This window comes from Oncorhynchus gorbuscha, linkage group LG18, assembly GCF_021184085.1.
Source record: "Oncorhynchus gorbuscha isolate QuinsamMale2020 ecotype Even-year linkage group LG18, OgorEven_v1.0, whole genome shotgun sequence".
NCBI lineage: Eukaryota > Metazoa > Chordata > Actinopteri > Salmoniformes > Salmonidae > Oncorhynchus > Oncorhynchus gorbuscha.
The window spans coordinates 70146818-70218906 of record NC_060190.1 but is presented as its reverse complement, the minus strand read 5'-3'; the positions used below and the strand labels follow the sequence as shown (position 1 = coordinate 70218906).

The following is a 72089-nucleotide window of genomic DNA, read 5'->3' as shown; positions in this document are numbered from 1 at the left end:
TGGTTTAACATGCCTTTTGTCATACTGCTTCATCAACCCATGATCGAATCGGATGCAGAGCTATTTTTCTTCTGAATTAGTTATTTGATTTATTTGACCCTTATTCTACCAGGTAAATTGACTGAGAACACGTTCTCATTTACAGCAACGACCTGGGGAGTTACAGAGTATAGGAGGGGGGGGATGAATGAGCCAATTGGAAGCTGGGGATGATTAGGTGGCCATTACGATATGAGTGCTAGATAACTGGGTTATCCTTCAAATTAATTCCAATAGAGATAGCATCGTATCTAGGTCATTTAATCATGGGGGTGCCTTCCCTATCGAACAAAAATCCCGGCAAGCATACTGACCTTGAAGATAGAAGTATCGGTGTATTTATGAATCAGTTTTGTTGAGGACAGCTCATGGGCTTTGTGCGCGTGTGTTCTGAGTGGGTGTGACCGTGACACATGATTGCCCCTCCCTCTAAATGCCTATTGGCTGCTGCCCGTGTCCATCATTAGGTTCAGGCTTCGGCTCTTATCGAAGAACGTTATGAAGCAGTCATCATCTGTGGCAGTCTCACCTGGCCGGCTCCATGGCAAAACAATACTTATTTATGTATTTTAATTTATTTTCTGTCGTTTTTCTGCAGCTCTCTTTGTCCTTTGATCAAGTGTCTGCGGTTGTGGAAAAAAGGTAGGTGTGAAAGGAGCTATTTCAACTCTAGGCTGGAGTCAGGCAGGGCGATGGATGGATGCTGTGCAGACGGAGGGGGAGAACGAATGTATTTTATAGTGTAATGGAGACCGTGAGAATGAGGAGAAAGATACAGTTTTAGAATGCGTTTGTGAATCTGTAAAAAGCATGATCTCGTATCATCTGTAACCGTTGTGATAGTGATTTCCTTCTTGTACATTTACTGCACTGTTACTGTAGGGTACGATACTATAGTGTGCACATCTGCAATGCAAATGTAGCTACTAGGGCTCTGTCAGTGAAATACAAGACAATCCGTGGGTGTTGCACTGAAGGCATCAGTTTACAGGGCAAATCCATATATGCACTACAAATAAATAGTCAGGGATGAATGCTGCTACATCAGAGATGAGATGGAGTCAAATGATGTTCGCTGTATACTGCAGAGACAGCTTTCCTCTGAGAATTACACTATTTGAGTACAGCTCCGTATGATGCTAGATGGAGGAATTCTCTTCTATTTTATTCTACGCTATTCACCTCAATATGTCTGGCAAGGCTGCCACCCAAATAATAAAAATGTAATAACGATAATCACATAAAAAACCTTAGTTATTTCTGTAACGCAGAAACGTTATTTTCTTTAGCTTTACAGTTGAATATATTGAATAGAATATGTTAACTATGACGAAAAGGGTACAGATTGTTATAGTAAATTAATGTATTTGGTTGTAGTATTCCATTGAACAGCAATTCGTTGATTTTGGTTCTAGTGATTGACAATGGAATTATTGCAGTTCATTTTAAGAACATGGATATAATATCCCATGAATTGTATTTTGTATAACTTTAATGAATGCATTATTCTGGGGGAGCCGGATCCATCATATTTTGACTGAAATATGACATAGCAGATTGCCCGGTAAAACCTGGTGCCTTGAATACCCCCACCTCCTGAACCCTGCTGACTTCTTAATCTTCCTGTTTTGGCATGTGGCATTTTGTCACAACCCTGATACTTGCCCCAGCTGCTGCTATCTAGACTCCAGCAGCCTCCAGTCAACCTTTCTTGAATAGACAGCACAGGGGCTTTATATCTAAATATAAGATCAGATATTAAGCTAAAATGTTAGGCAGTATTGTACACGTACTGTTTATACATTTCTTCATATCATATTTGATTGATATTTCAATTCAGATGCCTGTAAACATGCCCTGAATACAAAGAAGCAGCTTATAATGCTCCCTGTAGGGTAGTTATGTGATATTGTGATATTTAAGTAAGAAACGTGAAGGGGTGTTGTATATGGCCAATATACCACGGCTAAGGGGTGTTCTTGTGCACGCCGGAACGCGGAGTGCCTGGATACAGCCCCTTAGCCGTGGTATATTGGCCACATACCACAAACCCTGCAATGCCTTATTGCTATTATAAACTGGTTACCAATGTAATTAGAGCAGTAAAAATACATGTTTTGTCATACCTGTGGTATATGGTCTGATATACCAGGGCAGTCAGCCAACCAGCGTTCAGGGCTTGAACCACCCAGTTTATAATGTGATGAAAACATAGAATACAGTAAACAAAGTCACCTGATGATCCAAGGGGTAAGGATCATTCCAAATGCAATAATCCTGAAACATAATCAATAAAAACAAATTTTCAGGCTCATTTCACTTGTCAATGTGTCATTTGTGCATTTAGGAACAAACTATACATGGACAATACTGCTAAACATGTTTGATGTTTAACTGAAAAGATCAACTCCCCCACCCCCGACCTGTTTACCAAAGTAATTATTCTCCGCCCCGTCTCCCAACACCTTGGACTCATCTATTAGGGAACATTTAATTTCAGAAAAAACCCTAATGTAATGCAAGAGCATTGGTGGCAACATGTAGGGCAGTGCAGGCTTTAGTCTGAACACAGGAGGAAGTCTAAAAGCAGCCCCTCTTATCTTCAAACTTACCCTCACAGAATATATGACATGCCTGGCATTGTGAGGTGAGTGAGAGAGATGATCAGTGGATCATATTTATTATGTAATGGCTGGACCACAACATGCTATGTTGCAGCCAGTCAATGACAGCAGCAGGGTAGACTATAGAGTGGATTTGTAAGCTGATGTGTAGGGTGGGGTGGGGACAGAGGTAGGAGAGGATTGTTCTATCCCCTGTAGATCATCACAATCGGTTCAGTCGTTTGAATGAAAGCTACATTTTTGCTTAGGTTAGTGGTTTTGATGAAGCCGTGTAGGTCTGTGTAGCAAATTCAGGTTGACGTTTGTGTTCAGATAAATGATTACTCAGTGTTTTGTCACTTTTTATTATGTAACAATGGCATCTGCTGGTGAACAAGAAGACAGAGCCCTCACTCCTCATCAACTCCCAAATGTATTGTTATATCACTGAACCAGGCCAACAGAGATACAGCCACAGATGGGTTTTCAATAACAAATGTCAGATAATTACACTTTTACACCGAGGTACACTGAATATGATCTATTCCTGTTATAGATAACATAGTATTACAGTAGTATATGCCTCTCTGCAATAGTGTTAAACAAATGGCCACACACAATGCAGTGCCTTTTACCCTCATGCTTTATGAAGTGATGAACTAATCAGATAAGGAATTCTGATTCATGCAGAATATTTGTGTTCAATGTAATATAAATACTATTAAGCAGACGCTTTTATCTAAAGCGACTTACAGTCACTCTTGCATACATTTGACTTACTGGTGGTCCTGGGAATCAAACACACTATCCTGCGGTAGCAAGCGCCAGGCTCTGCATTGGATTATGACTGGGTAAACTATAGATGTGAACTACCCACTGCTCTAATAGACTAGTAATGGTCCAATGGACAATTCTACTCGACACCCGAAGACGAAAGCTGTAGAAAATGTGCTTTGTACAATTACATTGCTGAAATTTGCATTGATATAAAAGTACAGAGACTCTTTTTTTTTACAGACTACAGGCTAGTGCTAAAATTACACTGCTAATGTTTGTCAGTCGGGGTTAGAGTCAACTCCATTTCAATTCAGGAAGTTAACTGAAATCCCATTCAAATGAAGAACATTGGAATTTCAGTTTACTTCCCGAGGACTCCAACACTGCTGTCTGCCAGTCCAGGTTGCTTCCTCAGATCTGATGGGCAGACAGTCTACGCTAACCCCCCTTAGCCATAATAAGGATACCATGGTCTGGCTGCTAGCTCCCCTGATTCCCAGTAAGGACACCACGGTCTGGCTGCTAGCTCCCCTGATTCCCAGTAAGGACACCACGGTCTGGCTGCTAGCTCCCCTGATTCCCAGTAAGGACACCACGGTCTGGCTGCTAGCTCCCCTGATTCCCAGTAAGGACACCACGGTCTGGCTGCTAGCTCCCCTGATTCCCAGTAAGGACACCACGGTCTGGCTGCTAGCTCCCCTGATTCCCAGTAAGGACACCACGGTCTGGCTGCTAGCTCCCCTGATTCCCAGTAAGGACACCACGGTCTGGCTGCTAGCTCCCATGATTCCCAGTAAGGACACCACGGTCTGGCTGCTAGCTCCCATGATTCCCAGTAAGGACACCACGGTCTGGCTGCTAGCTCCCCTGATTCCCAGTAAGGACACCACGGTCTGGCTGCTAGCTCCCCTGATTCCCAGTAAGGACACCACGGTCTGGCTGCTAGCTCCCCTGATTCCCAGTAAGGACACCACGGTCTGGCTGCTAGCTCCCCTGATTCCCAGTAAGGACACCATGGTCTGGCTGCTAGCTCCCCTGATTCCCAGTAAGGACACCATGGTCTGGCTGCTAGCTCCCCTGATTCCCAGTAAGGACACCACGGTCTGGGAAGACTTGTTGGTAAATTACCTTTTATTTTTGAAAGAAATTCTGAAAGAGATTGGTGTGGTTTTTTCCACTATCTGATCATGGCATGGGGTTGTTCAAACACAGACATTTATTTGTTTAAAATCTATCAGTTGATAGTTTAATTTCAGAGAGACAAAAAAATAATGTTTTATTTGCAAAATGCTATATATCCGCCTCACTCACAGAGACATAAGTAGTACTGCTATGTTTTAAATGTAACAACATAACTACATTCTAAATAAAGAACTGTACAAATTATACATTTGTGACATTACTATTAAATATTTATTTTATTTTAATGATGTTATGTTCAATCTACCATTGTCTCTACATCTACAGTCCTAATAATACTATAAGGGATATTTACATTGATGTTCACTGTCCAGTACCTTATAGGCTACTTCTATATCATCTGAAATAATCATTTATTTTTGTATGTTTACAGTTTAGCGGGGCCCACATCCCAAGATATCAGGGTTCAAAACAGTGAGTTATTTTCCCTTATTGTCAATTGATTATGTAAATGTTTTGAATCATGTTTTTTTATGGTATGTGTATAAAAAATACACTATAATGCACTGGTAACACTTCACCTTATGTTGTTAATTTACCTGTGTAATAGTGACACTGGTGTAGTAGTGACACATTGTTAATATTCATTTGATAATTGCTTTATAAGTTCTAAATACACTGCTTAAAAAAATAAAGGGAACACTTAAACAACACAATGTAACACCAAGTCAATCACACTCCTGTGAAATCAAACTGTCCACTTAGGAAGCAACACTGATTGACAATACGTTTCACATAATGTTGTGCAAATGGAATAGACAACAGGTGGAAATTATAGGCAATTAGCAAGACACCCCCAATAAAGGAGTGGTTCTGCAGGTGGTAACCACAGACCACTTCTCAGTTCCCATGCTTACTGGCTGATGTTTTGGTCACTTTTGAATGCTGGCGGTGCTTTCACTCTAGTGGTAGCATGAGACGGAGTCTACAACCCACACAAGTGGCTCAGTAGTGCAGCTCATCCAGGATGACACATCAATGCGAGCTGTGGCAAGAAGGTTTGCTGTATCTGTCAGCGTAGTGTCCAGAGCATGGAGGCGCTACTAGGAGACAGGCCAGTACATCAGGAGATGTGGAGGAGGCTGTAGGAGGGCAACAACCCAGCAGCAGGACCGCTACCTCCGCCTTTGTGCAAGGAGGAGCAGGAGGAGCACTGCCAGAGCCCTGCAAAATGACCTCCAGCAAGCCACAAATGTGCATGTGTCTGCTCAAACGGTCAGAAACAGACTCCATGAGGGTGGTATGAGGGCCCGACGTACACAGGTGGGGGTTGTGCTTACAGCCCAACACTGTGCAGGAAGTTTGGCATTTGCCAGAGAACACCAAGATTGGCAAATTCGCCACTGGCGCCCTGTGCTCTTCACAGATGAAAGCAGGTTCACACTGAGCACATGTGACAGACGTGACAGAGTCTGGAGACGCCGTGGAGAACGTTCTGCTGCCTGCAACATCCTCCAGCATGACCGTTTTAGCGGTAGGTCAGTCATGGTGTGGGGTGGCACAGCCTTCCATGTGCTCACCAGAGGTAGCCTGACTGCCATTAGGTACCGAGATGAGATCCTCAGACCCCTTGTGAGACCATATGCTGGTGCTGTTGGCCCTGGGTTCCTCCTAATGCAAGACAATGCTAGACCTCATGTGGCTGGAGTGTGTCAGCAGTTCCTGCAAGAGGAAGGCATTGATGCTATGGACTGGCCCGCCCGTTCCCCAGACCTGAATCCAATTGAGCACATCTGAGACATCATGTCTCGCTCCATCCACCAACGCCACGTTGCACCACAGATTGTCCAGGAGTTGGCGGATGCTTTCGTCCATGTCTGGGAGGAGATCCCTCAGGAGACCATCCGCCACCTCATCAGGAGCATGCCCAGGCGTTGTAGGGAGGTCATACAGGCACATGGAGGCCACACACACTACTGAGCCTCATTTTGACTTGTTTTAAGTACATTACATCAAAGTTGGATCAGCCTGTAGTGTGGTTTTCCACTTTAATTTTGAGTGTCACTCCAAATCCAGACCTCCATGGGTTGATACATTTGATTTCCATTGATCATTTTTGTGTGATTTTGTTGTCAGCACATTCAACTATGTAAAGAAACAAGTATTTAATAAGAATATTTCATTCATTCAGATCTAGGATGTGTTATTTTAGTGTTCCCTTTATTTTTTTGAGCAGTGTATTTTATTTAAAAACATTTCTCTCTTTCTCCTTGTATACAGATGGGTTGGCTGCCCAGAGCCACAGTGCTGCTTCCGATGGGGAGAGTTCTTCGCTTATAGCGGAGGACCCTCTCAGGAGAGTCCTGCAGGTCCCAATTATTATCTTTCCTTCCTCCCGAAGTGTGTACTTGTTCACTTCACTTCACTGACTTGAAAGGAAATGACTAGTACAAAAAATATGGTGGAAACTCCCACTAGCCAATGCTTCCACCAGATTTGCAGAACATAGTGAACGAGTGCACACTTCAGAGAAGGGAGATATAGACTACTGTGTGTGTGATTAGACACTGGAGACTGACGTTTCTAGGAATCCAATATGGCATTGTTCATGAAAAAAGCTTTTATTCCCAGTCGTCTGAAACTAATCCCAGACAGAAGGCTTAGCCTCAGTGAGATAAACCATTGGATTCAATTTCAACAAAAAATTATAACTAGATTGGATTATTCCTAACAACAACACCTTTACACAAAATCTTATTGGTCAATGAACGCCCACTGTAGCCCCCACAATGAGATGAAAAAGCAATCTGTAATAGTTTTTCAGATTACTGTTGTTCGTCAATCAGTGAGCCACCATCTTATCTCTTTCTACCTCTCTTTCTCCCTTTATTCTTTTCTCTGTCTTCCCCTCTGTCTCTTCTGCTCTCACTCTCCCTCTTTCACCCCTTCCTGTTTCATCCTCTCATTCCCACCATCAGCCTTATGAGTGGCAGCTGGACTCCCCACACAGAACCAAACGGAGGCTACTGCAGACATCCAGCATTCTTCCTTACTCTCCTCTGAGCGTGGTTTACAACAGCAAAACATGTATCCTGTTTAGGGCCAGGAAGCTTGCCATCAGGTTCAGGAACAGCACCGTAGTGGATCTCACAGAGAAGGCCTTCGGCCCCGATGCACCAGTGGACACCAAAGGCTCTATGTGCAGCAAAGACAAAGCTACGTATGTCTGCTTTGCGGCTGTAGATATTCCTCCTGCACTTCCTGATACATTACTCTTCCTCGCTATCTTCCATTTTTGAAGGATTAAGTAATGACAGAGAACTCTGGAAGAAGAATCATCACTAAATTATCAGAGGGAATTATTGTAATGTTTGTTTACGTGTCAATTAATCCTTTAAGGGATGGGTTGCCAACTGGCAATTTGACACAAAAAATACAATTTTATTAATTGATGAATTAATTCGACAGTACTATTGAACCTTATTTTTCCACCAGGCTTGTACTACGTTTCGGAGATGTGGAGGACTTGAGAGGACTTGCAATTAGGTTTGTCTCTTCATTCATTTTTATAGCCAGTGGTAGGCTATAAGGACCATTTTACAAATAATAGATGGGCCCATGGTTTTCCTGGTCAGGTCACATGTAGGTAAATAAAAACACTTGGTCTGAAGTATATTGTGCGGGGTCCATTTTGGTTGTGATATTTATTTATTGTACTGTACACTGACTGTAAGTCTCTCTTGATAAGAGCATCTGCTAAATTACTCAAATGTAATTGTCTAATCAATGTATGCACTGTTCCAACAGACTACAAATGTCCAACACATTCTATGAGTCGGCAGGGCAGAACTGGTTCACTCTGGACAGCGTACACATCCACTACAACTGGACCCATGAGGCAACATTCAACGCCACCGATGTTTACGCTCCTAGTACCCACTCCTACCACTGTCAGCACGTCAGCAGTCTGCAGAAGTACGACACGCTACTCGTACCCAGCTCCATCACAGACAACTCTGCAAACTGGCACATCACCTTCACAGACTTCCAGGTTGGCATGCATTGTTTTTACGGGAAGGCATCGTTTTATGGCAGGAGGGCGAGGCACGTTTTAAGAGGGGAGCATGTTCTGAGGGTTCTGTTGGAACCCGGCAGCTACTCCTGATGAATTATAATGGATAACCGGATAACTTGTATTGTTTCTTAAAACCTTTTGGTAAAATAATAATGAAAGATCTGTAAACAGAACTGCAACTTGAGTGTGGCTTTATTCAACTGGTCATAACACAGGGCAGTTCCTAGTTATACCTCTAGATGGCACTATTTTTTTTCAGACCATAACAATACCTTGTTATTTATTGTGTTTGTGTTTGAACCCAGAAAGATTCATGTTTGGTTTTTTAAAGAGTTACATGATATAGAGACTTAAGATTTAAAAAGTATATCATATCCTTTATATGCTGCGCTGAGATAACCATAAATTATCAGCATTGTCATCATACTGCAGGCCCGTCACAGACAACCCTCATTGACTCTTATTTTTAACCCATGTCCTCACTCGAGGCATAGACCCAATGGTTCTAGACAATCTTGTACCTATACCACCAATTCAAACCAATCCCACGGTATTTTCAAACAAGGGGTTACCTACTGATCATAGCATGCTTGTATTAGACTCCATCTGACCTGAAATCTGGCAGTTGCGGTCTAGGATTAGCTCATGTAAATTCCAGAACTTTGATTTCAAAGATGTATTTTATTTTAATTCTGGCTTCTCAATCCAATGTGGACATTCTGGTAATTTCTGAAATAATTCTGTGCAGGACTCTGATGTGTCTCTATCTGGTTATAATGATTACAGATGGGACAGAACAGGAAGAGGTGGGGGTGTTGCCATATTGACCATTCAAATGTTTTTGTAACTCTTGCTACATCTGTCCCTAAGCATTTAGGTTATCTTGTTCTTAATGTGGGCCTTAGTCATAATGACCAGCTGAAACTAGTAGGAGTGTATAGCCTCTCTCGGCTTCTTCATGTTCTCTTAACAATTTATCTGAATTGCTATCTAAGTATGGTAAATATGAACTATTCATTTTGGGAGATTCTAATATTGTCAGATACGCTAAAAGATATTTGCTCTGAGCTAAACCTGTCTCAGCAGATAACTGAGCCTACACAGCCCAATCCTAAAGCTGTCTCAGCTGATAACTGAGCCTACACTGCCCAATCCTAAATATCCATCAAAATTTACCCTGATTGATCTTATTTTGACGAATACTCCAGATAAATATGTTGATAGTGGGGTTTTCTCACTGGATTTTAGTGACCGTTGGCCAGTTGTCTGTGTCAGAGATATGAGAATGCATAAATCTAAGCCTCGTGTCATCACTAAGAGGACCTTTAAAAAAGCTCTTTAATTAATTTTTTACATAATCTTTATTTTAGTGACTTTGATTGTATCTCAGCTATCCCTTAACCTGATTTAGCTTTAAGCTTTTTTGCAAATGTCTTCAATACTATTGTAGATAATCATGCCCCTTCAAAACTATGACAGTAAAGGAAGATCGAATGTCTGCTTCACTCCTGAATTATCCAAAGTCATTCACAAGACAAATGTTGCCTGGGTCAAGGCCAGGAACACAGGCTTCGGTCGAGATTGGCAATCTTTTAGTCAACTGAGGAATCTGTGGAAAACTCATCAGAAAGGCTAAATCAGATTATTATGTAACCACTCTACGATTGTAAAGGAAATCTGGCTAAATTCTCGAACACTGTCATATCTCTAAAGGGTTGCACTTCCTACTCTCTGCCCCAGCAAATTAATTCTGGTCCCATTACGGACAAAAATGCCATCATTGATGCATTTAATTGCCATTTTATTTCAGCGAGCTATCTTTTTCAGAGTGTCTAACCCTACTATATCTAAGAGTGGGCTTAATGCTGATTCTGACATTTTGCAGATTAACTCAGAAAATGGTAGTCAAGTTATTGCATTTTGGCAATTCACAGAAAAATACATCCTTGATTCCATACTTCAAATCAAATCAAATTTTATTGGTCACAAACACATGGTTAGCAGATGTTATTGCGAGTGTAGCAAATGAATTATGCTTCTAGATCCGACAGTGCAGCAGTATCTAACTGGTCATATCTAAAATTCCACAACAAAACCTAATATCTAACAAATTCCACCACAAAACCAATACACAAAATCAAGTAAAGGAATGTGATAAGAATATATAAGTATAAAATATATGGATGAGCAGTGACAAGAGTGGCTAAGATGCAATATATAGTAAAGAATAGATAGTGATGGATACAGTATACATTATATACATATGTGATGAGTAATGCGAGATATGTAAACATTCTTAAAATGGCATTATTAAAGTGGCCAATGATATCAAGTCTGTAGGTAGGCAGCCGCCTCTCTGTGCTAGTGGTGGCTGTTTAACAATCTGATGGCCTTGAGATAGAAGCTGTTTTTCAATCTCTCTGTCCCAGCTTTGATGCACCTGTACTGACCTCGCCTTCTGGATGGAAGTGCGGTGAACAGGCAGTGGCTCGGGTGGTTATTGTCCTTGATGATCTTTTTTGCCTTCCTGTGACATCGGGTGTTGTAGGTGTCCTGGAGGGCAGGTAGTTTGTCCCCGGTGATGCGTTGTGATACAGCCCGACAGGATGCTCTCAATTGTGCACATGTAAAAGTTGGTGAGGGTTTTTGGGGACAAGCCACATTTTTCCAGCCTCCTGAGGTTGAAGAGGAACTGTTTCGCCTTCTTCACCACACTGTCTGTGTGTGTGGACCATTTTAGTTTGTCGGTGATATGTATACAGAGGAACTTAAAACTTTCCACCTTCTCCATTGCTGTCCCGTCAATGTGGATAGGGGGGTGTTCCCTTTACTGTTTCCTGAAGTTCACGATCATCTCTTTTGTTTTGCTGACAATGAGTGAGAGGTTATTTTCCTGATACCACACTCCGAGGGCCCTCACCTCCTCCCTGTAGGCTGTCCCGTCGTTGTTGCTAGTCAAGCCTACCACTGTTGTGTCGTCTGCAAACTTGATGATTGAGTTGGAGGCATGCATGGCCACTCAGTCGTGGGTGAACAGGGATTACAGGAGGGGGCTGAGAAAACACCCTTGTGGGGCCCCAGTGTTGAGTTTAGTGGAGTGGAGAAGTTGTTTCCTACCTTCACCACCTGGGGTGACCCGTCAGGAAGTCCAGGACCCAGTTGCACGGGGCGGGATCGAGACCCAGGGTCTCAAGCTTAATGATGAGTTTGGAGGGTGTTGAATGTGTAGTCAATTAACAGCATTCATACATATGTATTCCTCTTGTCCAGATGGGATAGGGCAGTGTGCAGTGTGATGGCGACTGCATCATCTGTGGACCTATTGGGGCGGTAAGCAAATTGAAGTGGGTCTAGAGTGACAGGTAGGGTGGAGGTGATATGATCCTTGACTAGTCTCTCAAAGCACTTCATAATGACAGAAGTGAGTGCTACGGGGCAATAGTAATTTAGTTCAGTTACCTTCGTTTTTTGGGAACAGGAACAATGGTGGCCATCTTGAAGCATGTGGGGACAGCATACTGGGATTGGGATTGATTGAACATGTCCATAAACACACCAGCCAGCTGGTCTGCGCATGCTCTGAGGACGTGGCTAGGGATGCCGTCTGGGCCGGCAGCCTTGCGAGGGTTAACACGTTTAAATGTTTTACTCACGTCGGCCATGAGAAGGAGAGCCCGCAGTCTTTGGTAGTGGACCTTGTCGGTGGCACTGTCCTCAAAGCGGACAAAATACGTTGTTTAATTTGTCTGGAAGCAAGACGTTGATGTCCGCGACGGGACTGGTTTTCTTTTTGTTGTCCGTGATTGTCTGTAGACTCTGCCACATACGTCTCATGTTTGAGCCATTGAATTGCGACTCCACATGGTCTCTATACTGACACTTTCATTGCGTTACAGAGGGAATAACTACACTGTAGTTTGGCCATATGTTTAGTCCCCTTGTCATGATTAAATCCGGTGGTACGTGCTTTCAGTTTTGCACGAATGCTGCCATTAATCCACAGTTTCTGGTTAGGGAAGGCTTTATAAACTCGCTCACCGAGTCTGTGTATACGTCAATGTTATTATCTGAGGTTACCTGAAACGTATCCCAGTCCACGTGATTGAAGCAATCTTGAAGCGTGGAATCCGATTGGTCAGACCAGGGTTGGATAAACCTAAGCATGGGCGCTTCCTGTTTTAGTTTCTGCCTTTAGGGGAGCAACAAGATGGAGTCATGGTCAGATTTATCTAAAGGATTTCTTGCTATAGATACAAAGAAATCCACAGGGGCTGACCAAATGGAACTGGATCTGCTCAAGTGAGCTGCCCCTCTCATTGCTGGCTCAGTAACCTATATCTTAAATCTAACATTGTTATCAGGAAAAATTCCAAAAGTATGGAAAACAGTGCCGCCACTCCATAAGGGCAGAGATGATAGTGATCTTGATAATTATCATCCAATCTCCAGGCCTCCATGTCTGTCTAAGATTCTCAAATCCTTGGTAAAAAAGCAACTTCACTATTTTTTATCTGAGCATGGTATTATGAATATAAATCAATCTGGGTTTAGGCCAGGGCATAGCACTGTCACCACATTAGTAGTTAATGATATTGTCAGTACTTTAGACGCTAAAATTAATTGTGCTGCCCTGCTTGTGGATCTTTCAAAAGCGTTTGATACTGTTGATCATGCTATTTTATTGAACAAGTTGTCCTCGATTGGCCTGGGCTCTGACTCCTTCTCGTGGTTTCATGATTATCTTAGTGACAGAACTCAGGCCATTGTGATTGATGAGGTTAAGTCTGAATTTCTTAAGGTGTTCCACATGGGTCGATACTAGGCCCTGCTCTTTTCGCTATTTATATAAATGCTATTGATCAATCTGTTAAAATGTTTAAATTTAATCAATATGCAGGGGATAATATTATGTATGCAATTTCCCCTACTGCTGACCTGGCTGTGACAAAGCTATAGTCCGATTTTGCAGCTGTACAGGAAGCCCTTACTGATAAACTCGTGCTTAAATACATGTTTTCAAATTCACGTAAGATTGGCTCATTGGATGGTTCTATAATCGAATGAGTCCCCTTGATCACAGGAGACTGCATTCTTTACCAAAAGGTTGGCTGAACCTTTTTGAAGTCACGTAGATCATATTACACTCGTTTCCAAAGCCCTGCTGCACAAGCTTCCAACTTACCTAACTTCACTGTTTAGATTCACACTTCCTTGCACCCTGTTTAAAAAAATCTCAAATATATTTTGGTTGGATGCTTTGATGATATGTTACATACAGCATGTTTTTTAAGGACCAAAAATTTGTCTGCTTCTGATTTGCAATACTGATTTCGTTACAGCCCTACTTTGTTGCATCGTTTACTTTACTCAAACATCTCACCTTTATATTTCTCTTTGCTCGACAGATACAATCGTTCAATGTGCTGTCCAACAAGTTTGGCTCAGCCAGTGATTGCGCTACGTTCTTCACCCCAGCTATCCTCATGGGTCTGATCACCTCTCTAATCCTTCTCCTGGTCCTGGCCTACGCGCTGCACATGGTGGTGCACCTCAAACACATCGACACCTACGAAGAACACAAGACCACCGTCTACTTCCCCCGCAGCACAGAAACTGCAGAATGCACCGGCGCCGCCAGGACTGGCACTACCAGCTCCACTGCCACTGAGAAAAACAGCTTGTAGGACTCCGTTTCCCAGGATCCACCTCAGTCTCCACCACTATGAGTATACTGTAAACTGTTTCTGTAGGTGTCAGATAGTGACTATGCAGGGCCTCTGACTGAATCCTCTGATGGCTGGCAGACCGACCGACTGACTAAACTCAATAGATAAAGCAACCTCCCATACTGAAGGGCCTGAAAGACATGGTGATAGTCTGAACCTGATATGGTTGTCCACTTTTGCATCACTTTGGCTCAGGCAGTGGTTGTTCAAGCCAGATAGATCTAATCATTTGTGGCTCAGCATCATCTGGTGGATTTGGATACAGCTTTGGAGGTGATCCGGAGACATTGACCAGTTATCTGGCATTGCAAAGCAAAAACAAAGTAATTATGTACTCTTGAATGAAATTCAAATGGATATAAGAACAAGTATTTAGTTCCTTGTCAGTACTATAAATGCTGGTATATATATACACACACACACACACACACACACACACACACACACACACACACACTGGATAAAGAAGTTTCATTTTAATTACAAAACCATACCCTAAAGGGTACATACCGTAAAGGCAATGCAGTATATACATATGTAATTAATCAATCAATGTGTTACATTCTGGTGTTTCAGACCTGTGTTTAAGAACATGTATTATTGCGAGCTTGTGAAAATAACTATGTACATTTTGGGCCATTATCTACAAAGCATCTCAGAGTAGAACATTATAAGAATAGAGACATTTTACTCCTACTCTTATTGGTAAAAATAAAAGATATGCATGAATCCTCTTTAGTCATTAGTCCCACCTAGTTGACAAATTTAGGAGACCTCATGAGCCGTCCTAACCAGTTAAGAGTTACCAGCAGGTGTCTTAATAATAGAAAAAGGTAGCGAGTCAGTGGTTCCTGTCCCACATGGAATTGCTTTAGAGTTAAAATCACAATTGGTTATTCCCCATCATTTGCAGCAACGTCAATGAGCGCCACTGTCTTTCCTTCACACTATCTCAAAATGTTGTGATTACCAACTGAGAAACTTTTAGGAGTTGATTTTACTCCTGGCCATATGATCAATCCATAAAATAATGTTTTGATATTTATATATGATCAACCCATAAATAATCTAGACCTACATGCAATAGTATCTCTTGCTTACTTGAAAATGACTTCACAAGGCCAATATCACGTTCGTCATAACGAGGAGACCAAAGCGCAGCGCGATAAGAATACATTCTTCTGTAATGAAAGAGAAACACTGAACAAAGTATACAAAATGTGTCACGGTTTTCTGGTGAAAGAGAGGACCAAAATGCAGCGTGGTGATCTTGATATATCTTAAATGAAGATGAAAAATGAACAATACACAAAACACAAGAACCGTGAAAAACCGGAACAGCCCTATCTGGTGCAACAAACACAGAGACAGGAACAATCACCCACGAAACACTCAAAGAATATGGCTGCCTAAATATGGTTCCCAATCAGAGACAACTATAAACACCTGCCTCTGATTGAGAACCACTCTAGGCAACCATAGACTTACCTAGACTACTTCACTAAACCACAATCCCATTACCTACAAAAAATAATAATAATAAAGAAAACACAAAATACTAAGGGCGTGACAAAATGACTGTGAAGCTATGAGACACGAGTGCTGACAGTCAACTACACAGACAATAACCCACAAAATAACCAAGGAATATGGCTACCTAAATATGGTCCCCAATCAGAGACAATGATCAACAGCTGCCTCTGATTGGGAACCAATCTAGGCAACCATAGACAAACACCTAGATATACAAAAACCCCTAGACATACAAAAACTACACATACCACCCTCGTCACACCCTGACCTAACCAAATAAAGAAAACAAAGATAACTAAGGTCAGGGCGTGACAGTAGTACCCCCCCTCCCAAAGGTGCGGACTCCCGGCTGCAAACCTAAACCTATATGGGAGGGTCTGGGTGGGCATCTAACCTTGGTGGCGGCTCTGGTTCTGGACTCCGCCCCCCTTCCTAACACTGAGTCCGCTCGTGTAGCCCTGACCCGTGGATCATCGTCAGATCCTTTGGACTGCGGATCCTCGCCGTAGGCCCCGGGCTGGGGACCCTCGCTGCGTGGATCATCAGCGGATGTTCTAGACTGGGGACCGTCGCCGGAGACCCCGGACTGGGGACCATCGCCGGAGACCCCGGACTGGGGACCGTCGCCGGACGCTCTGGACTGCCGAGGCGCACTGTAGGCCTGGTGTGTGGTGCCTGCACTGGTGGTACCTTGCTGGGGACACGCACCTCAGGGCGAGTGCGAGGAGCAGGAACAGGGCGTACTGGGCTCCTGAGGCGCACAGGAAGCCTAGTGCGTGGTGCCGGCACTGGTAGTACCGGGTTGGGGACACGCACCTCAGGGCGAGTGTGGAGAGAAGGAACAGGGCATACTGGACCCTGGAGGAAGAGTGCGAAGAGTAGGAACCGAACACACCGGGTTGTGAAGGTACACTGGAGACCTGGTGTGTATAGCCGGAATCAATTGTTCCGGAACGTTAACACGTTTCAGATTGAGTACGACACAGGTGGCATCGGACAGTTAACACGCTCCTCAGGGCGAATGCCGTACATACTACGCCAAACCAACAGCTCGCTCTCTTCACTCTTCCAACTTCATCAACAACTCCTCGAATGTCTCAAATCTCCCCCCGTTCACTCTCCTCCAATCTGTCCAATCTGGCAATCTCAGACTCACCCCTCAACTTCGCCGACTGCGCCATGTGCCCCCCAGATGTTCTTGAGGTTTCTGTGGCCTACCTCCCCGACATTTTTGCTGTCCTCTCTTACTTCGCTCTTCCTCTTGCTCAGTTTCCACCTGCCTCCATGGTAGGCAATCCTCTCCTGCCAAAATCTCCTCCCACGTTCAGGATCCTTTACCGTCCAGTATTTCGTCCCAGGTCCATTTTTCCACAAAGCTCCGTTCCTCCCTTTCATGCTGCTTGGTCCTGGTTTGGTGGGTTATTCTGTCACGTTCGTCATAACGTGGAGACCAAGCCTGATAAGAATACATTCTTCTTTAATGAAAGAGAAACACTGAACAAAGTATACAAAACGACTGTGAAGCTATAAGACACAAGTGCTGACAGGCAACTACACATAGACAATAACCCACAAAATACCCAAGGAATATGGCCACTTAAATCAGAGACAACGATAAACAGCTGCCTCTGATTGGGAACCAATCATGGCAACCATAGATATATAAACACCTAGATATACAAAAACCCTAGACATCCAAAACCCCTAGACAGTATTAAAACGACACATACCACCCTCGTCACACCCTGACCTAACCAAAATAATAAAGAAAACAAAGATAACTAAGGTCAGGGCGTGACAGCCTATTTCACATGATATGCCTAAATTCCACAAAGCACTAGGCTAAAAAATGTACTTTCATCTTTAATTATCTACATCATGTTATTTCAAGTTACAACTTTGGAGCACATTGTTAAAAAAGTATGCCTAAAATGGGCATGCCTGTAAATTGGCAATTGAAGGAATCTTTATTTCATTTATTTATTTATTTTATTTAACCTTTATTTAACCAGGAATGGCTCATTGAGATTTAAAATCTCTTTTTCAAGAGTGTCCTGGCCAAGATAGGCAACACCAAGTCATTACAAAAATGACAGACAAACAGCATGAAAAACTACAAGTAATCTAGTAAAAACCATAGAATTCACAAGAGTATAACAAAATCAAAAACAGCAAATTAAAAACATTGACAGGTCATGGAATCAGTCTCAAGACCATTCATCAGTGATTTAAAAATACTAATCGGGACAAGTTCTTCCAGTTTAATAAAAGTATTTTGTAAGGCGTTCCAAGACGATGGCGCATAGTACATTACATTTACATTTAAGTCATTTAGCAGACGCTCTTATCCAGAGCGACTTACAAATTGGTGCATTCACCTTATGACATCCAGTGGAACAGTCACTTTACAATAGTGCATCTAAATCTTAAGGGGGGGGGTGAGAGGGATTACTTATCCTATCCTAGGTATTCCTTAAAGAGGTGGGGTTTCAGGTGTCTCCGGAAGGTGGTGATTGACTCCGCTGTCCTGGCGTCGTGAGGGAGTTTGTTCCACCATTGGGGGGCCAGAGCAGCGAACAGTTTTGACTGGGCTGAGCGGGAGCTGTACTTCCTCAGTGGTAGGGAGGCGAGCAGGCCAGAGGTGGATGAACGCAGTGCCCTTGTTTGGGTGTAGGGCCTGATCAGAGCCTGGAGGTACTGAGGTGCCGTTCCCCTCACAGCTCCGTAGGCAAGCACCATGGTCTTGTAGCGGATGCGAGCTTCAACTGGAAGCCAGTGGAGAGAACGGAGGAGCGGGGTGACGTGAGAGAACTTGGGAAGGTTGAACACCAGACGGGCTGCGGCGTTCTGGATGAGTTGAAGGGGTTTAATGGCACAGGCAGGGAGCCCAGCCAACAGCGAGTTGCAGTAATCCAGACGGGAGATGACAAGTGCCTGGATTAGGACCTGCGCCGCTTCCTGTGTGAGGCAGGGTCGTACTCTGCGGATGTTGTAGAGCATGAACCTACAGGAACGGGCCACCGCCTTGATGTTGGTTGAGAACGACAGGGTGTTGTCCAGGATCACGCCAAGGTTCTTGGCGCTCTGGGAGGAGGACACAATGGAGTTGTCAACCGTGATGGCGAGATCATGGAACGGGCAGTCCTTCCCCGGGAGGAAGAGCCGCTCCGTCTTGCCGAGGTTCAGCTTGAGGTGGTGAGCCGTCATCCACACTGATATGTCTGTCAGACATGCAGAGATGCGATTTGCCACCTGGTCATCAGAAGGGGGAAAGGAGAAGATTAATTGTGTGTCGTCTGCATAGCAATGATAGGAGAGACCATGTGAGGTTATGACAGAGCCAAGTGACTTGGTGTATAGCGAGAATAGGAGAGGGCCAAGAACAGAGCCCTGGGGGACACCAGTGGTGAGAGCGCGTGGTGAGGAGACAGATTCTCGCCACGCCACCTGGTAGGAGCGACCTGTCAGGTAGGACGCAATCCAAGCGTGGGCCGCACCGGAGATGCCCAACTCGGAGAGGGTGGAGAGGAGGATCTGATGGTTCACAGTATCGAAGGCAGCCGATAGATCTAGAAGGATGAGAGCAGAGGAGGTGGTCACTTAAATCAGTACATAAAAGCCCTTTTACCAAATTCAGTTCGGACATTTGGAACAGTTAGCAGGATAAAGTTCAGCAAACGAAGAGAGTACCCACCACATTTCTGAACAATAAAAATTCCCAAATAAAAAGGTAGTAAACCCAAAATGGCTTTGTAAATAAAAGTATACCAGTGCCTGAGCCTACGAGTGGCTAGAGAAGGCCAGCCAACCCTGGTATACAAAGTGCAGTGGTGCATAAGGGTTTTGTAGTTTAAAATATGTCTCAAAGTGCCATGGTAAAGGGTGTCAATTGATCTCCAACACTGAGCGGAAGCATTCATATACAAAATATACCCATAGTCTAGTAAAGGCATAAATGTAGCTGATTACTAGCCTCCATCTGGCTTCAAAAGAAAAACAGGCCTTGTTCCTAAAATAAAATCCCATTTTCAGCTTCATTTTTTTTGTAAGTTGTGGAATATGCAATTTAAAAGAGAGGACGTCATCAATTAAATTCCAATATATTTATATGAGGTTACAACCTCAATCTCCTTGCCCTGACAGGTAGTAATAGGTGAAAGGTTCAGAGGTCTATTTTATGCTTTAGAAAACACCATTAGTTTAGGTTTGTCAGTATTGAGGATAAGCTTCAATTTACACAAGGTATGTTGAACAGTATAAAAAGCAGTTAGCAAGTTCTGGAAAGCTTTTGTAAGAGACGAGGCACAACAGCAAATACAGTATCATCAGCATAAAAATGAAGTTGTGCATTTTGGACATTTTTGTCTAAATCATTTATATAGTGAATAAGAGATGACCAAGTACAGAGCCTTGGGGCACACCGTTAAAGACAGACAATTTAACATGTGAATAATACAAGACAGTTCAGAAGAAAACCATGGATTATCCCGCCCTTTAACCCTGAACCTGTGGAATGGGGCATGTTTGTTTACTATTTGGAAAAAAACATCATTAAATAATTTCTAGGCAGTTTCCACATTAGGGATAAGATCAATCTTACTCCAGTCAAAATAAAACAAATCATTAAAGAAAGCCTGCTCATTAAAACAAATTTAAAACCAATTTCTATTACGAATAAAACGTGGGTTTGTCTTAGGAACCTTAGTATTTCTAACAGCAACAACAGCACAATGGTCACTTAAATCATTACAAAAAACACCAACTGCGGCTTCTCTTTTTTAAGAGACCTACTGCAAGTGAATTCTACAAGTGAGTTTCCAAACAATACAAAACAGTCATTTAAAACCATTAGACTTTGGCAGTGACACAAATTCATACTGTTCACATCATGCCACAAATACATCGGCACTTGGACGAGTGGACAGAGTGAAAAATAGGTTTTATGTAGCTACCAGTTTGTACACCAGATATGTGATGACTTCGTTTCCATACTGGGCAGTACAGGAAAGCCCTACACAAAAAGCCACTATAGATTTTTCAACCAAGATGTTCTTGGCAATACTTTCTTCATTCTCGATTCGGTGAGAAAAAAACAGTGCTAGAAAATGTCAGTGTCCAGTTGCAGGTGGTTCAACAAAAACCAGGTTGCACTGTGTGGCGCACTGTCATCAACCAAGAACAGCTTACTTGAAAAATCTATGGCAGCATTTTGTACAAAATGTACAGGGCTTTTACAATAACATCCAGTATGGAAACATGGTTATCACTTATCTGTCATACAAACAGATGGATAGGGCTTTATGTCTTTGATTATGTTCGATCAAAAGACCTTTCGAACATTGTCTGCATCATTATCGGCAAGTGACTTGATGCGTTAGCTACAGTGCCAGAACGATTTAGAGTTGTTAAACGGGAGTGAAGCGTGTTGATATAACAATCATTTAGTCAAAATTCAGCTTTTCAAAACCATCAGAATTGGTCAAAATAAATAAATATGAGTGATAACATATTAGGCAAGAATTAAGAGTAGGCTAAGTGATCATGTCGGGCGAAAATGATGATTACTTTTTCACTGTGGTTGTCTGAAGCGTGCTATAGAGTTCACAGCTGGTGTGATTACCAGCTGAGATAAACTTTTATGAGTTGATTTTACTCCTGGCTCAGAGTTTGTCTGAGCAGTCTTAACATCATCCTAAACCTACTCTGAGTTGGGAGTTTTTCTTATCTAAAAACGGGTTTTAACAGGATTCCTAGGACCTTTTCTGAGGTGCTTTGTGCATATGGCCCCTGGTTTTGTACATTTTCAAGTGTGTTTTCTTCTTACAGGTGGGCCTTCAGTAGTTTTCCAGTTAAAACACTATATAGGCAACCAGACCTGGGTTCAATACTATTTAAAATATCAACCATTACTTTCACATACATTTGAAGTAAGTATTCAGAAATATTTTATTTGAAAAGTAGTAGTTGAATATATTGAATGTATTTGGAAATACACTTGGAAAGTATTTGAAAATACTCAAATACACTGACTCATACACTCCCATGCATTTAACCCAGGTATTTGAAAATAGTGTTCAAAATAAGTATTTGAAAATACTCTCAAACATAATTTGGTAGACCATTTCGTTTTGACAAATAACCATTAAAATACTCAAAAGTATTTGTTTTAGGCTGTGTATTTGAAAATACCAGATACTCACATGCACATGTATTTGAACCCAAGTCTGTAGTCAACATTGAACTATTTTAAAAATCAATAAATTTAATCATTTGGCAGAACCACATCAACAATTTATTGTTGTTTAGTGATATGCAGCATGCCCGTGGCTAGAAAATACATTTGCATACAACAGTAGCTTACACTGATGGATAGAATTGTGCAATTTGTCTTGGAACCTATCATTATGTACCTTTCATTGATCTGTAGGCTATATATTTGGAAAATTAAATCCAAGTTGGCTCAACTGTGTTTATTGCGCTCTATGAAACTTAAAGATTCATGTGGAAGTTTAAGATAATTCAGATATGAATAAATGTTGTTTAATTCATGTAAAACAGGATGGGCTGTAGAGATTTGAAGGACAATGAATGTAAGAAACTTTACTCAGCTAGCACATTTGGTTCCTTGGAAGTTGTGGGAGTGTATGATTTTGGTTTTCCATTGGTTCTGAGAACGTAGCCATAAGTTTCCTGACCGTTAAAATTGAATGTTTTTTAAACAAATGTAGCCTGTTCTGGGAACAGAATGCAGGGGAGGTTCTGAGAAATATTTAGTTTGGTTCCCTAAAATTTTTCCTGGGAGGTTTTATTAACAATCTGAGAACAAAAATTATAAGTTATTCGAAGGTACGAAGGCATTTTTCTATTGAACTTTTAATAACACTGCTTATTCTGCCCTTGAGTTGCGTTCCCATGCAAAACTAGACAGATAGCTACCAACTAAGTCTTCAATAAAACTCCCAAGGCGTGACTTTTCTTGAATGAATATATTGAAAACGTTTATGTTGTGAAACTTCAAAATACAGAAAAGAATATACTTTAGTGTTCAATTCACACCTACATACTGTAGCTGTACATTAAACATTTGAAGTTGCATAAATACAAAGCACGCGCTAAGGTACCATGCATCTGGCATGATGCCAAACCATATAGCTAATTGTTAACCATATGGTAATTGCTCCTTTCATTACTCTAATAATGTATAACCATCTATGTAGAATGACAAAGCATATTACACTAGAAATAGTAACAAAACTACAGTATTGTATATTTTAAAATTTGTTTGCATGACACATGAGCAAAGTAATACAGCTAACGAAATACATTAAAGGCATTGCAATTTGTGAGTAAATGCAACCAACATTGATATGTAAGCAACTATCAATAACAAGATTATCATCATTAGCTAAATGCTTGAATCGAACTTGCAAACAAATATTTTTCCAAGGCTGAAGCGTGACAAGAAATAACTACATTGAAAGACCTGCAACGTAGCGTTGTTTGTAGCTGCTCTATGCGTGCAAAACAAATTCTGTACTTCCCGTTTGCGTCGTCTCTCTAAGTACCAGAAAGCGCCACTAGGGGGCAAATAACACCATTGAACACAATGAAAATCCAATTTAACCATTGTAATAAAATAATCTGTTACCTTCTAACAGGATGGCAGCACACTGCTAGCTTAGTTTGTGTTAACTGTTTTGAATTCAAAGCACAGATAGGACACATGGAAAATAGGCAAAAACGATAAAATGTTTTTATTGTGGCATTTGAAGGACCATTTTATACTTCCAGATTACTTCCACATTACTCTTCAAGTTTCGTCGGGAATGCCTTCAGATTGCAATTGACACATTTGAGCCAACTGCCATCCACCTCCTTCAAAGAGTGGGCTTGCCAAACTGCATTGCAGATGTGTTGGTAACTGTGAGTTAGCTGGTGAAAGCACCTGTCTTGTATACAGGAGACCCTGGGTATGAATCCCAGCAGTACCTGAGCTTATAACTGTTATCCTAATGACCTGTATGTTACTTAGGGAACATCCTCCTGAATGCACAGGACGTACTTCGAACACCCGACAAGGTCAACATCCCCGTCATTGGCAAAAGAAAGAGACGCAGGTACAGAGGACACAGAGTGGGGTGCCTCATAAGGATCCGCAGAAGGCGAGTGGGAAAGCTGCTGTTACCGTCAATATCACTTGCCAACGTACAATCATTGGACAACAAACTAGACAAGGTACGATCACAAATATCCTACCAACGGGACATCAAAATCTGTAACATCGTATGTTTCCACGGAATTGTGGCTGAACGAGGACATGGATATTCAGCTAGCGGGATATACGCTGCACCGGCTAGATAGAACAGCACACTCCGGTAAGGCAAGGGGGGGGGGGGGGGGGGTTCTGTACATATTTGTAAACAACATCCGGTACACGAATTCTAAGCAAGTCTCTAGATTTTGCTCGCCTGAAGTTGAGTATCTTATGATAAACTGTAGACCACCCTATTTGCCAAGAGAGTTTTCAGCTATACTTTTCGTGGCTTTTTATTTACCACCACAGACTAATGCTGGCACTAAGACCGCACTCAGTAAGCTGTATAAGGAAATAAGCAAACAGGAAACTGCTCCCACAGAGGCGGCACTCCTAGTGGCCGGGGACTTTAATGCAGGGAAACTTAAATCAGTTTCAACATGTTAAATGCGCAACCAGAGATTATTTTCTTTTGATCACCTGTACTCTACACACAGAGATGCGTACAAAGCTCTCTCTCGCCTTCCATTTGGTAAATCTTACCACAATTCTATCCTCCTGATTCCTGCTTACAAGCAAAAATGAAAGCAGGAAGCACGGCCTATAAAAAAGTGGTCAGATGAAGCAGATGCTAAACTACAGGACTGTTTTGCTATCACAGACTGGAACGTGTTCCGGGATTCTTCCTATTGCATCAAGGAGTACACCACATCAGTCACTGGCTTTATCAATAAGGCATCGAGGGGGCCTCCCGGGTGGCTAAGGTGGTTAAGGGCGCTGTTTTTTTTGCATATATTAGCAACTTTTGACAAAAAAAATTATGTTTACTATGGGCACGCAATTACTCCAGCGGGGGCAGTAGACAGCCCTATCCCTGTTCAGGGGCAGAACGACAGATTTGTACCTTGTCAGCTCGGGGATTTGAACTTGCAACCTTCTGGTTACGATGCTACCCTGCCACCCCTAACCTATGTTTGAACTGACCCAGCTATAACTTTGTGGATATTACATTTACATTTCCTTTTAAGTCATTTAGCAGACGCTCTTATCCAGAGCGACTTACAAATTGGTGCATTCACCTTATGACATCCAGTGGAACAGTCACTTTACAATAGTGCATCTAAATCTTAAAGGGGGGGGGGTGAGAGGGATTACTTATCCTATCCTAGGTATTCCTTAAAGAGGTGGGGTTTCAGGTGTCTCCGGAAGGTGGTGATTGACTCCGCTGTCCTGGCGTCGTGAGGGAGTTTGTTCCACCATTGGGGGGCCAGAGCAGCGAACAGTTTTGACTGGGCTGAGCAGGAGCTGTACTTCCTCAGTGGTAGGGAGGCGAGCAGGCCAGAGGTGGATGAACGCAGTGCCCTTGTTTGGGTGTAGGGCCTGATCAGCGCCTGGAGGTACTGAGGTGCCGTTCCCCTCACAGCTCCGTAGACAGCGAAAGCCCATCCAGGTTTTCCATATCTGGGGGCAACTGGAACTGTCAGCTAAGTGGTAATAAACTGTGGTGAGACTTCAGGAGATAATCCAGATATAGTTTGTGTGTTAGTGGGTTGGAATGGACTTTTGAATCTGCTTTGTCCTTGTCGGAGAGGAGGAGGGACATTTAAAACGATTATGACGTCACATGCGATATATAAACTGATGTACACGGTATTTTGAGCAGGGCTCTCGAGAATAAATGCTATTGGCTAATTTTGGTAGACTGGTCTCTGTCTATTTTATTCAAATAAGGATCAGACAGAATGATTTAAATTGAATTGGTTAATGAACACATATAGGAATTGTTATATTCCTTTAACAGTAGCAAGCTCGGTGAATCTTGTTAAAATACATCTTTATATTGTCCACATTGTAACAAGACTTATGGTTGCATAACAGCACATTGTGTAACATTACCACGGTTTTATATTGAACAATTGCAGAGCCAAGGACAACATACCTTGCTAGCCGAAGGTCAGCAAAAGAGGGGGGTACGGAAATATAGATAACCCGCGATGGACCAAACCAAAATATACAAAACTTTTACAATCACGTGTATTTACAATATAGATATGAAAAAGTGTTTGTACACCAAAAAATAACATTAGCTATGCAGCTGTAATTAAATTTAAAAAACACAGAATTATTATTATCAAATTATTAACTTGACCTGGTCTATTTGAATTGGTCCTTGTGTGCAACTTGGTGTATAATCTAGGGAAACAACATCACACTGCTACAAGTGCAGGTTTTAGGAACTGGAGAAAAGCCATTGAAAAATTCACAGCACATCAATCAACTCCCAAAACCCACCGCTAAATCACACTCAAGATGATTTTCTGGCAAAGCAGTGGATCACTAGGGCAGAATTATTTTAAAGTGTTGGATGGTGTGGAGGTTCAGTTTGGCGACCGTTTTGACCAGGACAGTCTAAATGTCCTGCAAAAGTTGAAAGAGTGCTTCTCACCGGGGAGTTGGATGAGTCTCTAGAACAGTACCCTGAGCTCAACATAGATTCTCTTTCAGTGCAGTTGCCGCTCTTTTGCAACAAATACTCCTGTAGCAGCAGAGGTCCCCAGGAGCCTTCCAGTGGAGGTGCAGGGGTTGGTTGACCAAGTTGAGGTGCTGATCAGAATTTTGTTTGGGGTGCCTGTGTCTTCATGTGAGGCTGAGAGGAGTTTCAGTGCACTCCGCAGGTTAAAGACTTGGCTAGCATGGGCCAAGGGAGACTGAATGGCGTAGTTGTCTCTAATGTACATAAAGACAGGCTGGACAGTCTCGAGGGAAAATATCTGCTAACAATTTGTTGGATCCATTGAAACCCACAAACATATGTTTGTTTATTTTGTTCAGTAGTGTGTATAGCAGTGGTTCTCAACCTTCTTTTGGTACTAGAACCCCTGCATATTTTTAGGCAAGGCGGGCAAGGTTTAGAGTTGTCCTCAGGGACCCCCACCCCCTCTATATTATATGTAAAGTTACTGGAATCCTTGTGCTGCTGAATACGTTCATTACACTTTTTTTCATTTCACGGACCCCTTGCAATTACACCAGGGACCCCTGTTTGAGAACCCCTGCTGTATAGTATGATATTTGTTATTTTGATGAGTAGTTTTCAGTTTTTAGTACATGACAGTACACTTACTAATGATTTATTTTGTTATTTTATTTAAAATTGCATACTTGTCAATAGCTGCTGTTTGAAGAGTTGAGACACTGACTGTACAATAAATAAGCATTTTTTTACAGATATTTTGGTTAGTCATTGAAGTAGTCCGTTCACTTTTAGAACTGTACTTATTTTGAGCATTTTGTTCTTGTAAAAATATTGGCCTTTTAAAAATTTACCAGGCAAGTCAGTTAAGAACAAATTCTTATTTTCAATGATGGCTTAGGAACAGTGGGTTAACTGCCTTGATCAGGGGCAGAACAACAGATTCGTACCTTGTCAGCTCAAGGATTTGAACTTGCAACCTTTCAGTTACTAGGCCAATGCTCTAATCACTAGGCTACACTGCCACCCAAATTGCTGGTTGTAAATACAAATACCTGCATGCATACTGGACTGATAAGGAATTCTGCTATACTAATTATTATTCTTAGAAGTATTATGATGATTTAAACATTTGAAAAAGTTGGGACAACCCTTCAGTTAACTACTGTACCTATCAATTATCCAGTAGTAGTAATTCATGAAAATACATTTAACATATAACAATGTAGGCTATGTGTTACAGCACTACTTTTGGTGTCCCCCTCAGGAATTGCTCTTGAGAAATGTTAATGTAATTGTCCCCCCCAAAGTTGATGTCAGATTTTCGTCCCTGCCCTTAAAGCGCCCCCGCATGTGACAAATAAACCTTGATTTGATTTGATATTGAGATGTGTCTGTTACTTGAACTCTGTGAAGCATTTATTTGGGCTGCAATTTCTAAGGCTGGTAACTCTAATGAACTTATCCTCTGCAGCAGGTAACTCTGGGTCTTCCTTTCCTGTGGCGGTCTTCATGAGAGCCAGTTTCATCATAGCGCTTGATGGTTTCTGCGACTGCACATGAAGAAACTTTGAAAGTTCTTGACATTTTCTGCATTGACTGACCTTCATGTCTTAAAGTAATGATGGACTGTCATTTCTCTTTGCTTATTTGAGCTGTTCTTGCCATAATATGGCAAGGGTCTTTTACAAAATAGGGCTATATTCTGTATACCACCCCTACCTTGTCACAACACACCTGATTGGCTCAAACACACTAAGAAGGAAATAGAGAGAATTCCAAGAGTGTGCAAAACTGTCATCAAGGCAAAGGGTGGCTACTTTGAATAATCAAAATCAAAAATATATTTGGATTTGTTTAACACTTTTTTGGTTACTACATGATTCCATATGTGTTATTTCATAGTTCTGATGTCTTCACTATTATTCTAAATTGTAGAAAATAATACAAATAAAGAAAACCCCTGGAATGAGAACACATTTACCTCATAAAAGTATCAATTTGACATCAATTTATGTTGGAAGGTAAAACCAAATCATATATGGATGTGGGCTATACTCGGCCTTGTCTCAGGATGGTAAGTTGGTGGTTGAAGATTTCCCTCTAGTGGTGTGGGGGCTGTGCTTTGGCAAAGTGGGTGGGGTTATATCCTTCCTGTTTGGCCCTGTCCGGGGGTGTCCTCGGATGGTGCCACAGTGTCTCCTGACCCCTCCTGTCTCAGCCTCCAGTATTTATGCTGCAGTAGTTTATGTGTCGGGGGGCTAGGGTCAGTTTGTTTATCTGGAGTACTTCTCCTGTCCTATTCGGTGTCCTGTGTAAATCTAAGTGTGCGTTCTCTAATTCTCTCCTTCTCTCTTTCTTTCTCTCTCTCGGAGGACCTGAGCCCTAGGACCATGCCCCAGGACTACCTGACATGATGACTCCTTGCTGTCCCCAGTCCACCTGGCCATGCTGCTGCTCCAGTTTCAACTGGCCTGGGCCCTAGGACCATGTCCCAGGACTACCTGACATGAGGACTCCTTGCTGTCCCCAGTCCACCTGGCCATGCTCCTGCTCCAGTTTCAACTGTTCTGCCTTACTATTATTCAACCATGCTGGTCATTTATGAACATTTGAACATCTTGGCCACGTTCTGTTATAATCTCCACCCGGCACAGCCAGAAGAGGACTGGCCACCCCACATATGCTCTCTCTAATTCTCTCTTTCTTTCTCTCTCTCGGAGGACCTGAGCCCTAGGACCGTGCCCCAGGACTACCTGACATGATGGCTCCTTGCTGTCCCCAGTCCACCTGACTGTGCTGCTGCTCCAGTTTCAACTGTTCTGCCTTATTATTATTTGACCATGCTGGTCATTTATGAACATTTGAACATCTTGGTCATGTTCTGTTATAATCTCTACCCGGCACAGCCAGAAGAGGACTGGCCACCCCACATAGCCCGGTTCCTCTCTAGGTTTCTTCCTAGGTTTTGGCCTTTCTAGGGAGTTTTTCCTAGCCACCGTGCTTTTACACCTGCATTGTTTGCTGTTTGGGGTTTTAGGCTGGGTTTCTGTACAGCACTTTGAGATATCAGCTGATGTACGAAGGGCTATATAAATAAATTTGATTTGATTTGATTTGATTTGATGTGGCTGTAAATACTACATCATCATTCTCCATTATCCAGTGTGCTTTTTTTAGGACAAAGTGGAGAGTCACTATGTACTACCATTTGTAATTATAGTGTAGTGTACAATGCACTGCTAAAATACCTGGGTGTTGTGCATAAGAACAGCCCTTGGTTTATTGGACATATTGTGACCGCCCTGAATTTTTCTGAACAGTCTCAGTGCAGCTCCTTCCAATAGGGCGCTTTCCCTTTAATTCCCAATTAAATAGAGACGTGACTGAGGATGTGTTCAACCCTCAGTTCCCGAAGCTTCTCTATTCCGTTGTTTTAACCAGGATCGGATCCATTCTTTGCGTCCGTGGACTACACCTCTCCGTTCTTCGTGGCCTTTCTCTGCTGGAGATCTATTGGCGGATTGGATTGTCTGACTGACCGACTGACTACAACCTTTTTGTATACGGTATTTCATTTGTTTTGATGTGAGGTATACTGTGATGATTTATGTAGTTAGTTGTAGTTGAGGACTTAGTAAGAGTTGATACGCTTTAAAGTTCTGTGGTAAAATAATTGTTATATTGATGGTATGTTTAAATACTGTGTTTACGCTACACTGAATGAACAAAAAAAAGTCACTTGAGTTCACTGAACTCCTTTACCGGGCTGGACTCTTTTTAGGCCCGAGGTACAGGACACTTCTGGAGGAACCAGAACTCATTGTGTTATATTATTATATGTGTGTGTAATCATTGATGTTGTTAATACAACCCACGCAAAAGAATATAGATGTTTTTGAAGTTCTTTCCAATGTTTTAAGGGTTTATGAAAAGTTTATTTCCATCCTGACTTTTACATAAGTCCTTTGTATTGGTGTAGACTTGACGGACCAGATGGGACTCATTCCCACCCAAACTAAAAGGAGAAACTAATGTTTTCTCTGGTAGGCATAACCTACCTGGCACCCCTATAAATAATAACCTCAAGTCAAAACCGTTACAATATAACACAACCCCCGAGGTGCCTTATTGCAATTATGAACTGCTTAACGTAATTAAAGCAGTAAAAAAAAAATGTTTTGTCATACCCATGATACAGTTGAAGTCGGAAGTTTACATACACCTTAACCAAATACATTTAAACTCAATTTTCACAATTCCTGACATCTAAACCAATTAACAATTCCCTGTATTAGGTCAGTTAGGATCACCACTTCCTTTTAAGAATGTGAAATGTCAGAATAATAGTAGAGTTATTTCAGCTTTTATTTCTTTCCTCACATTCCCAGTTGGTCAGAAGTTTACATACACTCAATTAGTATTTGGTAGCATTGCCTTTAAATTGTTTAACTTGGGTCAAACGTTTGGGGTAGCCTTCTACAAGCTTCCCACAATAAGTTGGGTGAATTCTGGCCCGTTCCTACTGACAGAGCTGGGGTAACTGAGTCAGGTTTCTAGGCCTCCTTGCTCACACACACTTTTTCAGTTCTTCCCAAACATTTTCTAAAGGATTGAGGTCAGGGCATTGTGATGGCCACTCCAATACCTTGACTTTGTTGTCCTTAAGCCATTTTGCCACAACTTTGGAAGTATGCTTGGGGTCGTTGTGCATTTGCGACCAAGCTTTAACTTTCTGACTGATGTCTTGAGATGTTGCTCAATATATCCACATAATTTTCATTCCTCATGAGGCCATCTATTTTGTGAAGTGCGCCAGACCCTCCTGTAGCAAAGCACACCCACAACATGATGCTGCCACCCTCGTGCTTCACGGTTGGGATGGTGTTCTTTGGCTTGCAAGCCTCCCCCTTTGTCCTCCAAACATAACGATGGTCATTATGGCCAAACAGTTCTATTTTTGTTTCATCAGACCAAAAATTATGATCTTTCTCCCCATGTGCAGTTGCAAACCATAGTCTGGCTTTTCTATGGCGGTTTTGGAGCAGTAGCTTCTTCCTTGCTGAGTGGCCTTTCAGGTTATGTCGATTTATAGGGCTCGTTTTACTGTGGATTTAAAAACTTTCATACCTGTTTCCTTCAGCATCTTCACAAGGTCCTTTGCTGTTGTTCTGGGATTGATTTGCACTTTTCGCACCAACGTACGTTCATCTCTAGTAGACAGAACAAGTCTCCTTCCTGAGTGGTATGAAGGCGGCGTGGTCCCATGGTGTTTATATTTGCGCACTATTGTTGTACAGATGAACGTGGTACCTTCAGGCGTTTGGAAATTGCTCCCAAGGATGAACCAGACTTATGGAGATCTACAATTTTTTTCTGAGGTCTTGGCTGATTTCCTTTGATTTTCCCATGATGTCATAGCAAAGAGGCATGGAGTCTGAAGGTAGGCCTTGAAATACATCCACAGGTACACCTCCAATTGACTCAAATGATGTCAATTAGCCTATCAGAAGCTTCTAAAGCCGTGAGATAATTTTCTGGAATTTTCAAAGCTGTTTACAGGCAGTCAACTTAGTGGGGAGGTTAGCATTTGTTTTGAGGGAGGGTTTATGACATAAGGGCTATGTAGAGAGGTAGCTTGCAAGTAAGCATTTCATTGCACTGTTTACACCCGCTGTATGCAGTGTATACGATGAATACAATTGGATTTTATTGAATTTGATTCGATTTTTCACAGTAAGTATGCTTGCCATTTCAGGAGACATAGTTCTAAAAGAGAGTACACCAGGGCTATATTTTCTGATAAATTTGGCCAGACGGACTGTACTGCTCTGAGGTGGCAACAATGCACACTTTTTGGTCAACACGAGATGCAATTCAGCGTTTGTAGGAAGGAAACCTTCAAGTGGGTTGTTGAAAATGCTCTGTGGTATGTTGGGTGGCATCGATGAAGAGTGACGCAAAATAACATACTTCCAATCAGATGGAGGTCCCACCCTACCATCCAGCAACCAGTTCACATCTCTGCCTGCATCAGTCCTCCGCTCCTGTGTGGACAACTCCACCACCAGATGGGTCTCTGTCTGTGGCCTTGACAGCTGTACCCGTTTCAACCTCTGTCTGTGACCTCCACACCTGTGCCCGGCTGGGCCTCGGTTCATGATCTCCACACCTGTGCATGGCTGGGCCTCTGTCTGTGACCTCCACACCTATGCTCGTATGTACCTCAGTCAGATCTGTCCTCTGCTCATTACGGGCCGAGCATTCTGATGGAGACAGCAATCAGTCACTCTCCATTTTCAGATAAGTATATATAATTGTAATTATTTGTGTTCAATTGTTTGTCCCTCTGTGGTGTTTATTTAATTTGATTTATTACTCAACAGAATTCTCCCCCTCTTAAATCACTCTGAGCACAAAAGCCCAAATAAGCAAAGAGAAACGACAGTCCATCATTACTTTAACCTCTTGAACCTCTGGGGGCAGTATTTCATTAATGGATGAAAAACATTCCCGTTTTAAACAAGATATTTTGTCACGAAAAGATGCTCGACTATGAATATAATTGACAGCTTTGGAAAGAAAACACTCTGACGTTTCCAAAACTGCAAAGATATTGTCTGTGAGTGCCACAGAACTAAAACTACAGGCGAAACCAAGATGAAATTTCATACAGGAAGTGAGCCAGATTTGAGGCGCTGTGTTCCAATGTCTCCTTATATGGCTGTGAATGCGAAAGGAGAGAGCCTACACTTTCTGTCGTTTCCCCAAGGTGTTTGCAGCATTGTGACGTATTTGTAGACATATCATTGGAAAATTGACCATAAGAGACTACATTTACCAGGTGTCCGCTCGGTGTCCTCCGTCTAAACTATTGCGTAATCTTCAGGTGCGTGCATGTTTCCATTTTGAACAGAGGAGAAACCAAACTGCCAAGAATGACTTATCATCGAATAGATATATGAAAAACACCTTGAGGATTGATTCTAAACAACGTTTGCCATGTTTCTGTCGATATTATGGAGTTAATTTGGAAAAAAGTTCGCGTTTTAATTGCTGAATTTTCGTTTTTTTTTCTCAGCCAAACGTGATGAAAACGGAGCAATTTCTCCTACACAAATAATCTTTTTGGAAAAACTGAACATTTGCTATCTGAGAGTCTCCTCATTGAAAAGATCCGAAGTTCTTCAAAGGTAAATGATTTTATTTGAATGCTTTTCTTGTTTTTGTGAAAATGTTGCCTGCTGAATGCGAGGCTTAATGCTATGCTAGCTATCAATACTCTTACACAAATGCTTGTGTAACTATGATTGAAAAGCATTTTTTGAAAATCTGAGATGACAGTGTTGTTAACAAAAGGCTAAGCTTGTGAGCCAATATATTTATTTAATTTCATTTGCGATTTTCATGAATAGAAAAAGTTGCGTTATGCTAATGCATTATAGTTTAAGTATTTTTCTGTCGGTTTCTCAGCCAAGCAGGATGAACAAACGTGATGTTTTTCGCCTACAAAAATAATATTTTTTGAAAAAAAGGAATATTTGCTATCTAACTTGGAGTCTCCTCATTGAAAGCATCTGAAGTTCTTCAAAGGTAAATGATTTAATTGGGTTGCTTTTCTTATTTTTGTGAAAATGTTGCCTGCTGCCAGCACAGCCTAGCATAGCATTATGCTATGCTAAACTTACACAAATGCTTGTCTAGCGTTGGCTGTAACGCATATTTTGAAAATCTGAGATGACAGTGTTGTTGACAAAAGGCTAAGCTTGTGTTTGAATATATTTATTTCATTTGCAATTTTCATGAATAGGAAACGTTGCGTTATGGTAATAATGTGCTTGAGGCTATGATTACGCTCCCGGATACGGATGCGACTTACAAATTGGTGCATTCACCTTATGACATCCAGTGGAACAGTCACTGGTGGGGGGTGCTCCCTAACCAACCGTGGACCCCTTGCTACCCCGTAATGACATTACAAAACATTTTAATAATGTGCTCCTGGTAACCCGTTCCAATCACCAGGCGCACAGCTGTCCATTTGCAATATGTTTCAATGGGCATTTACCATCATGAATTTGACATGCTCAAAAAAAAATCAGGATTGCGAAATGGACTGACCCAATGAACTCGGGCTGGCCGGGCAGTGATTCTGGTTACTCTCCATCGCTCGTTGGTGATGGTACCTCACTGTTTAAACATATTGCAAATGGAAAAAAGTCAGCCAGCAAGTCACCGTCCATCAGTCAATTAGATGTCATTCTGACACCAAACTGACACCACGCCCACTTTTTCCATCTCGTTTAGAAGCCAACTATCGCATATTTCAGAGCATATTTCAGAGCAGGCCCAAAATTCACAGCACCTTCTGTTCAAACCATAATAAAAATATAAAACACGTAGTTACATTCTAGCTGTGGGTCCAGTTCTGACATTATGTGTAGGCCTAGCTGAGTCGACCCTGAATCCCAAGTTTCAGCTCGATAGGTCGTTTGGAGCCTTAATTGGTGTTAAATCCATATTTTCAGGCGTTGCTACGGGGTCCTTGAATGAGCTATCGGAAAGAAATGTTAGGGTCCGTCATTTTTGTGATGTCAAAATGAATTGAAGTTATTGCAAATGTACGAGGCTGTTTCTCGGTCTGAGAACCTTCTAGAGCCACAACTCACTGTGCACTATCGACTTGAGCTATTGAACAGGTTTCTAAAGTTTCAGAGCTCTAGGTCTGACAGTTCTTTGATAGTTCGAACAAAGGCAACTATTGCAGGCTCTGTCTGTCTCTAAGCCCCACTCCCTCCATCCTTGCTGTGTGGGTGTGAGAGGTTTTATTGGACATTTGATGGGATGAATGACTGATTCACAGTCCATGAGGGTTGCCTAATAACACATATGAAGTTTTGGAAAGATCTGACTTTTTTAGCCCTTTGAAATAGCCCCTATGACACCAATTATGGCACTTCCGGTTGGCACAGGAAGCTAAAAGTAAACGCATATCCTGATTGGGGTATGCTTTTACAGAATCCTAAGTTTTAAATGTTTACGTTAAGAACTGACCGAGTTACACAGCATTGAATGCAATATTTATCACAAACTGCTGGTTGGGGAATGGAAAAAACACTTTTAGGGTGATTTTAACCACTTCCGGTTGCTCCAGAAAGCTTAGAATCAACACAGGTAGACCTCATAGTGGCCTGATAAATTGTCATCAAAGACAGGTTCATAAGACATTCATAACTCACATAGGCTTCAGGTTGAATTTAGGGGTGCAGGCAATGTATTCCTATGGGGAGAGAAGTCATTGAAAACTGTTTGATGTAAACACCTTCTTTTAATTGTTAACCTCTTGAAATTAGGGGGCACTATTTTCATTTTTGGAAAAATAACATTCCCAATGTAAACGGGCTATTTTTCAGGACCAGATAATAGAATATGCATTGACAGCTTAGGATAGAAAACACTCTAAAGTTTCCAAAACTGTAAAAATATTGTCTGTGAGTATAACAGAACTGATATTGCAGGCGAAACCCAGAGACAAATCTAACCAGGAAGTGGCTTCTATTTAGAAAACTCCATGTTCCATAGCCTCCCATTGCTCCATTTAAAAGGGATATCAATCAGATTAATTTTCCTATCGCTTCCTCAAGGTGTCAACAGTATTCAGACATAGTTTCAGGCCTTTATTTTGAAAAATGAGCCAGAACAATAATATCGCGTCGTGGTCACATGAGTTTTGCTCGCGCAACAGAATTTGGACAGCTATTGTTTTAACCTCTCCTACTGTGAAAGACATTTGCAGTTGATATATTATCGATTATATATTTTAAAAACAACCTGAGGATTGATTATAAAAAACGGTTGACATGTTTCTGTGGACATTACAGATATTATTTGGAATTTGTCTGCATTGTCGTGACCGCTCTTTCCTGTGGATTTCTGGAAATAATTTGCCAAACAAACGGAGGTATTTTGGATATAAAAATATTCTTTATGGAACAAAAGGAACATTTGTTGTGTAACTGGGAGACTCGTGAGTGAAAATATCGGAAGATCATCAAAGGTAAACGATTAATTTGATTGCTTTTCTGATTTTCGTGACCAAGCTACCTGATTCGAAGTGTACTTAATGTTTTGTCATGTGATCGATAAACTTACACAAACGCTTGGATTGCGTTCGCTGTAAAGCATATTTTCAAAATCTGAGACGACAGGTAATCTGAAAAGATATTAAAACTAGCAACAAAATTGCTAGGTGGCCATCACTGATTGATGGCATACACTGGGCTATATTTGGCTGTATCGTAAAAGGTTTGTAAAAGTTCCCGGTTATTGATTTTGGTTTGATTGTTCAGATAACACCAGTGAGATTAAACAGGAGGTTAAGGTATACTAACATTAGACTCTGTTTTCATTGTGGGGAACAATGAAAGGTCAGCAAGGTGGATTGCAGGCTGAGTTTATTTTATATTAAAGGGACGGTGCATGTTTATCGCAGTTGTGTGTGTCTAATGGCAGGGTATCCTATCAAGCATTTTGGGGAGCATTTTGGGGAGACTGTTTGAAGAGAGACTGAATGGGTTTTAGATATAACCATTCAAATGTGGTATCTGTTGTTACACAAGTGCATCCCAAATGACAAGATGTTATTTCCCATTCTGTCCAGATGAAATCTGTCTAAAATGTGTTTGAAGTGAGAACAGCCAGAAGCACTGAAAGGTATACAGCATCATTCCCATAACATAACATGTCACATTTCCTGTTTCTGAGGGAATATTGTTGTGTTGTGTGATTCTGCTGCCAGTTAAAATGTGGTATCTGTTCTTACACAAGTACATCACAAATGACAAGATGTTCTTTCCCATACTGGGAGTTCAACCCGGGCGAAAACCAGGAATCCTAAACGCCAGACCAAATGGGAAGACAGTTACTTTAAAAAGACATCGCAGACAAATCCATAAACATTGAAATGATGCTTGTTGTAATTACAAGCTCCATCTTTTTTCTCAGATGTTGGGGAAAAGTCCCATATAAAATCAGTCTAAAATGTGGTTGAATGGAGAACTGCCAGACAGTATTTTTCCCAGCTTGATTTTGGTCAAATAAATCTAGTTTTGAACCAAACAGGAGTCAAATATTCAATCTTCTGACCTGTTATTGTTACGCCCCTGAAAACAGGGGAGAAATAATCACGAGTGATACGGTGTTGTATTCTCAATTCAACGTTTAGTGTAATCTTTTCACAAAAGTAACACATTACAAAACAACAGAAAACCCATTATACAAATAACACAGCAAAATATCTTATTAACAACGCACATGTTCATTCACATCGACATAAGATGGCAGCTACTCTCAGTACGATGCTATTCTTCACTTCAACCGAGCAGGGCTAATATTACTCTCTTCAAACTTAACTCTAACTTCCTCAAGACGTTACTAAGACACACCTTAAGCACTCTTGACATGTTAGCGAGTTATAACATTTAAATTGCTATTTTTATCATCAATAAAGTACCAGAAAACAGGGGAGAAATAATCACGAGAGTGATATGGTGTTGTATTCTCAATTCAACGTTTAGTGTAATGAGAAAAGACTGCGTTTTTTTTTTCCAGGAATATGGGTGGAGACCAGAGCAATCGATCTCCGGCTCATAGATTAAGAGCATTTCGTAGATCACAGATTAACACTTTTAGGCACCACAAAATAAAGTAATCAATATAACGTTTACACATTACTCTCACAATTAGTACCCTTTGACAGATTTTTAACTTTAACACAATTATATGAATGTTATCAATCTCTATCAACTAATACTGAATGCATCCTTTCAATCTTAGATGTTTTAAAATCATCACATACTATGAACTTACTAATACTTTTTAATGTATAACAGGCTATGAATATTTCCTTTAACGTGTCACATTATCAGACACGTTATCCATTGCGCCACTGGCCGCACAGCCAAGCTGAAGTCAGGTCACACCTAGGCCAGTATACACAGTCATAGTGTTTGTCAGCGACAAGGTTCCTTGGGATTTCAGTTAGATGCATATCTTAATTTGATCCTCCTGTTACATGAATTTTACTGCAGAGCAAGAAATGCAGCCATGAAGCGTATTCAACGTTTAAAAAGCCTTGTATAATTTGAATATACATGACATGTCACATTTCCTGTTGCTGAGGGAATACTGTTGTGTGAAACCACTGCATCTTTTGTTACACAAGTGCGTACCTAAGGACAAGATATTCTTTCCCATACCGGGAGTTGAACCTAGGCCACCTGGGTGAAAACCAGGAATCCTATTCAACGTTTAAAAACCCTTGTATAATTTGAATCTACATAAAATTTAACATTTCCTGTTGCTGAGGGAATACTGTTTTGTGAAACTGCTGCATCTGTTGTTACACAAGTGGGTACCTAAAGAAAATATATTCTTTCCCATACCGGGAGTTGAACCCGGCCAGAGATGTTGGGGAATGTCCAGATGAAATCCATCTAAAAAGTGTTTAAAGTGAGAACAGCCAGAAGCACTGAAAGGTATACAGTATCATTCCCAGCTTGATTTCAGTCAATTAAACAAAGTACTGAGCCAGCCAGGAGTCAACCTAGAATATTCTGATCCGTATTCAGACACGTTATCCATTGCACCACTGGCCCCACGTCTAAGCTGAAGTCAGGTCACAGCTAGAACAGTGTACACAGTCATAGCATCTGTCAACAACAAGGTTCCTTGGTTTTCTGTTTCAGATGCATATCTTCATTTGATCCTCCTGTTGTTGCATGAATTTTACTGCAGAGCAAGAAATGCAGCCATGAAGTGTATTCAACGTTTAAAAACTCTTGTATAATTTGAATCTACATGACATGTCACATTTCCTGTTGCTGAGGGAATATTGTTTGTTGTGAAACTGCTGAATCTGTTGTTACACAAGTGGTTACCTAACGATGAGATATTCTTTCCCATACCGGGAGTTGAACCTGGGCCACCTGGGTGAAAACCAGGAATCCTAACCGCTAGACCATATGGGAAGACACATACTTAAAATACACATCACAGACAAATCTTTAAATGTTGACATCATGCCTGTTTGATTTAAAAGCTACATCTTTTTTTAATACAGTATCATTCCCTGCTTGATTTCAGTCAATTAAACAAAGTATTGAGCCAGCCAGGAGTCAAACCTAGAATCTTCTGATCCGTAGTCAGACACGTTATCCATTCAAATCAAATCAAATCTGAATTTTATTTGTCACATACACATGGTTAGCAGATGTTAATGCGAGTGTAACAACAATGTTCTTGTGTTTCTAGTTCCAGATGCAGTGATAACTTACAAGTAATTGATCCTCCAAAACTATTGTCTTATACACAGTGTAGAGCAAGAAATGCAGCCATAAGTGATATTCAATGAGTTGGTACAGAAGCATAATTGATGGTATCGAATCAGTATATACATATGAGATGAGTGTTGACAAAGTAAACAAAGTGGCATAGTTAAAGTGGCTAGAGATACTGTTGTTACATAAGGATGCAGTCATAATGTAAACAGTATATACATATCCATATGAGATGAATAATGTAGGGTAAAACATTATATAAGGTAGCATTGTTTAAAGTGGCTAGTGATATATTTACATCATTTCCCATCAATTCCTGTTATTAAAATGGCTGGAGTTTTTTCTCAGAGATGTTGGGGAATGTCAGATGAAATCCACTATAATGTTAGTGGTGGCTGAGAACAGTCTGAAGGCCTTGAGAAAGGTTTTTCAATATCATTCCCAGCTTTGATGCACCTTAAATGAAGTATTGATGATAGCGGGAGTCAACAGGCAGAATGGTTCTGGTTGATGTCCTTGATGATCTTTACTGGCCTTCCTGTAACAACTGGTGGTGTCAGGTGTCCTGGAGAACAGGTAGTTTGCCCAGTGATGCGTTGTGCAGTCCTCACTACCCTTCTGGAGGTTTTCTGTTGAGGGCGGATATCTTAATTTGATCCTCCTGGCGGTGATAATTTTACTGCAGATGCTCTCGAAATGCATCTGTAGAAGTGTTTCAACGCTTTTGGTGACAAGCCTTTCTTCAGCCTCCTGAGGTTGAATAGGCGCTGCTGCGCCTTCTTCACGATTTCGCTGTCAGTGTGAGTGGACCAATTGTTGTTTGTCTGTGATCTGTTGTTACACAAGAGGAACTTAACAAAAATATATTCTCTCCACTACCCATCGATGTGAAGGGGGCCACCTGGGTGTTTCCAGGAAGTCCACAATCATCTCCTTAGACCATATGGGAAGACACATACTTAAAATACACATCACAGACAAATCTTTAAATGTTGACATTATGCCTGTTTGATTTAAAAGCCTACATCTTTTTTAATACAGTATCATTCCCTGCTTGATTTCAGTCAATTGAACAAAGTATTGAGCCAGGGCCAGAGTCGAACCTAGGGGCCTTCTGAGGATCAGCGTAGTCAGAGATGTTGTCCATTGCCCACTGGCACCACGTCTAAGCTGAAGTCAGGTCACAGCTAGACCAGTGTACACAGTCATAGCGTCTGTCAACAACAAGGTTCCTTGGTTTTCTGTTTCAGATGCATATCTTAATTTGATCCTCCTGTTGTTGCATGAATTTTACTGCAGAGCAAGAAATGCAGCCATGAAGTGTATTCAACGTTTAAAAAGCCATCCCGGATCCGGGATTTGACTACAACCTCAAGCTCATTACCATAACTGAAAATTAGCGTGTTTCTGAAAATTGCAAATTAAATGAAATAAATATGCATATCCTCAACGACTTATCCTTTCTTAACAATCCTGTCCACCTGGGTGAAAACTCAGATTTTCAAAATATGCTTTAGAACCAGAGAAAATCAATAATTTGTGTAAGAGTGGTGATTTAGCTAGCTTAGCATTTAGCGTTAGTATTTCCACGCAACATTCACAAAAACCAGCAAAGGGATCAAATAAAATAATTTACCTTTGAAGAACTTCAGATGTTTCAATGAGGAGACTCTCAGTTACATAGCAGATGTCCAGTTTTTCCTGAAAGATGCTTGTGTAGGACATAACGTTCCGCTTTGTTACTATGCATTTGGCTACCGAAACTAACCAAAAATTCAGTCACCTAAACGTCAAACTTTTTTCCGAATTAACTCCATAATATCGACTGAAACATGGAAAACGTTGTTTGAATCAATCCTCAAGGTGTTTTGTCATATATCTCTTCATTGAAATCCCTTCCCTGGAAGCAAAGTGCATTCTTCTCTGATTCGGATGGAAAAATACTGGTACCTGACAGTTATACGCATGCATATGAGATGAATAATGCAGACACCGTTATATAAGGGACACTTGTAATTGTAGGCTCTTATGGTCAATCTTCCAATGATATGCCTACAAATACGTCACAATGCTGCAGACACCTGGGGGAAACGCCACTCAATGAAGTGTCCGTTCATTCCTGTCGCCTTCACAGCCATATAAGGAGATCATGGAAAACTCCTCCAGAAATGCACTGTTGATTTCCTGGTCACTCAAACATCTTGGTTTTGCCTGTAGATTCTGTTCTATGGCACTCACAGTGAAAATCTTTACAGTTCTGGAAACGTCAGAGTGTCTTTCCAAAACTATCAATTCCAATCATAGTCGAGCATCTTTTGTGACAAAATATTGCGCTTAAAACGGGCATGTCTTTTTATCCAAAAATGAAATACTGCCCCTAGAGTCTTAACAGGTTTTAAAAAACGTTATATAATATGAATCTACATAACATGTCACATTTCCTGTTGCTGAGTGAATATTGTTGTGTTGTGTGAAAGTACTGCATCTGTTGTTACACAAGTGCGTACCTAATGACAAAGTTATTCTTTCCCATACCGGGACTTGAACCCGGCCACCTGGGTGAAAACCAGGAATCCTAACCGCTAGACCATATGGGAAGACACATACTTAAAATACACATCACAGACAAATCTTTAAATGTTGACATTATGCCTGTTGGATTCAAAAACTACATATTTTTTCCTCAGAGATGTTGGGGAATGTCCAGATGAAATCCATCTAAAAAGTGTTTAAAGTGAGAACAGCCAGAAGCACTGAAAGGTATACAGTATCATTCCCAGCTTGATTTCAGTCAATTAAACAAAGTACTGAGCCAGCCAGGAGTCAACCTAGAATATTCTGATCCGTATTCAGACACGTTATCCATTGCACCACTGGCCCCACGTCTAAGCTGAAGTCAGGTCACAGCTAGAACAGTGTACACAGTCATAGCATCTGTCAACAACAAGGTTCCTTGGTTTTCTGTTTCAGATGCATATCTTCATTTGATCCTCCTGTTGTTGCATGAATTTTACTGCAGAGCAAGAAATGCAGCCATGAAGTGTATTCAACGTTTAAAAACTCTTGTATAATATGAATCTACATAAAGTTTAACATTTCCTGTTGCTGAGGGAATATTGTTGTGTTGTGTGAAACTGCTGCATCTGTTGTTACACAAGTGGTTACCTAACGAAAAGATATTCTTTCCCATATCAGGAGTTGAACCATGGCTACCTGGGTGAAAACCAGGAATCCTAAACGCTAGACCATATGGGAAGACACATACTTAAAATACACATCACAGACAAATCTTTAAATGTTGACATCATGCCTGTTGGATTTAAAAGCTACATCTTTTTTTCTCAGAGATGTTGGGGAATGTCCAGATGAAATCCGTCTAAAATGTGTTTGAAGTGAGAACAGCCAGAAGCACTGAAAGGTATACAGTATCATTCCCAGCTTGATTTCAGTAAATTAAACAAAGTATTGAGCCAGCCAGGAGTCGAACCTAGAATCTTCTGATCCGTAGTAAGACACATTATCCATTGCGCCACTGGCCCCAATGCGTGATAAGCTGAAGTCAGGTCACAGCTAGACCAGTGTACAAAACAGTCTTACACAGTGTGTCAACAACAAGGTTCCTAAGGTTTTCTGTTTCAGATGCATATCTTAATTTGATCCTCCTGTTGTTGCATGAATTTTACTGCAGAGCAAGAAAGGCAGCCATGAAGTTTATTCAACGTTTAAAAAGCTTTGTATAATTTGAATATACATAACATGTCACATTTCATGTTGCTGAGGGAATATTGTTGTGTTGTGAGAAACTGCTGCATCTGTTGTTACACAAGTGGGTACCTAATGACAAGATATTCTTTCCCATAACGGAGTTGAACCCGGCCATCTGGGTGAAAACAAGGAATCCTAACCACTCAGACCATATGGGAAGACACATACTTAAAATACACATCACAGACAAATCTTTAAATGTTGACATCATGCCTGTTGGATTTAAAAGCTGTACTGATCTTTTTTCTCAGAGATGTTGGGGAATGTCCAGATGAAAGGTGGTTAAAATGTGTTTGAAGTGAGAACAGCCAGAAGCACTGAAAGGTATATAGTATCATTCCCAGCTTGATTTCAGTAAATTAAACAAAGTATTGAGCCAGCCAGGAGTCGAACCTAGAATCTTCTGATCCGTAGTCAGACACGTTATCCATTGCGCCACTGGCCCCACGTCTAAGCTGAAGTCAGGTCACAGCTAGACCAGTGTACACAGTCATAGCGTTTCTCAACAACAAGGTTCCTTGGTTTTCTGTTTCAGATGCATATGTTAATTTGATCCTCCTGTTGTTGCATGAATTTTACTGCAGAGCAAGAAATGCAGCCATGAAGTGTATTCATCGTTTAAAAAGCCTTGTATAATTTGAATCTACATGACATGTCACATTTGATGTTGCTGAGGGAATACTGTATTGTGAAACTGCTGAATTTGTTGTTACACAAGTGCGTACCTAACGATGAGTTATTCTTTCCCATACCGGGAGTTGAACCCGGGCCACATGGGTGAAAACCAGGAATCCTAACAGCTAGACCAGATGGGAAGACACATACTTAAAATACAATCACAGACAAATCTTTAAATGTTGACATTATGCCTGTTGGATTCAAAAACTACATCTTTTTTTTTTCTCAGAGATGTCCAGATGAAATCCGTCTAAAATGGGTTTGAAGTGACAACAGCCAAAAGCACTGAAAGATATACAGTATCATTCCGAGCTTGATTTCAGTAAATTAAATAAAGTATTGAGCCAGCCAGGAGTCGAACCTAGAATCTTCTGATCTGTAGTCAGACACGTTATCCATTGCGCCACTGGCACCACGTCTAAGCTGAAGTCAGGTCACAGCTAGACCAGTGTACACAGTCATGGCGTCTGTCAACAACAAGGTTCCTTGGTTTTCTGTTTCAGATGCATAACTTAATTTGATCCTCCTGTTGTTGCATGAATTTTACTGCAGAGCAAGAAATGCAGCCATGAAGTGTATTCAACGTTTAAAAAGACTTGTATAATTTCAATCTACATAACATGTCACATTTCCTGTGGGAATATTGTTGTGTTGTGAGAAACTGCTGCATCTGTTGTTACACAAGTGGGTACCTAATGACAAGATATTCTTTCCCATAACGGGAGTTGAACCCGGGCCATCTGGGTGAAAACAAGGAATCCTAACCGCTAGACCATATGGGAAGACACATACTTAAAATACACATCACAGACAAATCTTTAAATGTTGACATCATGCCTGTTGGATTTAAAAGCTAAATCTTTTTTTCTCAGAGATGTCGGGGAATGTCCAGATGAAATCCGTCCCAATGTGTTTGAAGTGAGAACAGCCAGAAGCACTGAAAGGTTTACAGTATCATTCCCAGCTTGATTTCAGTCAATTAAATAAAGTAATGAGCCAGCCAGGAGTCTAACCTAGAATCTTCTGATCCGTAGTCAGACACGTTATCCATTGCACCACTGGCCCCATGTCTAAGCTTAAGTCAGGTCACAGCTAGACCAGTGTACACAGTCATGGCGTCTGTCAACAACAAGGTTCCTCGGTTTTCTGTTTCAGATGCATATCTTAATTTGATCCTCCTGTTGTTGCATGAATTTTACTGCAGAGCAAGAAATGCAGCCATGAAGTGTATTCAACGTTTAAAAACCCTTGTATAATTTGAATCTACATAACATGTCACATTTCCTGTTGCTGAGGGAATATTGTTGTGTTGTGAGAAACTGCTGCCCACATCACAAGGCAGGCAATTTACTAGATGCTGTTCTTCCACCTGTTGTTACACAAGTGGATACCCTACGAAAATATATTCTTTCCCTTACCGGGAGTTGAACCCGGGCCACCTGGGTGAAAACCAGGAATCCTAACTGCTAGACCATATGGGAAGACGCATACTTAAAATACACATCACAGACAAATCTTTAAATGTTGACATTATGCCTGTTTGATTTAAAAGCTACATCTTTTTTCCCTACAGTATCATTCCCTGCTTGATTTCAGTCACTTAAACAAAGTATTGAGCCAGCCAGGAGTCGAACCTAGAATCTTCTGATCCGTAGTCAGACACGTTATCCATTCAAATCAAATCAAATCAAATTTTATTTGTCACATACACATGGTTAGCAGATGTTAATGCGAGTGTAGCGAAATGCTTGTGCTTCTAGTTCCGACAATGCAGTGATAACCAACAAGTAATCTAACTAACAATTCCAAAACTACTGTCTTATACACAGTGTAAGGGGATAAGGAACATGTACATAAGGATATATGAATGAGTGATGGTACAGAGCAGCATACAGTAGATGGTATCGAGTACAGTATATACATATGAGATGAGTGTGTAGACAAAGTAACAAAGTGGCATAGTTAAAGTGGCTAGTGATACATGTGTTACATAAGGATGCAGTCGATGATGTAGAGTACAGTATATACATATGCATATGAGATGAATAATGTAGGGTAAGTAACATTATATAAGGTAGCATTGTTTAAAGTGGCTAGTGATATATTTACATCATTTCCCATCAATTCCCATTATTAAAATGGCTGGAGTTGGGTCAGTGTCAATGACAGTGTTTGGCAGCAGCCACTCAATGTTAGTGGTGGCTGTTTAACAGTCTGATGGCCTTGAGATAGAAGCTGTTTTTCAGTCTCTCGGTCCCAGCTTTGATGCACCTGTACTGACCTCGCTTTCTGGATGATAGCGGGGTGAACAGGCAGTGGTTCGGGTGGTTGATGTCCTTGATGATCTTTATGGCCTTCCTGTAACAACGGGTGGTGTAGGTGTCCTGGAGGGCAGGTAGTTTGCCCCCATGCGTTGTTGCAGTCCTCACTACCTCTGAGAGCCTTACGGTTGAGGGCGGAGCAGTCTGCCGTACCAGGCGGTGATACAGCCCGCCAGGATGCTCTCGATCTGTGCATCTGTAGACGTTTGTGAGTGCTTTTGGTGACAAGCCAATTTCTTCAGCCTCCTGAGGTTGAATAGGCGCTGCTGTGCCTTCTTCACGACGCTGTCAGTGTGAGGTGGACCAATTCAGTTTGTCTGTGATGTGTATGCCGAGGAACTTAAAACTAGCTACCCTCTCCACTACTGTTCCATCGATGGGATAGGGGGTGTTCCCTCTGCTGTTTCCTGAAGTCCACAATCATCTCCTTAGTTTTGTTGACGTTGAGTGTGAGGTTATTTTCCTGACACCACACTCCGAGGGCCCTCACCTCCTCCCTGTAGGCCGTCTCATCGTTGTTGGTAATCAAGCCTACCACTGTTGTGATCTCAACACCCTAACATCAATGCGGCCTGCCTGTAGGTTCATGCTCTACAACATCCGTCGTCCGCAAACTTGATGATTGAGTTGGAGGCGTGCGTGGCCACGCAGTCGTGGGCTGAACAGGGAGTACAGGAGAGGGCTTCAGAACGCACCCAGTGGGGCCCCCGTGTTGAGGATCAGCGGGAGGAGATGTTGTTGCCTACCCTCACTGGCACCACGTCTAAGCTGAAGTCAGGTCACAGCTAGACAAATGTACACAGTCATAGCGTCTGTCAACAACAAGGTTCCTTGGTTTTCTGTTTCAGATGCATATCTTAATTTGATCCTCCTGTTGTTGCATGAATTTTACTGCAGAGCAAGAAATGCAACCATGAAGTGTATTTAACGTTTAAAAAGCCTTGTATAATTTGAATCTACATAACATGTCTCATTTCCTGAGCGAATATTGTTGTGTTGTGAGAAAATGCTGCTACACAAGTGCGTACCTAACGACAAGATATTCTTTCCCATACCGGGAGTTGAACCCGGGCCACCTGGGTGAAAACCAGGAATCCTAACCGCTAGACCATATGGGAAGACACATACTTAAAATACACATCACAGACAAATCTTTAAATGTTGACATCATGCCTGTTGGATTTAAAAGCTACATCTTTTTTTCTCAGAGATGTTGGGGAATGTCCAGATGAAATCCGTCTAAAATGTGTTTGAAGTGAGAACAGCCAGAAGCACTGAAAGGTATATAGTATCATTCCCAGCTTGATTTCAGTAAATTAAACAAAGTATTGAGCCAGCCAGGAGTCGAACCTAGAATCTTCTGATCCGTAGTCAGACACGTTATCCATTGCGCCACTGGCCCCACGTCTAAACTGAAGTCAGGTCACAGCTAGACCAGTGTACACAGTCATAGCGTTTCTCAACAACAAGGTTCCTTGGTTTTCTGTTTCAGATGCATATGTTAATTTGATCCTCCTGTTGTTGCATGAATTTTACTGCAGAGCAAGAAATGCAGCCATGAAGTGTATTCAAAGTTTAAGAAGCCTTGTATAATTTGAATCTACATGACATGTCACATTTGATGTTGCTGAGGGAATACTGTATTGTGAAACTGCTGAATTTGTTGTTACACAAGTGCGTACCTAACGATGAGTTATTCTTTCCCATACCGGGAGTTGAACCCGGGCCACATGGGTGAAAACCAGGAATCCTAACAGCTAGACCAGATGGGAAGACACATACTTAAAATACACATCACAGACAAATCTTTAAATGTTGACATTATGCCTGTTGGATTCAAAAACTACATCTTTTTTTTCTCAGAGATGTCCAGATGAAATCCGTCTAAAATGGGTTTGAAGTGACAACAGCCAAAAGCACTGAAAGATATACAGTATCATTCCGAGCTTGATTTCAGTAAATTAAATAAAGTATTGAGCCAGCCAGGAGTCGAACCTAGAATCTTCTGATCTGTAGTCAGACACGTTATCCATTGCGCCACTGGCACCACGTCTAAGCTGAAGTCAGGTCACAGCTAGACCAGTGTACACAGTCATGGCGTCTGTCAACAACAAGGTTCCTTGGTTTTCTGTTTCAGATGCATAACTTAATTTGATCCTCCTGTTGTTGCATGAATTTTACTGCAGAGCAAGAAATGCAGCCATGAAGTGTATTCAACGTTTAAAAAGACTTGTATAATTTCAATCTACATAACATGTCACATTTCCTGTGGGAATATTGTTGTGTTGTGAGAAACTGCTGCATCTGTTATTACACAAGTGGGTACCTAACGATAAGATGATCTTTACCATACCGGGAGTTGAACCCAGGCCACCTGTGTGAAAACCAGGAATCCTAACCGCTAGACCATATGGGTAGACACATACTTAAAATACACATCACAGACAAATCTTTAAATGTTGACATTATGCCTGTTGGATTTCAAAGCTACATCTTTTTTTCTCAGAGATGTTGGGGAATGTCCAGATGAAATCCGTCTAAAATGTGTTTTGAAGTGAGAACAGCCAGAAGCACTGAAAGGTATACAGTATCATTCCCAGCTTGATTTCAGTCAATTAAATAAAGTATTGACCAAGCCAGGAGTCGAACCTAGAATCTTCTGATCCGTAGTCAGACACGTTATGCATTGCCCCACTGGCCCCACGTCTAAGCTGAAGTCAGGTCACAGCTAGACCAGTGTACACAGTCATGGCGTCTGTCAACAACAAGGTTCCTTGGTTTTCTGTTTCAGATGCATATCTTAATTTGATCCTCCTGTTGTTGCATGAATTTTACTGCAGAGCAAGAAATGCAGCCATGAAGTGTATTCAACGTTTAAAAAGCTTTGTATAATTTGAATCTACATGACATGTCACATTTCCTGTTGCTGAGGGAATATTGTTGTGTTGTGAGAAACTGCTGCATCTGTTGTTACACAAGTGGGTACCTAAAGAAAATATATTCTTTCCCATACCGGGAGTTGAACACGGCCACCTGGGTGAAAACCAGGAATCCTAACCGCTAGACCATATGGGAAGACACATACTTAAAATACACATCACAGACAAATCTTTAAATGTTGACATCATGCCTGTTGGATTTAAAAGCTACATATTTTTTTCTCAGAGATGTTGGGGAATGTCCAGATGAAGTCCGTCTAAAATGTGTTTGAAGTGAGAACAGCCAGAAGCACTGAAAGGTATACAGTATCATTCCCAGCTTGATTTCAGTCAATTAAATAAAGTATTGAGCCAGGAGTTGGTCCTAGAATCTTCTGATCCGTAGTCAGACACTTTATCCATTGCGCCACTGGCCCCACGTCTAAGCTGAAGTCAGGTCACAGCTAGACCAGTGTACACAGTCATGGCGTCTGTCAACAACAAGGTTCCTTGGTTTTCTGTTTCAGATGCATATGTTAATTTGATCCTCCTGTTGTTGCATGAATTTTACTGCAGAGCAAGAAATTCAGCCATGGAGTTTAGTCAACGTTTAAAAAGCTTTGTATATACATAACATGTCTCATTTCCTGTTGCTGAGAGAATATTGTTTCGTTGTGTGAAACTGCTGCATCTGTTGTTACACAAGTGGGTACCTAACGATAAGATGATCTTTACCATACCGGGAGTTGAACCCAGGCTACCTGTGTGAAAACCAGGAATCCTAACCACTAGACCATATGGGAAGACAAAAACTTAAAATACACATCACAGACAAATCTTTAAATGTTGACATTATGCCTGTTGGAATTAAATGCTACATCTTTTTTCTCAGAGATGTTGGGGAATGTACAGATGAAATCCGTCTAAAATGTGTTTTGAAGTGAGAACAGCCATAAGCACTGAAAGGTATACAGTATCATTCCCAGCTTGATTTCAGTCAATTAAATAAAGTATTGAGCGAGCCATGAGTTGAGCCTAGAATCTTCTGATACGTAGTCAGACACGTTATCCATTGCACCACTGGCCCCACGTCTAAACTGAAGTCAGATCACAGCTAGACCAGTGTACACAGTCATGGCGTCTGTCAACATCAAGGTTCCTTGGTTTTCTGTTTCAGATGCATATCTTAATTTGATCCTCGTGTTGTTGCATGAATTTTACTGCAGAGCAAGAAATGCAGCCATGAAGTGTATTCAACGTTTAAAACGCTTTATATAATTTGAATCTACATGACATGTCACATTTCCTGTTGCTGAGGGAATATTGTTGCGTGAAGATGCTGCATCTGTTGTTACACAAGTGCGTACCTAACAACAAGATATTCTTTCCCATACCGGGAGTTGAACCCAGGCCATCTGGGTGTAAACCAGGAATCCTAATCACTAGACCATATGGGAAGACACATACTTATAATACACATCACAGACAAATCTTTAAATGTTGACATTATGCCTGTTTGATTTAGAAGCTACATGTTTTTTCATACAGTATCATTCCCAGCTTGATTTCAGTCAATTAAACAAAGTAATGAGCCAGCCAGGAGTCAAACCTAGAATCTTCTGATCCGTAGTCAGACACGTTATCTATTGCGCCACTGGCCCCATGTCTAAGCTTAAGTCAGGTCACAGCTAGACCAGTGTACACAGTCATGGCGTCTGTCAACAACAAGGTTCCTTGGTTTTCTGTTTCAGATGCATATCTTAATTTGATCCTCATGTTGTTGCATGAATTTTACTGTAGAGCAAGAAATGCAGCCATGAAGTGTATTCAAAGTTTAAGAAGCCTTGTATAATTTGAATCTACATGACATGTCACATTTGCTGTTGCTGAGGGAATACTGTTTTGTGAAACTGCTGAATCTGTTGTTACACAAGTGCGTACCTAACGATGAGTTATTCTTTCCCATACCGGGAGTTGAACCCGGGCCACCTGGGTGAAAACCAGGAATCCTAACCGCTAGACCATATGGGAAGACACATACTTAAAATACACATCACAGACAAATCTTTAAATGTTGACATTATGCCTGTTGGATTCAAAAACTACATCTTTTTTCTCAGAGATGTTGGGGAATGTCCAGATGAAATCCATCTAAAATGTGTTTAAAGTGAGAACAGCCAGAAGCACTGAAAGATATACAGTATCATTCCGAGCTTGATTTCAGTCAATTAAATAAAGTATTGAGCCAGCCAGGAGTCGAACCTAGAATCTTTTGATCCGTAGTCAGACACGTTATCAAATCAAATCAAATCAAATCAAATTTTATTTGTCACATACACATGGTTAGCAGATGTTAATGCGAGTGTAGCGAAATGCTTGTGCTTCTAGTTCCGACAATGCAGTGATAACCAACAAGTAATCTAACTAACAATTCCAAAACTACTGTCTTATACACAGTGTAAGGGGATAAGGAACATGTACATAAGGATATATGAATGAGTGATGGTACAGAGCAGCATACAGTAGATGGTATCGAGTACAGTATATACATATGAGATGAGTGTGTAGACAAAGTAAACAAAGTGGCATAGTTAAAGTGGCTAGTGATACATGTGTTACATAAGGATGCAGTCGATGTTGTAGAGTACAGTATATACATATGCATATGAGATGAATAATGTAGGGTAAGTAACATTATATAAGGTAGCATTGTTTAAAGTGGCTAGTGATATATTTACATAATTTCCCATCAATTCCCATTATTAAAATGGCTGGAGTTGGGTCAGTGTCAATGACAGTGTGTTGGCAGCAGCCACTCAATGTTAGTGGTGGCTGTTTAACAGTCTGATGGCCTTGAGATAGAAGCTGTTTTTCAGTCTCTCGGTCCCAGCTTTGATGCACCTGTACTGACCTCGCCTTCTGGATGATAGCGGGGTGAACAGGCAGTGGTTCGGGTGGTTGATGTCCTTGATGATCTTTATGGCCTTCCTGTAACAACGGGTGGTGTAGGTGTCCTGGAGGGCAGGTAGTTTGCCCCCGGTGATGCGTTGTGCAGTCCTCACTACCCTCTGGAGAGCCTTACGGTTGAGGGCGGAGCAGTTGCCGTACCAGGCGGTGATACAGCCCGCCAGGATGCTCTCGATTGTGCATCTGTAGAAGTTTGTGAGTGCTTTTGGTGACAAGCCGAATTTCTTCAGCCTCCTGAGGTTGAATAGGCGCTGCTGCGCCTTCTTCACGACGCTGTCAGTGTGAGTGGACCAATTCAGTTTATCTGTGATGTGTATGCCGAGGAACTTAAAACTAGCTACCCTCTCCACTACTGTTCCATCGATGTGGATAGGGGGTGTTCCCTCTGCTGTTTCCTGAAGTCCACAATCATCTCCTTAGTTTTGTTGACGTTGAGTGTGAGGTTATTTTCCTGACACCACACTCCAAGGGCCCTCACCTCCTCCCTGTAGGCCGTCTCGTCGTTGTTGGTAATCAAGCCTACCACTGTTGTGTCGTCCGCAAACTTGATGATTGAGTTGGAGGCGTGCGTGGCCACGCAGTCGTGGGTGAACAGGGAGTACAGGAGAGGGCTCAGAACGCACCCTTGCGCCACTGGCCCCACGTCTAAGCTGAAGTCAGGTCACAGCTAGACCAGTGTACACAGTCATGGCGTCTGTCAACAACAAGGTTCCTTGGTTTTCTGTTTCAGATGCATATCTTAATTTGATCCTCCTGTTGTTGCATGAATTTTACTGCAGAGCAAGAAATGCAGCCATGAAGTGTATTCAACGTTTAAAAAACGTTATATAATATGAATTTACATAACATGTCACATTTCCTGTTGCTGAGTGAATATTGTTGTGTTGTGTGAAAGTACTGCATCTGTTGTTACACAAGTGCGTACCTAATGACAAGTTATTCTTTCCCATACCGGGAGTTGAACCCGGGCCACCTGGGTGAAAACCAGGAATCCTAACCGCTAGACCATATGGGAAGACACATACTTAAAATACACATCACAGACAAATCTTTAAATGTTGACATCATGCCTGTTGGATTTAAAAGCTACATCTTTTTTTCTCAGAGATGTTGGGGAATGTCCAGATGAAATCCGTGTAAAATGTGTTTGAAGTGAGAACAGCCAGAAGCACTGAAAGGTTTACAGTATCATTCCCAGCTTGATTTCAGTCAATTAAATAAAGTAATGAGCCAGCCAGGAGTCTAACCTAGAATCTTCTGATCCGTAGTCAGACACGTTATCCATTGCACCACTGGCCCCATGTCTAAGCTTAAGTCAGGTCACAGCTAGACCAGTGTACACAGTCATAGCGTCTGTCAACAACAAGGTTCCTTGGTTTTCTGTTTCAGATGCATATCTTAATTTGATCCTCCTGTTGTTGCATTAATTTTACTGCAGAGGAAGACATGCAGCCATGAAGTGTATTCAACGTTTAAAAAGCCTTGTATAATTTCAATCTACATAACATGTCACATTTCCTGTTGCTGAGGGAATATTGTTACAGTTTTGAGAAACTGCTGCATCTGTTGTTACACAAGTGCGTACGTAACGACAAGATATTCTTTCCCATACCGGGAGCTGAACCCAGGACACCTGGGTGAAAACCAGGAATCCTAACTGCTAGACCATATGGGAAGACATATACTTAAAATACACATCACAGACAAATCTTTAAATGTTGATATTATGCCTGTTGGATTTAAAAGCATCATCTTTTTTCTCAGAGATGATGGGGAATGTCCAGATGAAATCCATCTAAAATGTGTTTGAAGTGAAAACAATTTGAAGCACTGAAAGGTATACAGTATCATTCCCAGCTTGATTTCAGTCAATTAAATAAAATATTAAGCCAGCCAGGAGTCAAACCTAGAATCTTCTGATCCGTAGTCAGACACATTATCCATTGCACCACTGGCCCCACGTCTAAGGTAAAGTCAGGTTACAGCTAGACCAGTGTACACAGTCATAGCGTCTGTCAACAACAAGGTTCCTTGGTTTTCTGTATCAGATGCATATCTTAATTTGATCCTCCTGTTGTTGCATTAATTTTACTGCAGAGGAAGACATGCAGCCATGAAGTGTATTCAACGTTTAAAAAGCCTTGTATAATTTGAATCTACATGACATGTCACATTTCCTGTTGCTGAGGGAATATTGTTTTGTGAAACTGCTGCATCTGTTGTTACACAAGTGCGTACCTAACGACAAGTTATTCTTTCTTATACCGGGAGTTGAACCTAGGCCACCTGGGTGAAAACCAGGAATCCTATTCAACGTTTAAAAACCCTTGTATAATTTGAATCTACATAAAATTTAACATTTCCTGTTGCTGAGGGAATACTGTTGTGTTATGTGAAACCACTGCAATTTGATCCTCCTGTTGTTGCATGAATTTTACTGCAGAGCAAGAAATGCAACCGTTAAGTGAATTCAACGTTTAAAAAGCCTTGTATAATTTGAATCTACATAACTTGTCACATTTCCTGTTGCTGAGGGAATATTGTTGTGTTGTGAGAAACTGCTGCATCTGTTGTTACACAAGTGGGTACCTTACGAAAAGATATTGTTTCCCATACCACCTGGGTGAAAACCAGGAATCCTAACCGCTAGACCATATGGGAAGACACATAATTAAAATACACATCACAGACAAATCTTTAAATGTTGACATCATGCCTGTTGGATTCAAAAACGACATCTTTTTTTTCCCAGAGATGTTGGGGAATGTCCAGATGAAATCCGTCTAAAATGTGTTTGAAGTGAGAACAGCCAGAAGCACTGAAAGGTAAACAGTATCATTCCCAGCTTGATTTCAGTCAATTAAATAAAGTATTGAGCCAGCCAGGAGTCGAACCTAGAATCTTCTGATCCGTAGTCAGACACGTTATCCATTGCGCCACTGGCCCCACGTCTAAGCTGAAGTCAGGTCACAGCTAAACCAGTGTAGACAGTCATAGCGTCTGTCAAAAACAAGGTTCCTCGGTTTTCTGTTTCAGATGCATATCTTAATTTGATCGTCCTGTTGTTGCATGAATTTTACTGCAGAGCAAGAAATGCAGCCATGAAGTGTATTCAACGTTTAAAAAGCTTTGTATAATTTGAATATACATAACATGTCACATTTCCTGTTGCTGAAGGAATATTGTTGTGTTGTGTGAAAGTACTGCATCTGTTGTTACACAAGTGCATACCTAATGACAAGTTATTCTTTCCTATACCGGGAGTTGTACCTGGGCCACCTGGGTGAAAACCAGGAATCCTAACCGCTAGACCATATGGGAAGACACATACTTAAAATACACATCACAGACAAATCTTTAAATGTTGACATTATGCCTGTTGGATTCAAAAACTACATCTTTTTTTCTCAGAGATGTTGGGGAATGTCCAGATGAAATCCATCTATAATGTGTTTGAAGTGAGAACAGCCAGAAGCACAGAAAGGTATACAGTATCATTCCTAGCTTGATTTCAGTCAATTAAATAAAGTATTGAGCCAGCCAGGAGTCAAACCTAGAAACTTCTGATCCGTAGTCAGACACGTTATCCATTGCGCCACTGGCCCCACGTCTAAGCTGAAGTCAGGTCACAGCTAGACCAGTGTACACAGTCATGGCGTCTGTCAACAACAAGTTTCCTTGGTTTTCTGTTTCAGATGCATATCTTAATTTGATCCTCCTGTTGTTGCATGAATTTTACTGCAGAGCAAGAAATGCAGCCATGAAGTGTATTCAACGTTTTAAAAAACGTATATAATTTGAATCTACATAACATGTCACATTTCCTGTTGATGAGGGAATATTGTTGTGTTGTGTGAAACTGCTGCATCTGTTATTACACAAGTGGGTACCTAACGAAAAGATATTCTTTCCCATACCGGGAGTCGAAACCAGGCCACCTGGGTGAAAACCAGGAATCCTAACTCTTAGACCATATGGGAAGACATATACATAAAATACACATCACAGACAAATCTTTAAATGTTGACATTATGCCTGTTGGATTCAAAAACTACATCTTTCTTCTCAGAGATGTTGGGGAATGTCCAGATGAAATCCGTCTAAAATGTGTTTGAAGTGAGAACAGCCAGAAGCACTGAAAGTTATACAGTATCATTCCCAGCTTGATTTCAGTCAATTAAATAAAGTATTGAGCCAGCCAGGAGTCTAACCTAGAATCTTCTGATCCGTAGTCAGACACGTTATCCATTGCGCCACTGGCCCCACGTATAACCTGAAGTCAGGTCACAGCTAGATCAGTGTACACAGTCTTGGCGTCTGTCAACAACAAGGTTCCTTGGTTTTCTGTTTCAGATGCATATCTTAATTTGATCCTCCTGTTGTTGCATGAATTTTACTGCAGAGCAAGAAATGCAGCCATGAAGTTTATTCAACGTTTAAAAAGCTTTGTATAATTTGAATATACATAACATGTCACATTTCCTGTTGCTGAGGGAATATTGTTGTGTTGTGTGAAACTGCTGCATCTGTTGTTACACAAGTGGTTACCTAACGAAAAGATATTCTTTCCCATATCAGGAGTTGAACCCGGGCCACCTGGGTGAAAACAAGGAATCCTAACCGCTAGACCATATGGGAAGACACATACTTAAAATACACATCACAGTCAAATCTTTAAATGTTGACATTATGCCTGTTTGATTTAAAAGCTACATCTTTTTTTTAATACAGTATCATTCCCTGCTTGATTTCAGTCAATTAAACAAAGTATTGAGCCAGCCAGGAGTCAAACCTAGAATCTTCTGATCCGTAGTCAGACACGTTATCCATTGCGCCACTGGCCCCACGTCTAGTCTGAAGTCAGGTCACAGCTAGACCAGTGTACACAGTCATGGCGTCTCTCAACAACAAGGTTCCTTGGTTTTCTGTTTCAGATGCATATCTTAATTTGATCCTCCTGTTGTTGCATGAATTTTACTGCAGAGCAAGAAATGCAGCCATGAAGTGTATTCAACGTTTAAAAAACGTATATAATTTGAATCTACATAACATGTCACATTTCCTGTTGATGAGGGAATATTGTTGTGTTGTGTGAAACTGCTGCATCTGTTGTTACACAAGTGGGTACCTAACGAAAAGATATTCTTTCCCATACCGGGAGTCAAACCCAGGCCACCTGGGTGAAAACCAGGAATCCTAACTCTTAGACCATATGGGGTTTCCTCTGGAAGACATATACATAAAATACACATCACAGACAAATCTTTAAATGTTGACATTATGCCTGTTGGATTCAAAAACTACATCTTTCTTCTCAGAGATGTTGGGGAATGTCCAGATGAAATCCGTCTAAAATGTGTTTGAAGTGAGAACAGCCAGAAGCACAGAAAGGTATACAGTATCATTCCCAGCTTGATTTCAGTCAATTAAATAAAGTATTGAGCCAGCCAGGAGTCAAAACTAGAATCTTCTGATCCATAGTCAGACACATTATCCATTGCGCCACTGGCCCCACGTCTAAGCTGAAGTCAGGTCACAGCTAGACCAGTGTACACAGTCATGGCGTCTGTCAACAACAAGGTTCCTTGGTTTTCTGTTTCAGATGCATATCTTAATTTGATCCTCCTGTTGTTGCATGAATTTTACTGCAGAGCAAGAAATGCAGCCATGAAGTGTATTCAACGTTTAAAAAGCTTTGTATAATTTGAATATACATGTCACATTTCCTGTTGCTGAGGGAATATTGTTGTGTTGTGTGAAACTGCTGCATTTGTTGTTACACAAGTGGGTACCTAACGAAAATATATTCTTACCCATACGAGGAGTTGAACCCGGGCCAGCTGGGTGAAAACCAGGAATCCTAACCACTAGATCATATGGGAAGACACATACTTAAAATACACATCACAGACAAATCTTTAAATGTTGACATTATGCCTGTTGGATTCAAAAACTACATCTTTTTTCTCAGAGATGTTGGGGAATGTCCAGATGAAATCCATCTAAAATGTGTTTAAAGTGAGAACAGCCAGAAGCACTGAAAGGTATACAGTATCATTCCGAGCTTGATTTCAGTCAATTAAATAAAGTATTGAGCCAGCCAGGAGTCGAACCTAGAATCTTCTGATCCGTAGTCAGACACGTTATCCATTGCGCCAGTGGCACCACGTCTAAGCTGAAGTCAGGTCACAGCTAGACCAGTGTACACAGTCATGGCGTCTGTCAACAACAAGGTTCCTTGGTTTTCTGTTTCAGATGCATATGTTAATTTGATCCTCCTGTTGTTGCATGAATTTTACTGCAGAGCAAGAAATGCAGCCATGAAATGTATTCAACGTTTAAAAATAATTATATAATTCGAATCTACATGACATGTCACATTTAATGTTGCTGAGTGAATATTGTTGTGTTGTGTGAAAGTACTGCATCTGTTGTTACACAAGTGGGTACCTAACGAAAAGATATTCTTTCCCATACCGGGAGTCGAACCCAGGCCACCTGGGTGAAAACCAGGAATCCTAACTCTTAGACCATATGGGAAGACATATACATAAAATACACATCACAGACAAATCTTTAAATGTTGACATTATGCCTGTTGGATTGAAAAACTACATCTTTCTTCTCAGAGATGTTGGGGAATGTCCAGATGAAATCCGTCTAAAATGTGTTTGAAGTGAGAACAGCCAGAAGCACTGAAAGTTATACAGTATCATTCCCAGCTTGATTTCAGTCAATTAAATAAAGTATTGAGCCAGCCAGGAGTCAAACCTAGAATCTTCTGATCCATAGTCAGACACGTTATCCATTGCGCCACTGGACCCACGTCTAAGCTGAAGTCAGGTCACAGCTAGACCAGTGTACACAGTCATAGCGTCTGTCAAAAACAAGGTTCCTCGGTTTTCTGTTTGAGATGCATATCTTAATTTGATCCTCCTGTTGTTGCATGAATTTTACTGCAGAGCAAGAAATGCAGCCATGAAGTTTATTCAACGTTTAAAAAGCTTTGTATAATTTGAATATACATGTCACATTTCCTGTTGCTGAGGGAATATTGTTGTGTTGTGTGAAACTGCTGCATTTGTTGTTACACAAGTGGGTACCTAACGAAAATATATTCTTACCCATACCAGGAGATGAACACGGGCCACCTGGGTGAAAACCAGGAATCCTAACCACTAGACCATATGGGAAGACAAAAACTTAAAATACACATCACAGACAAATCTTTAAATGTTGACATTATGCCTGTTGGAATTAAATGCTACATTTTTTTTCTCAGAGATGTTGGGGAATGTCCAGATGAAATCCATCTAAAATGTGTTTGAAGTGAAAACAATTTGAAGCACTGAAAGGTATACAGTATCATTCCCAGCTTGATTTCAGTAAATTAAATATAATATTGAGCCAGCCAGGAGTCGAACCTAGAATCTACTGATCCATAGTCAGACACATTATCCATTGCGCCACTGGCCCCACGTCTAAAGTAAAGTCAGGTTACAGCTAGACCAGTGTACACAGTCATAGCGTCTGTCAACAAAAAGGTTCCTTGGTTTTCTGTATCAGATGCATATCTTAATTTGATCCTCCTGTTGTTGCATTAATTTTACTGCAGAGGAAGACATGCAGCCATGAAGTGTATTCAACGTTTAAAAAGCCTTGTATAATTTGAATCTACATGACATGTCACATTTCCTGTTGCTGAGGGAATATTGTTTTGTGAAACTGCTACATCTGTTGTTACACAAGTGCGTACCTAACGACAAGTTATTCTTTCTTATACCGGGAGTTGAACCTACGCCACCTGGGTGAAAACCAGGAATCCTATTCAACGTTTAAAAACCCTTGTATAATTTGAATCTACATAAAATTTAACATTTCCTGTTGCTGAGGGAATACTGTTGTGTTATGTGAAACCACTGCAATTTGATCCTCCTGTTGTTGCATGAATTTTACTGTAGAGCAAGAAATGCAGCCATGAAGTGTATTCAAAGTTTAAAAAGTCTTGTATAATTTGAATCTACATGACTTTTCCTGTTTCTGAGAGAATATTGTTGTGTTGTGAGAAACTGCTGCATCTGTTGTTACACAAGTGGGTACCTAACGAAAATATATTCTTTCCCATACCGGGAGTTGAACCCGGGGCACCTGGGTGAAAACCAGGAATCCTATTCAACGTTTAAAAACCCTTGTATAATTTGAATCTACATAAAATTTAACATTTCCTGTTGCTGAGGGAATACTGTTGTGTTGTGAGAAACTGCTGCATCTTTTGTTACACAAGTGAGTACCTAAAGACAAGATATTCTTTCCCAAACCGGGAGTTGAACCCTGGCCACCTGGGTGAAAACCAGGAATCCTAACCGCTAGACCATATGGGAAAACACATACTTAAAATACACATCACAGACAAATCTTTAAATGTTGACATCATGCCTGTTGGATTCAAAAACTACATCTTTTTTTCTCAGAGATGTTGGGGAATGTCCAGATGAAATCCATCTAAAATGTGTTTAAAGTGAGAACAGCCAGAAGCAATGAAAGCTATACAGTATCATTCCCAGCTTGATTTCAGTCAATTAAATAAAGTATTGAGCCAGCCAGGAGTCGAACCTAGAATCTTCAGATCCGTAGTCAGACACGTTATCCATTGCGCCAGTGGCACCACGTATAAGCTGAAGTCAGGTCACAGCTAGACCAGTGTACACAGTCATAGCGTTTCTCAACAACAAGGTTCCTTGGTTTTCTGTTTCAGATGCATATCTTAATTTGATCCTCCTGTTGTTGCATGAATTTTACTGCAGAGCAAGAAATGCAGCCATGAAGTGTATTCAACGTTTAAAAAGCTTTGTATAATTTGAATCTACATAACAAGTCGCATTTCCTGTTGCTGAGGGAATATTGTTGTGTTGTGAGAAACTGCTGCATCTGTTGTTGCACACGTGGGTACCTAACGACAATATATTCTTTCTCATACCGGGAATTGAAACCTGGCCACCTGGGTGAAAACCAGGAATCCTTACCGCTAGACCATATGGGAAGAAACATACTTAAAATACACATCACAGTCAAATCTTTAAATGTTGACATTATGCCTGTTTGATTTAAAAGCTACATCTTTTTTTAATACAGTATCATTCCCTGCTTGATTTCAGTCAATTAAACAAAGTATTGAGACAGCCAGGAGTCGAACCTAGAATCTTCTGATCCGTAGTCAGACACGTTATCCATTGCGCCAGTGGCACCACATCTAAGCCAAAGTCAGGTCACAGCTAGACCAGTGTACACAGTCATAGCGTTTCTCAACAACAAGATTCCTTGGTTTTCTGTTTCAGATGCATATGTTAATTTGATCCTCCTGTTGTTGCATGAATTTTACTGCAGAGCAAGAAATGCAGCCATGAAGTGTATTCAACGTTTAAAAATAATTGTATAATATGAATCTACATAACAAGTCACATTTCCTGTTGCTGAGGGAATATTGTTGTGTTGTGTGAAACTGCTGCATCTGTTGTTGCACACGTGGGTACCTAACGAAAATATATTCTTTCCGATATCGGGACTTGAACCCGGGACACCTGGGTGAAAACCAGGAATCATAAGCCCTAGACCATATGGGAAGATAAATACTTAAAATACACATCACAGACAAATCTTTAAATGTTGACATCATGCCTGTTGGATTTAAAAGCTACATCTTTTTTTTCTCAGAGATGTTGGGGAATGTCCAGATGAAATCCGTGTAAAATGTGTTTGAAGTGAGAACAGCCAGAAGCACTGAAAATACAGTATCATTCACAGCTTGATTTCAGTCAATTAAACAAAATTTTGAGCAAGCCAGGAGTCGAACCTAGAATCTTCTGATCTGTAGTCAGACACATTATCCATTGTACCACTGGCCCCACGTCTAAAATGAAGTCAGGTCACAGCTAGACCAGTGTACACAGTCATAGCGTCTGTCAACAAAAAGGTTCCTTGGTTTTCTGTTTCAGATGCATATCTTAATTTGATCCTCCTGTTGTTGCATGAATTTTACTGCAGAGCAAGAAATGCAGCCATGAAGTGTATTCAACGTTTTAAAAAACTTATATAATTTGAATCTACATAACATGTCACATTTCCTGTTGATGAGGGAATATTGTTGTGTTGTGTGAAACTGCTGCATCTGTTGTTACACAAGTGGGTACCTAACGAAAATATATTCTTTCCCATACCGGGAGCCACCTGGGTGAAAACCAGGAATCCTAACTCTTAGACCATATGGGAAGACATATACTTAAAATACACATCACAGACAAATCTTTAAATGTTGACATTATGCCTGTTGGATTCAAAAGCTACATCTTTTTTTCTCAGAGATGTTGGGGAATGTCCAGATGAAATCCGTCTAAAATGTGTTTGAAGTGAGAACAGCCAGAAGCACTGAAAGTTATACAGTATCATTCCCAGCTTGATTTCAGTCATTTAAACAAAGTATTGACCAAGCCAGGAGTCGAACCTAGAATCTTTTGATCCGTAGTCAGACACGTTATGAATTGCGCCACTGGCCCCACGTCTAAGCTGAAGTCAGGTCACAGCTAGACCAGTGTACACAGTCTTGGCGTCTGTCAACAACAAGGTTCCTCGGTTTTCTGTTTCAGATGCATATCTTAATTTGATCCTCCTGTTGTTGCATGAATTTTACTGCAGAGCAAGAAATGCAGCCATGAAGTGTATTCAACGTTTAAAAAGCTTTGTATAATTTGAATCTACATAATAAGTCACATTTCCTGTTGCTGAGGGAATATTGTTGTGTTGTGAGAAACTGCTGCATCTGTTGTTGCACACGTGGGTACCTAACGACAATATATTCTTTCTCATACCGGGAATTGAAACCTGGCCACCTGGGTGAAAACCAGGAATCCTTACCGCTAGACCATATAGGAAGAAACATACTTAAAATACACATCACAGTCAAATCTTTAAATGTTGACATTATGCCTGTTTGAATTAAAAGCTACATCTTTTTTTAATACAGTATCATTCCCTGCTTGATTTCAGTCAATTAAACAAAGTATTGAGACAGCCAGGAGTTGAACCTAGAATCTTCTGATCCGTAGTCAGACACGTTATCCATTGCGCCAACGTTTAAAAAAACGTATATAATTTGAATCTACATAACATGTCACATTTCCTGTTGATGAGGGAATATTGTTGTGTTGTGTGAAACTGCTGCATCTGTTGTTACACAAGTGGGTACCTAACGAAAATATATTCTTTCCCATACCGGAAGTCGAACCCAGGCCACCTGGGTGAAAACCAGGAATCCTAACTCTTAGACCATATGGGAAGACATATACTTAAAATACACATCACAGACAAATCTTTAAATGTTGACATTATGCCTGTTGGATTCAAAAACTACATCTTTCTTCTCAGAGATGTTGGGGAATGTCCAGATGAAATCCGTCTAAAATGTGTTTGAAGTGAGAACAGCCAGAAGCACTGAAAGTTATACAGTATCATTCCTAGCTTGATTTCAGTCAATTAAATAAAGTATTGAGCCAGCCAGGAGTCGAACCTAGAATCTTCTGATCCGTAGTCAGACACGTTATCCATTGCGCCACTGGCCCCACGTATAAGCTGAAGTCAGGTCACAGCTAGACCAGTGTACACAGTCTTGGCGTCTGTCAACAACAAGGTTCCTCGGTTTTCTGTTTCAGATGCATATCTTAATTTGATCCTCCTGTTGTTGCATGAATTTTACTGTAGAGCAAGAAATGCAGCCATGAAGTGTATTCAAAGTTTAAAAAGCCTTGTATAATTTGAATCTACATGACTTTTCCTGTTTCTGAGAGAATATTGTTGTGTTGTGAGAAACTGCTGCATCTGTTGTTACACAAGTGGGTACCTAACGAAAATATATTCTTTCCCAGTTGAACCCGGGGCACCTGGGTGAAAACCCCTATTCAACGTTTAAAAACCCTTGGAATCACCTGGCTGAGGGAATACTGAAAACCATCTTTTGTTACACAAGAACCTCAAGATATTCTTTCCCAAACCGGGAGTTGAACCTGGCCACCTGGGTGAAAACCAGGAATATGACCATATGGAAGAACACATACTTAAAATACACATCACAGACAAATCTTTAAATGTTGACATCATGCCTGTTGGATTTAAAAACTACATCTTTTTTTCTCAGAGATGTTGGGGAATGTCCAGATGAAATCCGTCTAAAATGTGTTTGAAGTGAGAACAGCCAGAAGCACTGAAAGCTATACAGTATCATTCCCAGCTTGATTTCAGTCAATTAAATAAAGTATTGAGCCAGCCAGGAGTCGAACCTAGAATCTTCTGATCCGTAGTCAGACACGTTATCCATTGCGCCACTGGCCCCACGTCTAAGCTGAAGTCAGGTCACAGCTAGACCAGTGTACACAGTCATAGCGTTTCTCAACAACAAGGTTCCTTGGTTTTCTGTTTCAGATGCATATCTTAATTTGATCCTCCTGTTGTTGCATGAATTTTACTGCAGAGCAAGAAATGCAGCCATGAAGTGTATTCAACGTTTAAAAAGCTTTGTATAATTTGAATCTACATAACAAGTCGCATTTCCTGTTGCTGAGGGAATATTGTTGTGTTGTGAGAAACTGCTGCATCTGTTGTTGCACACGTGGGTACCTAACGACAATATATTCTTTCTCATACCGGGAATTGAAACCTGGCCACCTGGGTGAAAACCAGGAATCCTTACCGCTAGACCATATGGGAAGAAACATACTTAAAATACACATCACAGTCAAATCTTTAAATGTTGACATTATGCCTGTTTGATTTAAAAGCTACATCTTTTTTTAATACAGTATCATTCCCTGCTTGATTTCAGTCAATTAAACAAAGTATTGAGACAGCCAGGAGTCGAACCTAGAATCTTCTGATCCGTAGTCAGACACGTTATCCATTGCGCCAGTGGCACCACATCTAAGCCAAAGTCAGGTCACAGCTAGACCAGTGTACACAGTCATAGCGTTTCTCAACAACAAGGTTCCTTGGTTTTCTGTTTCAGATGCATATGTTAATTTGATCCTCCTGTTGTTGCATGAATTTTACTGCAGAGCAAGAAATGCAGCCATGAAGTGTATTCAACGTTTAAAAATAATTGTATAATATGAATCTACATAACAAGTCACATTTCCTGTTGCTGAGGGAATATTGTTGTGTTGTGTGAAACTGCTGCATCTGTTGTTGCACACGTGGGTACCTAACGAAAATATATTCTTTCCGATATCGGGACTTGAACCCGGGACACCTGGGTGAAAACCAGGAATCATAAGCCCTAGACCATATGGGAAGATAAATACTTAAAATACACATCACAGACAAATCTTTAAATGTTGACATCATGCCTGTTGGATTTAAAAGCTACATCTTTTTTTCTCAGAGATGTTGGGGAATGTCCAGATGAAATCCGTGTAAAATGTGTTTGAAGTGAGAACAGCCAGAAGCACTGAAAATACAGTATCATTCACAGCTTGATTTCAGTCAATTAAACAAAATTTTGAGCAAGCCAGGAGTCGAACCTAGAATCTTCTGATCTGTAGTCAGACACGTTATCCATTGTACCACTGGCCCCACGTCTAAAATGAAGTCAGGTCACAGCTAGACCAGTGTACACAGTCATAGCGTCTGTCAACAAAAAGGTTCCTTGGTTTTCTGTTTCAGATGCATATCTTAATTTGATCCTCCTGTTGTTGCATGAATTTTACTGCAGAGCAAGAAATGCAGCCATGAAGTGTATTCAACGTTTAAAAAACTTATATAATATGAATCTACATAACATGTCACATTTCCTGTTGATGAGGGAATATTGTTGTGTTGTGTGAAACTGCTGCATCTGTTGTTACACAAGTGGGTACCTAACGAAAATATATTCTTTCCCATACCGGGAGTTGAACCCGGCCACCTGGGTGAAAACCAGGAATCCTAACTCTTAGACCATATGGGAAGACATATACTTAAAATACACATCACAGACAAATCTTTAAATGTTGACATTATGCCTGTTGGATTTAAAAGCTACATCTTTTTTTTTTCTCAGAGATGTTGGGGAATGTCCAGATGAAATCCGTCTAAAATGTGTTTGAAGTGAGAACAGCCAGAAGCACTGAAAGTTATACAGTATCATTCCCAGCTTGATTTCAGTCAATTAAACAAAGTATTGAGCCAAGCCAGGAGTCGAACCTAGAATCTTCTGATCCGTAGTCAGACACGTTATCCATTGCGCCACTGGCCCCACGTCTAAGCTGAAGTCAGGTCACAGCTAGACCAGTGTACACAGTCATAGCGTCTGTCAACAACAAGGTTCCTTGGTTTTCTGTTTCAGATGCATATCTTAATTTGATCCTCCTGTTGTTGCATGAATTTTACTGCAGAGCAAGAAATGCAGCCATGAAGTGTATTCAACGTTTAAAAAGCTTTGTATAATTTGAATCTACATAATAAGTCACATTTCCTGTTGCTGAGGGAATATTGTTGTGTTGTGAGAAACTGCTGCATCTGTTGTTGCACACGTGGGTACCTAACGACAATATATTCTTTCTCATACCGGGAATTGAAACCTGGCCACCTGGGTGAAAACCAGGAATCCTTACCGCTAGACCATATAGGAAGAAACATACTTAAAATACACATCACAGTCAAATCTTTAAATGTTGACATTATGCCTGTTTGAATTAAAAGCTACATCTTTTTTTAATACAGTATCATTCCCTGCTTGATTTCAGTCAATTAAACAAAGTATTGAGACAGCCAGGAGTTGAACCTAGAATCTTCTGATCCGTAGTCAGACACGTTATCCATTGCGCCAACGTTTAAAAAAACGTATATAATTTGAATCTACATAACATGTCACATTTCCTGTTGATGAGGGAATATTGTTGTGTTGTGTGAAACTGCTGCATCTGTTGTTACACAAGTGGGTACCTAACGAAAATATATTCTTTCCCATACCGGAAGTCGAACCCAGGCCACCTGGGTGAAAACCAGGAATCCTAACTCTTAGACCATATGGGAAGACATATACTTAAAATACACATCACAGACAAATCTTTAAATGTTGACATTATGCCTGTTGGATTCAAAAACTACATCTTTCTTCTCAGAGATGTTGGGGAATGTCCAGATGAAATCCGTCTAAAATGTGTTTGAAGTGAGAACAGCCAGAAGCACTGAAAGTTATACAGTATCATTCCCAGCTTGATTTCAGTCAATTAAATAAAGTATTGAGCCAGCCAGGAGTCGAACCTAGAATCTTCTGATCCGTAGTCAGACACGTTATCCATTGCGCCACTGGCCCCACGTCTAAGCTGAAGTCAGGTCACAGCTAGACCAGTGTACACAGTCTTGGCGTCTGTCAACAACAAGGTTCCTCGGTTTTCTGTTTCAGATGCATATCTTAATTTGATCCTCCTGTTGTTGCATGAATTTTACTGCAGAGCAAGAAATGCAGCCATGAAGTTTATTCAACGTTTAAAAAGCTTTGTATAATTTGAATATACATAACATGTCACATTTCCTGTTGCTGAGGGAATATTGTTGTGTTGTGTGAAACTGCTGCATCTGTTGTTACACAAGTGGTTACCTAACAAAATATATTCTTTCCCATATCAGGAGTTGAACCCGGGCCACCTGGGTGAAAACCAGGAATCCTAACCGCTAGACCATATGGGAAGACACATACTTAAAATACACATCACAGACAAATCTTTAAATGTTGACATCATGCCTGTTGGATTTAAAAGCTACATCTTTTTTTCTCAGAGATGTTGGGGAATGTCCAGATGAAATCCGTCTAAAATGTGTTTGAAGTGAGAACAGCCAGAAGCACTGAAAGGTATACAGTATCATTCCCAGCTTGATTTCAGTAAATTAAACAAAGTATTGAGCCAGCCAGGAGTCGAACCTAGAATCTTCTGATCCGTAGTCAGACACGTTATCCATTGCACCACAGGCCCCACATCTAAGCTGAAGTCAGGTCACAGCTAGACCAGTGTACACAGTCATAGCGTTTCTCAACAACAAGGTTCCTTGGTTTTCTGTTTCAGATGCATATCTTAATTTGATCCTCCTGTTGTTGCATGAATTTTACTGCAGAGCAAGAAATGCAGCCATGAAGTTTATTCAACGTTTAAAAAGCTTTGTATAATTTGAATATACATAACATGTCACATTTCCTGTTGCTGAGGGAATATTGTTGTGTTGTGTGAAACTGCTGCATCTGTTGTTACACAAGTGGTTACCTAACAAAAATATATTCTTTCCCATATCAGGAGTTGAACCCGGGCCACCTGGGTGAAAACCAGGAATCCTAACCGCTAGACCATATGGGAAGACACATACTTAAAATACACATCACAGACAAATCTTTAAATGTTGACATCATGCCTGTTGGATGAAAAAACTACATCTTTTTTTTCTCAGAGATGTTGGGGAATGTCCAGATGAAATCCATCTAAAATGTGTTTAAAGTGAGAACAGCCAGAAGCACTGAAAGGTATACAGTATCATTCCCAGCTTGATTTCAGTCAATTAAATAAAGTATTGAGCCAGCCAGGAGTCGAACCTAGAATCTTCTGATCCGTAGTCAGACACGTTATCCATTGCGCCAGTGGCACCACGTCTAAGCTGAAGTCAGGTCACAGCTAGACCAGTGTACACAGTCATAGCGTTTCTCAACAACAAGGTTCCTTGGTTTTCTGTTTCAGATGCATATCTTAATTTGATCCTCCTGTTGTTGCATGAATTTTACTGCAGAGCAAGAAATGCAGCCATGAAGTGTATTCAACGTTTAAAAAATTTGTATAATTTGAATCTACATAACAAGTCACATTTCCTGTTGCTGAGGGAATATTGTTGTGTTGTGAGAAACTGCTGCATCTGTTGTTGCACACGTGGGTACCTAACGACAATATATTCTTTCTCATACCGGGAATTGAAACCTGGCCACCTGGGTGAAAACCAGGAATCCTTACCGCTAGACCATATGGGAAGAAACATACTTAAAATACACATCACAGACAAATCTTTAAATGTTGACATTATGCCTGTTTGATTTAAAAGCTACATCTTTTTTTCAGTATCATTCCCTGCTTGATTTCAGTCAATTAAACAAAGTATTGAGACAGCCAGGAGTCGAACCTAGAATCTTCTGATCCGTAGTCAGACACGTTATGAATTGCGCCAAGTATAAGCTGAAGTCAGGTCACAGCTAGACCAGTGTACACAGTCTTGGCATCTGTCAACAACAAGGTTCCTCGGTTTTCTGTTTCAGATGCATATCTTAATTTGATCCTCCTGTTGTTGCATGAATTTTACTGCAGAGCAAGAAATGCAGCCATGAAGTGTATTCAACGTTTAAAAAGCTTTGTATAATTTGAATCTACATAATAAGTCACATTTCCTGTTGCTGAGGGAATATTGTTGTGTTGTGAGAAACTGCTGCATCTGTTGTTGCACACGTGGGTACCTAACGACAATATATTCTTTCTCATACCGGGAGTTGAAACCTGGCCACCTGGGTGAAAACCAGGAATCCTTACCGCTAGACCATATGGAAGAAACATACTTAAAATACACATCACAGTCAAATCTTTAAATGTTGACATTATGCCTGTTTGAATTTAAAAGCTACATCTTTTTTTAATACAGTATCATTCCCTGTTGATTTCAGTCAATTAAACAAAGTATTGAGACAGCCAGAGTTGAACCTAGAATCTTCTGATCCGTAGTCAGACACGTTATCCATTGCGCCAACGTTTAAAAACGTATATAATTTGAATCTACATAACATGTCACATTTCCTGTTGATGAGGGAATATTGTTGTGTTGTGTGAAACTGCTGCATCTGTTGTTACACAAGTGGGTACCTAACAAAATATATTCTTTCCCATACCGGAGTCGAACCCAGGCCACCTGGGTGAAAACCAGGAATCCTAACTCTTAGACCATATGGGAAGACATATACTTAAAATACACATCACAGACAAATCTTTAAATGTTGACATTATGCCTGTTGGATTCAAAAACTACATCTTTCTTCTCAGAGATGTTGGGGAATGTCCAGATGAAATCCGTCTAAAATGTGTTTGAAGTGAGAACAGCCAGAAGCACTGAAAGTTATACAGTATCATTCCTAGCTTGATTTCAGTCAATTAAATAAAGTATTGAGCCAGCCAGGAGTCGAACCTAGAATCTTCTGATCCGTAGTCAGACACGTTATCCATTGCGCCACTGGCCCCACGTATAAGCTGAAGTCAGGTCACAGCTAGACCAGTGTACACAGTCTTGGCGTCTGTCAACAACAAGGTTCCTCGGTTTTCTGTTTCAGATGCATATCTTAATTTGATCCTCCTGTTGTTGCATGAATTTTACTGCAGAGCAAGAAATGCAGCCATGAAGTTTATTCAACGTTTAAAAAGCTTTGTATAATTTGAATATACATAACATGTCACATTTCCTGTTGCTGAGGGAATATTGTTGTGTTGTGTGAAACTGCTGCATCTGTTGTTACACAAGTGGTTACCTAACGAAAATATATTCTTTCCCATATCAGGAGTTGAACCCGGGCCACCTGGGTGAAAACCAGGAATCCTAACCGCTAGACCATATGGGAAGACACATACTTAAAATACACATCACAGACAAATCTTTAAATGTTGACATCATGCCTGTTGGATTTAAAAGCTACATCTTTTTTTCTCAGAGATGTTGGGGAATGTCCAGATGAAATCCGTCTAAAATGTGTTTGAAGTGAGAACAGCCAGAAGCACTGAAAGGTATACAGTATCATTCCCAGCTTGATTTCAGTAAATTAAACAAAGTATTGAGCCAGCCAGGAGTCGAACCTAGAATCTTCTGATCCGTAGTCAGACACGTTATCCATTGCACCACAGGCCCCACATCTAAGCTGAAGTCAGGTCACAGCTAGACCAGTGTACACAGTCATAGCGTCTCTCAACAACAAGGTTCCTTGGTTTTCTGTTTCAGATGCATATCTTAATTTGATCCTCCTGTTGTTGCATGAATTTTACTGCAGAGCAAGAAATGCAGCCATGAAGTGTATTCAACGTTTAAAAATAATTGTATAATTCGAATCTACATGACATGTCTCATTTCATGTTGCTGAGGGAATATTGTTGTGTTGTGAGAAACTGCTGCATCTGTTGTTACACAAGTGGGTACCTAATGACAAGATATTCTTTCCCATACCGGGAATTGAACCCCGGCCACCTGGGTGAAAACCAGAAATCCTTACCGCTAGACCATATGGGAAGACACATACTTAAAATACACATCACAGACAAATCTTTAAATGTTGACATTATGCCTGTTGGATTTAAAAGCTACATCTTTTTTTAATACAGTATCATTCCCTGCTTGATTTCAGTCAATTAAACAAAGTATTGAGCCAGCCAGGAGTCGAACCTAGAATCTTCTGATCCGT

The 72089-nt window shown here is 40.9% G+C and overlaps 1 protein-coding gene and 5 non-coding genes across 6 annotated transcripts; 1 reads left to right on the top strand and 5 right to left on the bottom strand.

The window, feature by feature from the left end:
* The first annotated feature begins 432 nt into the window (after window positions 1–432).
* Window positions 433–14801, top strand: LOC124003862 (V-type proton ATPase subunit S1-like protein). The gene is made up of 7 exons (XM_046312483.1): window positions 433–681; window positions 4993–5033; window positions 6840–6928; window positions 7538–7779; window positions 8055–8105; window positions 8367–8610; window positions 14040–14801. The coding sequence occupies exons 1-7, from the start codon at window positions 581–583 to the stop codon at window positions 14316–14318; spliced, it is 1047 nt and encodes a 348-aa protein (XP_046168439.1). The 5' UTR covers window positions 433–580; the 3' UTR covers window positions 14319–14801.
* A 29939-nt stretch (window positions 14802–44740) lies between these two features.
* Window positions 44741–44813, bottom strand: trnac-aca. Its single transcript has one exon. It is a non-coding gene; the product is annotated as a tRNA-Cys (tRNA).
* Window positions 44814–47767: 2954 nt separating this feature from the next.
* trnae-uuc lies at window positions 47768–47839 on the bottom strand. Its single transcript has one exon. It is a non-coding gene; the product is annotated as a tRNA-Glu (tRNA).
* An 856-nt stretch (window positions 47840–48695) lies between these two features.
* trnac-aca lies at window positions 48696–48768 on the bottom strand. The gene has a single exon. It is a non-coding gene; the product is annotated as a tRNA-Cys (tRNA).
* A 2830-nt stretch (window positions 48769–51598) lies between these two features.
* On the bottom strand, window positions 51599–51670 carry trnae-uuc. Its single transcript has one exon. It is a non-coding gene; the product is annotated as a tRNA-Glu (tRNA).
* A 1879-nt stretch (window positions 51671–53549) lies between these two features.
* Window positions 53550–53621, bottom strand: trnae-uuc. Its single transcript has one exon. It is a non-coding gene; the product is annotated as a tRNA-Glu (tRNA).
* Window positions 53622–72089: the final 18468 nt, after the last annotated feature.

Bases quoted from the DNA above. Each gene is read 5' to 3' on its own strand.
- LOC124003862 (XM_046312483.1), top strand. From the start codon at position 581: ATGGCAAAACAATACTTATTTATGTATTTTAATTTATTTTCTGTCGTT. The intron at 682-4,992 runs GTAGGTGTGAAA...GTATGTTTACAG, and splicing joins TCTGCGGTTGTGGAAAAAAG to TTTAGCGGGGCCCACATCCC. The intron at 7,780-8,054 runs GTATGTCTGCTT...TTTTTCCACCAG, and splicing joins TGCAGCAAAGACAAAGCTAC to GCTTGTACTACGTTTCGGAG.